Consider the following 72,089-nt stretch of genomic DNA (forward strand, 5'->3'; position numbering starts at 1 on the left):
AACTAACCACCATGTAAATCCAAAGAAGAATACAAAGTAACTATGACATGGATGAGCAACATGACCAACCACTAATGGTCAATAATTGAGCTGACTGCTGACTACAAATTAGAATTGATCGCAAACAATTACTCGATAAATCAGAAAAGATACAGCTGAAACAACGTTCAAAATTGCGATCACATACACACCTCTTGTGAAGAATTTTGTTGATCACAGATATGTTATTTGCTGATCCTTTTGTTGTCGGGAATGAAAACATATGTGGAGGAGCTGACGTACGATTACGGTCACAAACATGGTAGTGTGGTGTAACCATAATCATAGGTAAGCTCCTGCAGATGTGTTTCTCCTATATATGCGATCTCCAGGATATTTGATTCGTCGGGAATGTTAGAATATCAGAGTTATTGTCAGGTAAAATGGGAATATTGTAACTGTGTTAATTGAGTGTGTGAAATGTGTATGAGAACTTGTGTGAGTTAAGCGTGTAAGGTAATTGTCAGGTGGTTGTTTTGTGTATGTTGTGTACCGGCCAATCCTGTAATAGTTAAAAGTCATTAAATATCTCAGCGGTTGTTCTGAGATAATCAATTAGAGAAAGTGAAATCGAATTCTGTAACAAATTCAAAAACCTAAAGAAGATTGTCTAACGATATCTATCTTCTTAACATGGTATCAGATACCGTCTTCTTCACAGAAATCTCAAATTAAGCCTTTCAAATTCATCTTCAATGGCAAAATATGATAAACACATACCGTTAACCTTCAAACCTCTATCAAAATTGTCTGCTACTAATTATCTTTTATGGAAATCTCAGATTGCTCCGCTACTACGTAGTTACAACCTTCTTCGCTTTGTGGATGGTTCTTTTCATTGTCCTGCAAAATATCTTCTTCGAACATCCACAGCTGGTATTGCTATTGTAAGTACTTCTGATTTTGTTGATACTGATCCTGAGAATGAATTTGTCTTTAATCCAGCATATGAGTATTTGGTAAATCAAGACTCTTCTCTTTTATCATGGTTATTTTCTGCTTGCACAGAGGAAATTCATTCACAGGTTATAGATTGCATTTTTTCTCATGAGATCTGGAATCTTTTAGAACAAAATTATAGCTCTACTACTAAATCTCGTCTCTTACAACTAAAAACTGACCTAATTGGATTAAAGAAAAGTTCGGATGAAAGAAAAATTCGGATTCAATACAAGTATACTTCAATAGAGCTCGTTCAATTTCTCATCAGTTAGCTCAAATAGATCGAACTATTTCTGATGAAGATTTAGTAATTCATATCTTACATGGTTTACCTTCTGAGTTCAATGCCTTTAAAACTTCAATTTGTACTCAACAATTGAAAAATGACAATTTGGTTACTTCATCTGAGCTCTTAGGTTTACTATTGACAGAAGAAGCTAGAGTTAATGCCGAGTCAAAACTAGATCTCAACACTGCTTCTGCCAATTTTACTCAGCAACACATGTCTACCTCGGGACCTAATTCTTTCGATCACCAATACACTATCTCTAATGTTTATTCACACAATACATATCCACAAAATGATTACCTACATTACTCAAATACTTCTTATAATCCAAATTGGTCACGTCCTCCAAATCGTGGTAACTTTGGCAGAGCTGGTAATTCTGGTTTTAGAGGAAATAGAAATGGTGGTAACTTCAAAGGAGGTTTTATAGGAGGAAGAAATGGAGGTAGAGGTGGTAGACATGACGACTCTAACTTTTATCCTCTAAGATACAACTATTATGTGAAATGTCAGCTATGCAAGCAACTTGGTCACCTAGCTCCAGAATGCAAGTATAGATATGTACCAAGTGACTATTCTATGCAAGCTTATTATACTTGCAATGATTCATACGGTGAAGTGTATGATGATTATTGGTGTCCTGAACCAGAAGCATTTGCAGCTTACAATGATGAATTTGCATCTTCTTCTTCTTCTTCTAGTTGGATACCTGATTCAGGATCCACTAACACCACATAACTTCTGATTTGTCTAATCTCAACCTTCACTCTGAATACCAAGTCACTTATCAAGTCAGAGTTGGTAATGGATCAGGTTTGCATATTACCCATACTGGTTCTTCTACTTTGCAACATGACTCTGTTAAATTTACCATTTCCAATGTCCTTCATGTCCCATCTATAACCAAGAATTTAATATCAGTTCTTCAGTTTACTAAAGAGAATAACTACTATTTTGAATTCTATTCTGACAAATTTCTTATCAAGGATTTGGTCACCCACAAAGTTCTACTTCATGGACCTGTTAGAGATGGTTTATATCATATGGAGTTCATTACCACTCAGCTCAAGCAAGCTCTATCATCTGGGGTATCTTCTTCATCTCAATGGCATAATAAACTTGGTCATCCTGCATATCAAACCCTCAAGCATGTTCTCTCCTCAGTGAATGAAGTTATTGACAAGCATTTGACTTCCACACTTTGCTCCTCCTGTCAGACAGCTAAAAGTCATGCACTGCCTTATCCTACCGGTATAAGTTCTAATAATGTCTATGGTCCTTTAGATATAGTTTATTCAGATGTCTGGGTATCTTCATTGTGTTCCATCAATGGTTATAAATACTATATCTCTTTCATAGATTCTTTCAGTAGGTTCACCTGGTTGTATCCTCTATCTTACAAAACTGAAGTACTTGCAACTTTTGTTAAATTCAAAAATCTTGTTGAAAATCAACTTAATAGAAGGATCAAGTTCATTCTATCTGATTGGAGTGGTGAATAAAGAAATGTGTCTACTTATTTGGATTATTGTGGCATAGGACATAGAGTTTCTTGTCCTCATGCTCATGCTCAAAATGGGACAGCTGAAAGAAAGCACAGACATATTGTAGAAACTGGTTTAGCCCTATTACACCATGCTTCCTTGCCTATATCTTTTTGGTCGTATGCATTTGAAACTGCAAATTATTTAATTAACAGACTACTAACACCAAATTTGGATGAATTATCACCTCTATAATGTTTGTTCAATGTGAAGCCCGATTATCAGTTCTTACACACATTTGGTTCTGCTTGTTATCCATCCTTAAGACATTTTAATCATCACAAATTAGAACCAAGATCAGTTCAATGTATTTTTCTTGGATACATCATTATGCATAAAGGCTACAGGTGTTTCGATCCAAGTACCAACAAGATAATTATTTCTAGAGATGTCAAATTTGATGACAATTTATTTCCATATGCTTCATTGTTTAATTCTTCTGGTACTTCTACATCAGTTTCTATCACACCATTTGTTATCCCTGTGAGTGCTACTGCATCTCCACCACTACATTTTTCTAATGAAGTTCATATTTCATCAAGTGACTCTACTCCAGTGCAAGATTCCACTACACCATCTACTGCTACCTCTCCATCTGTCACTAATGCTCATCCAATGCAGACAAGAGGTAAAATGGGTATTTCTAAACCTAAACCAAGAGTGTTTGCTTCTGAAGTTTAAAGTGTGTGCGAGGATATAACTGTTCCTACTTGCTATACTGAGGCTTGCAAGGATCCAAAATGGAGAGCTGCAATGGATGATGAAATTACAGCTTTACTTCAAAATGACACTTGGAGGTTAGTTCTTGCTCCTGATGGTACAAATGTCATAGGTTGTAAGTGGATTTTTAGAATCAAGAGAAGGGCAGATGGTTCCGTAGAAAGATATAAAGCCAGACTAGTGGATAAAGGATACAATCAAGTGGAGTGAATTGACTATCAAGATACTTTCAGTCCAGTGGTTAAACCTACCACTGTCAGGATCATTCTATCTATTTCTATCTACAAGCACTGGGAAGTGAGACAATTGGATGTCAAGAATGCATTCTTGCATGGGCATTTAAATGAGGAGGTTTTTATGGTTCAACCACCTGGATATGCAGATAAAAAAATTTCAAACCATGTGTGTAAACTTTAGAGGTCCCTATATGGTCTAAAACAAGCTCCAAGAGCTTGGTTTGAGAGATTAAGCAAGTTCTTGTGTTCTCATGGTTTTCTACCTTCCAAGAAAGATAATTCTCTCTTTTACAGGGTCACACCCAATTCTGCACTGTACATTCTCATTTATGTTGATGATATTTTTGTCACCGACAGTTCTTCAAAGGACATTGACACTCTTATTGTTGTTCTAGGTCAAGAATTTTCTATCAAAGATTTGGGATCTCTTCACTTTTTCTTGGGAATTCAGGCAACTCAAAACTCAGTAGGTATCTTACTATCTCAAGAGCAGTACATTACTAATTTGCTTCTCAAGACCAAAATGAAAGCTGCAAAACCAACATCTACTCCAATTTTACCATCTAAATCTGATGATGATACTACTCCTTTTGAGGATCATGTTCTCTATAGAAGCACTGTGGGTGCTCTATAATATGCAACAGTCACTAGACCTGATATTGCATTTGCAGTTAACAAAGCTTGTTAACATATGCAAAATCCCACTAATGCACACTAGTCAGCTGTAAAGAGAACTTTAAGATACTTGAATGGCACAATCTCCTTTGGTCTGCAATTTAAGAGAGCTTCAGCACTGTAATTACAGGCCTACTCAGATGCTGACTGCGCTGGTGACATGTCAGATAGAAGATCCACTGGTGGTATGGCTATTTTTCTGGGTCCCAATTTGATTTCTTGGTGCTCTAGAAAAAGAAAACTGTTCTAGATCAAACACAGAGGCTGAGTACCGTGCTTTAGCTGATGCAACATCTGAGATTGTGTGGGTTCAATCTCTCTTACTGATTGCGCTTTTCTATGCCTAGAGTCCCAGTTTTGTGGTGTGACAACATGGGAGCTACATACCTTACAGCTAATCTGTTTTTCACAATAGAATGAAGCATATTGAAATTGCTTTTCATTATGTGCATGAACTTGTAGCTGCAAAGGCATTGGATGTTCGTTTCCTGTCTGCGCAAGACCAAATTGCTGATGTTTTCACTAAGGCACTCTCATAGCTCGTTTCTCTACTATGCGACTCAAGCTCAGTGTCATTGGTTTCTCCAACCCTGATTTGCGGGGGGGGGGGGGTGGTGGTGGTGGTGTTAGAATATCAAAGTTACTGTCAGGTAAAATGGGTGTATTGTAACTGTGTGAATTGAGTGTGTGGAATGTGTATGAGAACTTGTGTGAGTTAAGCGTGTAAGGTAACTGTCAGGTGGTTGTTTTGTGTACGTTGTGTACCGGTCAATTCTGTAACAGTTAAAAGTCTTTAAATATCTCAGTGGTTGTTCTGAGATAATGAATTAGAGAAAGTGAAGTCAAATTTTGTAACAAATTCAAAAACCTAAAGAAGATTGTCTAACGACATCTATCTTCTCAACAAGGAATGAAAACACGTGTGGAGGAGCTGACTTACTATTAGGGTCACAAACATGGTAGTGTGGTGTAACCATAATCATAGGTAAGCTCCCACGGATGTGTTTCTCCTATGCAATCACCAAGGTATTGGTATTCCAATATAACACTTCTTATCAGGATTCTGATTCATGCGAGGATTTTAAGATTTCCAAAGGTTTTTCTTCATCATGCACTGCCCACCATCAAGCATATATATATACTCGGTAAAAAAACTAGGGTTTAGTAAATAACTTCCGGGATTTACTAAATTACCCAAGATTTTACTTCTAGGGTGTTCATGTCTCCAAAATATTGCTAGAATATCTTCTTGATGTGCAAAGGATCCCCATGTCGACATTGTTACCAAACAAGTATCTTCCATGTATATGTGTGCATCATTTCAACAATTTGTGAAGCCCACATTTCCATAATTTATGAAGCCCATATTCAGTGTATACATGGAGGCTGGAGCAGTTTGGTGTTCACTTTTTTCAATAATAGTAAAGTGAAAATAAATAAATGCACATCCTTGCTTATGCTTAGGTCGGGACACAGTGGCATTCTAGCAAGATATCACCAAATTGGGTCGCGGCATCCTTTATATAATGCATATGCAGCAAGAAATCAGCAAATCAAAAGCGACTGGAAGTTGGGGACAGACCCTAGCCAGCTAATGATTTTTCTATGAGCTACATTGGTGAACTAGGCATGAAAGTGTACCTGCAGCCAGTCCAGTTTCTCTCGATATTGTTTAGATGATGCAGCTAATGGTCAAGGTCTCAAAATTGCAGTTCTACAACAACAACAAAAAAAAAACTACTGGCTAGAAAGGACAGGGTACCAGGAAAACTGTCAGACGAAAACTGGTCATATAGCATTGGCAATTTTTAACACTGTAATAGCAAAGATATCAGTGTAAATAGCGAGCAATATAAATACTGATAGGCGAAAAGAAAAGAAAAAGGTCATAAAAATTGGAGAAAAATCGATGAAAACGACACCGATCGACAAAATAAAACATTACATTCGTGATCTAATTAATCATCAGAAGATGGAGCCTCAGATGGAGCTTCAGGTGTAGCTTTGGTTGGAGCTTTAGCTGGAACCGTATTCGTAGCTTTCGGTGCGGGAGCTTTACGTGGAGCTTCAGGTGTAGGTTTAGCAGGAGCTTCAACCGGAGAAGGTGAAGGGCTTCCAACTGAAGTTGAATTGGTATACAGATACCCAAGCTTTCTAATGATTTCTTTGGCAATCATTTCATTAGCTCTGTCACTAGGGTGATATTCATCCCAGAACACATAGGAGCTTCTGTCTGCGCACAATGTCGATAGAGGGACGCAAGTAAGAGCTGGTCGAATGCTTCCGAATGAACAACACGGAGAATCCGAGTTATTGAATCCTGGTAGAACGCAAAGCTAAGTGTAAGATATCATGCCTTGCAGTGTTATGAGCTAGTAGATATGTCTTTCTAGTTTCTACGTACCGTATTTGTTTGGATTGGCAATTACGTCTGCAACAACATCGTAGGCATCACCAAATTGGTAAGTAGCATTTGGTAGGCTTTTTGACAAATCGCTAACGAGCTTGCCTGAAGCTTTGTTGAAGCTGAGCGCTAAGTTGTTTGTTCGCACCTGGCACCCTCCTGATGAGCTTAAGACACGTTGGAGAGGTATACAACCCATAGGGCCAAGACCAAATACAACCAATTTGCGTGCACCAAGGCTATGCAGCAGCTGCATTTTTGGTATAATGCGATCAGTGTTAGTCATAACGTATTCCAAGTCCGGATAGGTAAAGAAAAGCAGAAGAAATTGAACTAAAAAATCATACTCACTCCGTTTCAGGAAAAATGATACCTTTAGCCAAATTGAAAAAAAAAAAAAAAGTGAAAATATCACTTTCCCTGAAACGATATGTTGAATTTCCTAGTTACCACTATTTGAATAATGACTTTTCAATTTCTTACCTTGAGTTGGCTCTCTAGTGTTTCCATCAAGTAATCAATAAAAGTACTGTCTGTATATTTCCATGAATCACCCATCACTGGTTGCAAGTAGTTGTTGATGAAGTCGTTGCTTCCTAGTGCAACGACGTAATTGGATTCCTCGAAGAACTTGGCCGCTTTTGTGGCTCCGATTTTCCTTCGTATTAGCTCTTGTGTTCCTTTAAACAGCTCAATTTGCTTGTAGAGGCAAAATTTTTGTATCTAGTTCAAGAGATCAATGATAGTATTACAAAACAGGCAAAAATGAAAGGAAAAAATAAAATAAATGGAAATATCACTCTTACTGAAACGCAGGAGTAGTACAAAATTAAACTAAGAGATAGAACAAACTTACAAAATAGCTGCCAGTTTCATTCAAAATCCCACCCCCACCAGAGGCAAAATTGACACCATTTTCAAGTATCATCTCCTCATTTAAAGCTGGATCCAGAAATGCTGGTGCCCTTGGCACACCTATGTGATCACCTATTATATCCGCAACAGTACGACCGTTACAAAACCTTCCGTTGGGCATTCCATCGCCGAAATCGATCCCATACCATGGTAAATTCGCAGTCGCCAAACTCTTTTGAAGTTTCTTATTGTTTCCAACATCAGAGAGGGAGTCTCCAAATATGAATTGCACAACTTTGCATGAACCTAGTTCGGAGAGAACCCCTAAGACAACTATAATCATCACGGCTTTCACCATTCTCATCTTCATGGACGCCATTACCACCGTGTTATGTTATCTCTGAACAATGCTCTCGTAATGTGATATGCAGGTATGTTCTAAAAATGAGAATTATATAACTGATAAAAGTAGAGTGTTATTAACTTAGTAGAGATGGAGATGAGCTTACTTCATTGGGAACTAGAGAAGAAAAGGGAGAAAGTAGAAGGGGTTTGATGAACAAACAAATCAGCAGTTAATTTTAGATTTTTTGTTAAGTTTTCGTACCTAATTTCAACAAACAAAGTGTTATATGGACGTCATTATAATGTTGTTGTACAAGAAAGTATTGTTGAATTGTTTTATGTTGAGTTGAACCACTTTCAACAAACATCAGCGAATACTTGGCCTAAATTGATTTAGTGTAGGCAACTATCATTCAATTTAACATAAAATGATAAAGGATTTTGGACGTGTACAATGTTTTTTCTTTTGGTCGTTTTGAATATTGTATGCGTCCAACTCTATCAAAGAGAGAAAGAATTTGTATATTTTGAAGTAGTGTGCCCTTATCCATGTAACGGTTTGTTTATCAACGGGGCATACCCCAGTTTAGGTTGCAAATTCAAGTCACTCGACGGACTTCAATCTGTTTATATTACGGAAAATGGGTCGTTTGTTTAACTATTTTTAAAACATGGTTCAAATGGACGAGTAAAAATTAATTTGGGTGAAATGGACACAAAAAAATAGAATGATGAAACTAGATTCATCCTGACTTAAACTTAAAAAATAGCAACGATGAAATTGGATGTATCCTGATGTAAATTAAAAATAAGAAAAAATATTTGAAAATAGGTAGGATGAAATTGTTTACATCCTAGTTATTTTTACATTTTTGTCCATTTAAACAGTATCAAAATCTAACTGTCCTTTTCACCCATGAATTATTGATTTTGGTCTTTTTAACCAATTTCGTGTTTATATAATTGAACGAACTTTGGAATTAGTAAGATCATAATTCAATCTTCTCAAGGATGTCAAAGCAAATCCACTTAAATTCTAAAGGAACCATTTTCCATCACATTTTCATTGTTTCTCTATTATTTCTCTTGGTAAACTCGCTCGAAATTAAAGAAGTTGAGGAAGAACTGAGTATTCTTCTAAGACCTAAAAAATAATTTGGAAATCCCGATTCATTAGAATCATGGAAATCTAAAAATTCCAGACAATGCAATTGGAAAGGTATACAGTGTGACTCTGATGGTAATGTTTCCGGACTTCTATTTAGATATGTGTATTACATAGATAAGATTTCAGAATTCATTTGTGAGTTGAAAAGTTTAATCAAAATTGATTCTTCTGTGACTTATATTCCTGGGGGTTTCCCTGTTTTTATCTTCAATTGTTCGAAGCTTCAGTATCTAGATCTTTCCATCAATATGTTTGACAGTAAAATTCTTAATAATTTTGATAGGATTTTGGATCTTCGGGTACTTGTTCTGAAACAGAATAGTTTCTCGGATGATATCCCTTCTTCAGTTGGAAGCTTATCGAATCTCGAAACTCTTTCGATGTCTTATAATCAATTTTTTCCATCAAAAATTCCAAATGAATATGGTAAATTGATAAAGTTTAAGAATTTTTCAATGGAAGGAGCAAACTTATTTGGAGAAATTCTTGATTGGATTGTGAGTTTTCCAAATCTAATTCATTTGGATCTTGCAGGGAACAATTTGACAGGAAAGCTTCCGGAATGGATCGGGAGTTTTCCAAATCTAATTCATCTGAATCTTGGGGGAAACCATTTGAGAGGGAAAATTCCAGAGAATTTGTTTTTGTTAAAGAAATTAAAATATTTGGATTTATCTGATAATAAGTTGTCTGGTGAAATTCCGAAAGAAACTGAATGCATGAATATTGAAGAAATTAGTCTTTGGAGTAATGAGTTAAGAGGAGAAATACCGACGAGTATTGTTTTGCTTCCATTACTTACTACTATTCAGTTAGGTCAAAATAATTTATCAGGTGAACTTCCCTAAATTCTAGGTCTGCATTCTAAGTATAAGTATTTTAGTGTAAGAGTGAACGTACTTTCAGGAAATTTACCAGACAATTTATGTCTTGGTGGTCAGCTTATTGGAATAGATGTGCAGTTTAATTATTTTACGGGAAATTACCGAAAACATTCGCGAATTGTTCCAGTTTAACGTTTGTACGCACAAACGAAAATATGTTTTATGAGGAACTTTCGGATAAGTTGAGTCCAAGTTTAATAACTCTCAACTTAGAGAATAATAAATTTGGAGGTAGGATACCAACTAGTCTTGGTTCAAACTCTGACCTTCAGATCCTTTCGTTAACGTCCAACAAATTTAATGGGTCAATTCCTGAAGGTATTATTCATTTGAAAAAACTTCAATGGTTAGACTTATCACTAAATAATCTCTCCGGTCATATTCCCAAAAAAATAGGAAACTTGATAAATCATTCTTACAAATATGCTAGTGATGATCATATTGAATCTATAACCAAAGGGATCATGGTACAAATTGAGACATTATATGATTACAACACAATAATCGATTTATCGTGTAACTTTCTTGAAGGAAACATTCAGAAAGAGATAGGTTCATGGAAAAAGCTCGCTTCACTTGATTGTCCCATAATCAATTTTATGGTGATATCCCAAAGACGTTAGGCAACATAACTTCCTTAGAGTCTTTAGATTTAAGTTTTAATAGACTGTCTGGACATATTCGACAATCTCTAGCAACAATGGACAATATTGGGTTTATAAACTTATCTCACAATAAGCTGACTGGAATGATTCCAAGAGGATCTCACTTTGATACGTTGAGTTTGGATGGTTCAGCTTTTTTCGGGAATGATTTATTATGTGGATTTCTAACTGAGAAAGTTTGAAAGGATGATCATAATGCTAAAACCTATGATGTTAATCCTGTGAATGAAGTAGATAAATAAGATGTAAAAGAAATATTTCTGTTGTGTACTATTGTTTTCTTGGGATTTGGAGTTGGATTTTGGGGTTTTTTCCTTATCTTGCTTCTAAAGCAAGAGAAATGGTGGTTCCCATATTAGAGATTTGTTGACTCCATTGTTATTGTAATAGATAGTTATATTTAGAATACTTAATTATATGAAAGTATTTTTTTCTTGCGTTGTAACTTTTAATACGAGAGATTTTTTTAGAATAAAGTGAGTGATTCTTGATTTAAGAGTTTATAGATCTGATGGTTCATGCTAATAACGTATTGGTGCCAATTTATCAACTCACGCCAAATTTATAGAAGATCTATTAATACCGCAGTCACGTCTAGTAATAAATAGGCGAAATCAAATGATATCTAATGACTAGTTTATGGAGGAAATGTAGACTTTTTATTCACTTATTTTTTAGTTCGTAAAAAAATCACTAGAACGTGTATTTATAGACCAAATTGTTTATCTATGATGATTCCACATCATAGTTGACATGTCACTACGAAAATAAAAAAGGAAATTACAAGCTTATCTTTTGATATTTTTTTAAGCATGCTTATCCTTTGAAGGAATCATGGATAGTATTCATCTTAGCCGAGTTCTAGTATAGAAGAAAAAACTAAAATCCTTGATGATTTAAATGGTTGGACACCCTTTAATGTCATTGTTATAGCATTACTTGGTTGAAATCACTGGCGTTGGTATGTCAAGTCAGTTGCCAAATTTAGATACCAAAACGCATTTTTGATTTAGTCTACTAAAATCACTCTATGGAACAATTCATTTGACGGTATATATACTTTTATGTATATGCTCGAGGGTATTTGAGCCTAAAACTTTAGTGAGAATGGCCTTTGTCCCTGGTAAGGTCCTCATGTTGTAGTGAATGGAAATAGAGACTTGATCATTTCTTAATAATCAAAGTGTCAAGGAAGAACATACAAGTTGTACACAACTTTGGTATCTTGAAATTACGAAGTATAACTTCTATCTTTAGAACTTTGTATTTTCAATAGACATTATCATTGTAACTTGTTACTAGATTGTGTAATGAACTTTAGGTTGATTACGTGCCTAGAAAACTATGTTTAACTCCATGAGATTAAGAAAGCAAAGTTTTCAAACTTGTTTCTTAGTTGAAAGGAATCAATGGGATTGGTGGTCTGATTCCTACCGGTCCCTTCCTTGGGGATCTATAGAAGGACCGATTCATATTGAGGATATCTTGCATGACCGGTCCCAATAACTAGGGTTTGTGTGAATATCAGAATATGAGTTGTTATTAAGGAAAATTCAGGATGTCGACATAGTGAGTAATTTGAAGACATGCTAAATTCTTATTCTTTCATTGTTCATAGATATTCCTAGATGGTCAAAGGTGAGATCCCGAAACGAAATTTTTGAGAACCTTTTAATTAGGGTTTTCGAATTTATATGTTTTATTTTCCCACTAAGTAAAACATATTTATGGAAGATATACTAATAAAGTATACTTGTATACTATATAATATTGAGTTGTCATCCATGAGGGATTTCAGCATATTAGTTGGATATTGGTTGGAATTCGACAAAACCAAAAATTGGTGTTTATTAATTGCATATCTTCTGATATTTTCGGTTATGGAAATTCCTTGGTGTCCAAACTATCTTGGTCTATAAATAGTGAAGTTTGTTTATCTTACAAACTTATCCTAACACTCGCACTTCATTTTGCAATCAGAGTGATAGCCAACTAATAGTATTACTTGTAATACTATTTTGGAGAGGAGAGTAACCTAATTAGGAAAAATCTCTTAATAAAGTCTTCTGTGGGACCAAGAAGCGCCTAAATAGTAATATTAATGGGAAACTAGAATAATATTTCTATTTTAGTTTTCGATTATTGATTTGATTGATTAACATATATTGAACCTTGATATTCACCTAATTTGGTTATTCTTGTGATCTTTCTCTTTTGACATAAGGTCGCTCAAACTAGATCAAGGATAGACAAAGTTCAGTTCTGTCTTTAGATCTGACGATAGCTTGTACTCATCTATTGTTAACATACTTCGTTATGTTCATGATTGATCACAAGGCAATTAAGTTTGTTTGTGCAGGTACATTGAAGACTGAAGATTCGAACGCACGAAGATTTCTTATTGGTTTCTGATTTTTGTGATTTATTTCGTGCCCACACTTATTCCGCCATAGATTTGTTTATCTTTGATACACATATTATATCTTGTTATATAGATCGATGATCTACCATTTGGTGGTTCTCTTCAGAATCTGAACCTGATAGGTTATGAACTTATATCTGACTATCTTGATCATCTAGATCTTGGTTGATCTAAACCTAACAAAGGAGTTTATTAGTTCAAAAGGAAGAGCATTTTTGTTTAGCTCAACATATATCTCTGATTTAGTTCTTGAGATTTAGAGCGATTACCGAATATAAATTAGTCATTTACTATTTAGGAGTACGATCCAAAGGATTTGTGTGCTTGAAGTCTTCACAATGGGTGAAGCAACTTGAGATAGTGGACTCTATATTAGGATTTACGTGCGACCAGATTGGTAGTAGGCGCAGAGATGCTGAAGGAACTATAGTAGAAACTCCATTGATTAATACTCTGTAATTTAATAAACTCTCTTAGAATAATATTTTCAGCCGATCCTGTGTCGGGAACAACGTGCCAAATTAATAATTCGCTAAAATTATAAAATAATACATGTTTGATTACCTATGTAGACCCATGTGAAATATAAAGTAATAATTCATTGCATATGTATTCAATACATTAATGATTTATAAAAAAATTCTTTAAATGATTCAAGTATCTTTTTTTTTTACTAGTATCAATATCATAGTGAATTTCATCTCTAATTTTTCTTAACATCGTAAGTATTTCTGGTGTTGTTTTCTCACATATATGCAAGAAATTATTCAATGTGGTAATAAAATGGGATATTGAAGGGCTTTATAAATTGGGTACTTAGTTGATATACAATGAATAATAAAGCCAAGTGGAATATTAAAGGATGCTTTGAAAATTTTAATATTATATAATATTTAGAAAATAATTATTTGATAATAAATTTATCTACAAGTTAATAATAAATTAATTTATCGGTTAATTCATATAATAAATTTTGGTTGTCCAAACAACATTAATTTATAGATTTTCTATTATAGGTAACTTGGAGTTAGTTTACTTGTTCTCAACTATACGAAGTTGGTAGTAGTCTTTGTATAGCAGCTTAATTCTGAGAGTATTCATAAGTTGACTAGATCCCGGGGTTTTTCTGCATTTGCAGTTTCCTTGTTAATAAAATCTTATTGTGTGCTTTTACTTTAATTTCTACATTATAATTATCGTTTTAGTAATGATAAAGTAACTTCACTTGTACATTAATCAAACACTGGGTTTGATACCTATAGTTAGGTTTGGTTTCGTTACCTATTCTACATACCAAGTGTACACCTTGTGATTGTTATTTTTTTGACAGCCTCTATCTGTATTAGATCATGCAAGGGTGTGTCATATAAGTTGATATCGAAAATATTGTGGTGTACTTGGTATCTTGACATTTTAAGTCCAAGTGTGGCTAAGTTGTTTTGCAAAATCGTGGCCAGTGAATAGTGAAAGTGCAAGAGAAATAAAAATTTCTCTACGGTTTCGAAGATGAGGTACCTTAATTATCAAAGGACACTTAGAAATTAACTTTTATAAGATTAATGTTCCCGTCAATTAGTTATTGAAGGACTAAGAATTTTAGACTTTGAACCTAACTTTTAGAAGATTAATATCCCTGTCAGTTAGTTATTGAAGCTTAATTAATAATTCCATTCGAGTAACGTAAAATGATTTTCAGATTTTAGATAATTATTACATGCTGTTTAAAGCAAAGCTCTTAGTTATCAAGATAATTAATTTTGCATCATTCAATTAATTATTGAAACTTAATAATTTAGGTCAAGTAATTGAAAATGGCATTTAGATTTTATATTATTTATTTATTATTAAAGCAGCGTAAAGAAAAGTTGGTTGGTTAGTGAAGTACTAAAGAACTGCGAGATAATTTTGATTGTTGATTATCTTGATTTTGATTGTTGATATTGATAAGTGATAGTGTTGTATCAAGGCACCATTATATTATGATAAAGTGTTGATATTTTTTTTCATATAAATCTCACTTTATGTTTTTTAAAGTGAACACTACATCTACAAGCACTTATATTTTTTCTTTGGAAAATAGAAGAAACAATGGGTTTAATACAACAACAAGCTTAACATGTTTTTGTTCTTCCATGTTATCCTTTTAGCTATAAGCTATACCGCAGTGCGACTTCTTCATCAACTCTATATCATCTGGCGGTGGGAATTTAAAATGGTTCTCCTTTTGGATAGAAAGTGCAGGGTGGTCATGCTTGTCCCTGTTTTAGTTTCCTTCTTCTTTCATCGATATCCTATCCAGTAATACATTATGCATTTGATGCGATTTTCGCCTATATTAAGAAAAAATTCATACTCACTGAACTCAGTTGTGCTGTTAACATCTTAAGCTCTTTTTCTGGCCATTAATGATAATGATGACAGGCTCATAGATGAAAAATCAAACAAAAAATTTATATTCAATTTTTTATCTCACATTTGTGGGTGTTGTTCTCAATGGATTCACATTACCAGCAGAGCTATTTTTTAGGATGTACAAGGAAACCATCCAGGACCGTACCAGATGCATAAGATACCTAGGCGACCGTCTAGGGCCCCCAAATATATAATTTTTCTTTACACTGATTATCTCACCGTGTATTTCATAATTCTCACTATTCATTCAGTTTTTTAACAGTTTTGACACGATATATTTTTAAAAAATAAAATATCCCTTCTCATGTAAATTATCCCATCAAATTAAAAGATTTGAAGCGATTATGTATATGATATAATATATACAATTTTGCACATAAGGAAGTTATACTACATATTATATGTGATAAATGTGATAAATGTGATTGAACAAAATAAGACTTATTCTTTTCCTTGGAATTGGTTTGTGTATGTGATGACTCCTTATCTTCATCAGAGTTTTCTCATCTTCAATTTTTAAATGTTTCTTTAGAAGCTTGGTAAGATTATCAATTTTGTTATCAAATTGTTCTGTTAAATCTTTTCCAAGTTCAGTACGATCTTCCATGGTAATTGTTTCTCCCATGTTAAAAAAAACGAAAAATAACTTTCTAGATAAAAATAAATAAAGAAATAAATTTAAGGTTAAGGAAACGAATACCAAAGATCAAATTTTACATTGATCGGTTGAACCCACCAAGAGTTAGTATGTCAAGTTTGGTTGTTAAATTTTATCTCCAAACTCGAAGCTTCTTGATTAGACTACTAGAGTCAACTTCGTTAGTTAGATTAGGAACATTAGAAATGTGGAGAACCTGAAGACGTATACACATAAACGTACACATCATCCATTTATTTGAGGTTAGTAATACATACTTGACTTGTTCCCATTTGTATCTATGTTCCTTAAAGTCGTTTATATTGAAAACATAACATATGAAGTACATTATATATCTCTGGTGTTGGTGAATTGATCATTAAGTTATGATCAAAGTGTCAAGGTGGTATATACTAGGTGTTTCATACAACTTTGGTTTATTGGGTTACGAAGTATAATATTTATCTTTTGAGCTTCGTAATTAAGACGAAACACTATTTGATAATTCGTTACTAGTTTAATGTGTTGATCTTTGGGTTGATTCCATGCCTAGAAAACTATGTTTAATTAGACGAGTTTAAGGAAACTGACTTGTAAAACTTGTTTCGAATTTAAAAGGAATCAAAGGATCTATTCTATGACCAATCCCTTAAAAAATGATTTATACTAGGACTGCTCCAGGAATCTATAGCAGGACTGACCCCTTACTTGGGGATCTATTGTCGGACCGATCCCTAATAGCTTACCCATCTATAAAACGTATTTCTCGATTTGTTTATTACTTTAGGATTTGCATAGATATCAGAATATGTTTTGGTGAACACGGAAAGTTCGTATGAAGATATGAAAAGATCAAACAAAATCTAGAAAAAGAAAACAAAATACAATGAACATTATATATTCTTTTCCTAAATCCCGATTGTGCAAACACTGTTGTCTCTTGAAATCGTGCAAAAAAGGCAAGACGCGCCATCGACATAATTAGACTGTGTTGGGGTGAACAATAATTTGTCCACCATGTAATTCATGTACGGAAATCTCACTACCATGTTTCATAGATCGTTTATACCTAGTTATTTTCTGCAAAGGTCTAACTTTTTCTTTAGTAATTAACTTCTTCAGAGATGAGTTAAATTTACATACCTTAGATGGATTTGACTTTAGAGAAATTTTGAGCTTGTTTGCTAAACGATTTTTTGTCCGTTGTAGTTTGTTGACATATATTACTTTATGTTTGTACTTCAAAACATTTAAAGAGTTCATTACCATTTAAAGTACAATAAGAACATGTCAACGTGGAAGAAGGTTCAGGTATCGTAGCTGAACATACTTCTAGGAAAAATGAAGTACTTGAAACCTGTGATAAACATTTATTGTTAGACATAGTAAAATCAATTTCATCTTCCAAGGCTATTGAAGAAGTTTCTCTAAAAAGAATAACAAAATTGACATGAGTATTGCTACAATCATCAAAAGTGATATTTTCACAAAAGAGTGCTACACTTGGTTTTTCGTCTTCATAGTGATCAGACTTTTCATCAAGAGTTACAACAAGACCTTTGTTTCCAGTGTATTTTCTACAATTTGGACATTCATTAGAAAAATGACCAAAACCTTTACACTTGAAGCACTGTGGCATATCCTCATCATCAGAATCGACAGTATTTCTGTTTTTAGGAGGAACACGATCGTGAAGTTTAACTGATGATCTGGGTTTGTCTCCGGTAAATCGTTTACTCCTCTTTAATAGAAGATATCTAATGTGTCTTGTGATCAGATAAACTGAGTTGTCAAAATCTTCATCTGATGATTTAGTTTCAATCAGATCATCCACCGAGTTGCCAACACTTTTACTTTTATCAAGTAGTTTAGTGTTCTTTTGTGCTTTAAAAGCAATATCCTTTCCAGATTTGGATGTATGCTCATGATCAAAGATCTTTAACCTTACAACAAGAGTATTCTTGGAAAGTGTATCAAGGTTATTTCCCTCAATGATGGCATGTTTCTTAGAATCGTATTTGGATGGTAACAATCTGAGAATTTTCATCGCAATGTCCTTTTCAGGAATAGTTTTACCCAATGCAAAAGATGCATTTACAATTTCAGAAAATTTGTGATTAAACTCATAAATGACTCTTCATCATCCATACGAAGGTTTTACCAATCAGAATTTAGGTTTTAAATCCTAGCTTCTTTACCAAAGGTATTCCCTTCAAATACAACTTCTAAGATATCCCAAGCATCTTTAAACTTAGTGCACGTAGTCGAATGGTGCTGAAGATTTGGGGTAATGGCATGGATAATTGCATAATATATCAGAATTTTGCTTTGCAGCGAGAATCTCGACATGATCATACTCACCAATATCCTTTGGTACAGTTACGTTGCCCACAATAACTAACGGAGGATCATAGTCATTTACAACACGAACCCATAATTGAAAATCACGCGCTTGGAGAAAGGCACACATAACAATTTTCCACCATAAGTAATTCCAGCCATCGAAGATTGGTGGTACGTTTATAGAGATAACACTTATGTTCATAGAGTCAGATTGCTACAAACACAGACTTATGAGGTATTAGTGTGTTTGCCGGATCTAATACCAATTGAAAAAGCAGAGGGGTCTAACAACAACACCCAATATTTAGTTCGGAAGTCTGGATGGACAACTCCAATACAATTCCAAGAGAATCATCTAGATAGTTAGACTCAATCAGGGAAAAGTATCCAAGAGTTATATCTCAATTCCCAATACAATCTGCAATCGAACAAATAAAAATATGTGAGCCTGACTGATATGAGAAATAAATTGGATGGTACCAAAGACCAACATTTAAGTGTCAATCAATTCCTATCCAACAAACATGGTCGTATATACCAATTGATTGAACTACGCATAATCTGTTATATTTCAATTATATAAAAAAACATAATGCAAAAAAAATAACATAGACACCAGAAATTTTGTTAACGAGGAAACCACAAATGCAGAAAAACCCCGGGACCTAGTTCAGATTGAACACTACATTGTATTTAGCCGCTACAGACATTAGCATATTACATTATTAACTTTCGACTGGAATGTAGTTGATCACTAAACAATATCTCATTGATTAAGGTACAATCGCGTTTCTTACACCTCTGAATCCAAGCAGAACTCCACGCACTTGATTCCCTTAGCCGATCTCACCCACAACTAAGAGTTGCTACGACCCAAAGTCGAAGACTTATAAACTAATTTGTCTCTCACAGAAAAGTCTATTCTGATAGATAAATATGTCTCCCACATAAATACCTATGAAGTTTTTTTCCGTCTTATGATAAATAAAGGTGCACATGAACCAATTGATAATCCGGTCTTATATTCCCGAAGAACAACCTAGAAATATCAGTCACCTCGTAATAACTTAACTATATGGTAGTAGAACAAGTTATTGTGGAATCACAAAGAATGAAACTGTCATGTAACTAGCTAGCCCCGGGCCCTAGAATGGGTGTATTAATCTGCATGGTTAGGGTTACATAATTAATTAGGGAATGATTAGTTAATTAGTTTAATTAATGTCTTGTAGCCGTTTTAATTAGTTAAGAAGCTATCTGTGTGGACGGTGAGGATGGGAGTATATCATCCACACAGTTTAGGGTTTTTGTAAAGCCACACTATATAGGCTTAAGTTATAATCCTGTGAAGGAAAGAAATGAAATAGAAAAGAGAGGTTGTTCTAGCAGGGGTGAGACAGTAGGTGTTTGGTAGGGTTTCATTCATTTGTGATCATATCTCAGCTTGTCTCTCTTATCAATTTGTTGAATCATAATAGAGACAAGGAGTTTTGTGATTACTTTTTATATCTCACCTATCGAAGATAAATCTCGAGCAAATCTTAGAAATGATAGTACTAAATACGATAGAAGAAGTAAGATCAGAATACGTAACTGCAGAGAAAATAGTTGGATATGGATTTAGAATCCCGATAAAGTCTTTAAGTCATTAACCCATAATGGTTTTAGTAAAAACCAAGGTTAAAGGAGAATCAAATTTAATCGCAACTAGTATCACACAGGAGGTGTGGGTATTAGGTTTCTTAGTTTCCATAGTTCTCTTTTATATGGCCTTTGAAATCAGGGTTTGCTTAGTTAGCTTAAAAACAAAGCATTTCATGTTCACAGTTAGATGAATATCTAATTTAAGATACAAGCTAAGTTTTCTTGAAACCAAAGCAATATCTCTCCACCGTTAGATGGTCTTAGCTTGTCACACACAAATAAAATATACTTTCACTAAGATATGAGTAACCGTACCTAAACCTGTATATTGAGTTGGCTCAATAATAGTTAACCAAAGTTAGCCATATGAAACTTTTGTCTAAACCTTATTTATCTAACACATCTACATAAACTATGATGATCAATCAATCATGAATGATAATCAAATGAATATAGTTGTGTTCCTCATAGATTTTTTCTATTGTTCACTATCTTGTAGAAAAGTATGTGAACAAATCGAAGCAAGATCGGATTGATTCAGAAGAATCAATTCATGAACATTTAAGCCACAGTTTTCAAAGATTGCTTTCCTTAATATATAATGTATTTGTTCATGAGTATGAAACACATACTTTGCCGATTTTAGAACTTGAACCACTCAAGTTGGGAAACGGGTATGCATACTTAAATTCCAGACTTTGGTCTTGACCAACTGTTTGCAAACAGGTACGTAAACTATTGTTGCGGACCTAACTCAGGTAGAACCATTCGCAAAAGGGTATGCAAACTTGGTTCCCGAACTTTAATACTTAAAACCGTTCGCATACGGGTATGCAAACTTGGTTTTCAGACCGAATCATACCAACACAGTTTGTATACTAAGTACGCATACTGTGGTGTTTTCCAGACATGGGTTTTAGTTCTAAACTCCCATTCCAATCATTGAAACATTCTTAGAAGATGGCAATGGCCGCTCACACAAACCATTAGCTAATAAGCAATTTTCAAGTGATTGAATGATCAATAGGAAACTTTCCAAGTCGACATCAAATGATTATCTCACACAAATCATATAAGATGTTTCAAGGAAATTTCCACATGATCATATTTTGACATATAATCTAGTTTCCAACAAATAAATTTTTTCCAACCAAACATTTTAAGAATCATGATAAATGTAGCTAAGACAAAAAGCTACCAACACATATTTCGAGAAATAGATAAGCGAGTTAAACTCAGCTCAAAATATCAAATGTGTATAATACGAAAGTCTATATAGTTATATGACTTTTTCTCAATAGGAGAAAGAATATAATAGAATATACTTCTAAGTGATAGATAAGTTTAGTCTCCACATACCTTTTGTTGAAGGAGTTCCACAGAGTTCTTCAGTAGATCTTCGTCTTCAGTTGTGAGCTCTGTGACGTCTAAAGCTCAACTATACAATCTATCCTAGTCTGAAACTCCTATAGATAGACTAGATATCAAGACTATAGTTTTGATCAAATAAACTTGACAAACAAGCTTGAGATAGAAACACTTGAGAGTTCGACCAAGCAATGCTCTAAAAATAATGCAAATAAAAAACAACCCTTCTCCATCTGAAGTTCACTAAATAGACACTCTTGAATAACTCTTTTAAAAAGATGAGGGTACAATACACCACAATATTTTATTTATCAACCTAAAAGTCCTATATCAAGTGTGATCGTCTATAGACAAAGTCAAGACAATGCGACAACTATGGGACTCACTTCGTGTGATAGTTTATGGATATTAAATCTAGACAATACAACAACAAAGTATTCACTTGATAATACGGATAGTATTAAACCAAAACACTATATGATCAAATATCAAGTGAATATGATTAACGCACAAAGTATTATTACGTAGTTATAATCAAAAAAAATTAATTCGGAAGTAAGTAAATAACACGACATAAGAATTTTATTAACGATGAAACCGCAAATGCAGAAAAACCCCGGGACCTTGTACAATTTTGAATACTCTCAGAATTAAGCCGTTATACAAAGAACATAAGCCAACTTCGTATAGTTGAGACCAATCAGACTACCCATATCTAGTTAGTTTCCTCAGTATCCCTACGCCTTCGACTTCGAGAGTCACACACGTGAATCACAACTCCTTTGGATCGTATTCCAAACAATAAAGGAAGAAAATCTGTTTGGTAACAACTCTATTCAATGATTAAGACAATATGAGTTTCGATAAAGGCTCTTCCGTTTATCGTAATAAACTCTTTTGTTGGGTAAGATCTATCCAAATCAGTAACTTAGATTCTGATCTAACAACTATTAGATTCAGACACTGAAGAATGCCACCAAATGACAGTTGACGATCTATGCGACATTATGATTAGATTAATCTAATCTAAGTCGGATCCCAGCCGATCAAGATGTGTGTACCAGATTCACAAAGATACAAAAACTAATAAGAAAAATCTTCTTCGTCTTCAATTGCCTTCTTAAACCTGCACAACACAAACTCGAATCCTCTTGTGATCAATCGCAAATGGATTATCACAAGATGTCTTTAGATCCGCAAATTGTTCTAAAGATCTCGTTGATACTTTGATCTAGTTTGAGTGACCCTTATGTCAGAAGAGAAGGATCTCAAGAATAATCAAACTAGGTGCAGTCAAAGTTACAACAACCGTTAGTCAATCAAATCAATAATCAAAAACTAATATAACTATGCAGTATCTAGTTTTCCCACCAACGGTACTCATAAAGCTTCTTGATCCCACAGAAGTCTTTAAACGATCAGTTGTAAGATATTTCGCCTAATTAGGGTACTTTCCTCTTAGGATAGATGACTCCACTAGAAACAACACGCATGAATTTTTCCTGGATCTTAGGATAGTTTCATAGACCAAGGTTGTTTTGGACAAGAAGGAAATTCCAAAACCGAAAGTATTCTCAAGATATGCATTAAGTGCAAAATTTTGTTTTCCTATTTCCAATAATGTTGATCCATAGTTCTAAAATCTCTCATAGAGAATACTTATTATTAGTCTAGCACATTGAATAATAATCCTTCTCTAGTTATTGCTCGAATGAAATCATATAAAATCAAAGATCATAATTAATTTCTCTTTAATTATTTCGGTTTGGGATCACTTTGAGTATCAAGGAATATATCTGAACAATTAATGATATGAGTTGTGCACATGTCCAAATAATGTCGACTTCTTGAAGCTTCTCATCTTGGCAAACCATAAACCCTAATTCACACACATCATGAAGAAATATGTGAATCATGGAAACTTGGTTTTTCTCATGGAACTGATTTAAACCATCACTCCAAAGTATATTGTGACCGATTATAACATGATTCCCAAGAAAGGTTGTAATCGGTTACACCTTGTTCCACAAAGTAGCTTGTCACCGGTTACACCTTGCTTCCCGAAGTAGCTTGTGACCTGTTATAACTTGCTTCCCAAAGGTAGTTTGTGACCGATTACAACTAACTTCCCAAATCAACTTGTCATCGGTTATACCTTGGATTCGAAACCAACTTGTGACCTGTTACAACTAGCATTCCAATATAACCTGTGATCGGTTACAACTAATTTCCCAATTCAACTTGTGACCGGTTACACCTCGACTTCTGACTCCTGCTGTTCCAAGAGTCTCTGATGTTCCAAACCAACTTGTAACTAATTATAACTAGCCATATAAATAGGTAAATTGTGACAGGGTATACCTCAACTCTCAACCAAAGTTAAGATTGGTTCTACCTAGTCATCTAGTATTGATCAATCAGAATATTCAATGAAGAACCGTATCAACACATCGTGATTTCCCTTTCGGTTAGTTAACTAGTTTTCTTGTCAAGGATTCTAGTTAGACTTGAATAACCAAATCCTACATTTGATAAGTCTAACTAAGATCAGAATTGACTGATGTAGCCTTTTATTTGAAGCCACAACTTCTAACCAGGCATAGTTATGTTCATCGACCCTAGGTTTTCTCACCTTCCCTTTCTCAGGAAGTACCGGTTACGCGACTTGATATTTTGTGCAAAAATTGTTCCTAAAAGTGTATTATCAGTTTTCAATTGTACTTATATTATTGATATGTATTTATGGGATGTGATCTTAAGCACGATTATGCGTATGGTGAAAGATGAATTCAATACTCATCAAAATAGTATGCCTTCTTACACTGTTTGATACACTTTTGTACATGTTTGTGTGTCAAATTATTGAAAGATGTATGTTAGCTATTGGGTGTGGGGTTAATTGGGCATATACAATTTCTTGTACAGGATTTCATCTCTTGAACACGTTATTAAAACAATTTAGTGCATTTTTTCTTGGCATAATTTGATCATTGGCGTAAGAGAAAGAGATACAAGGTGTATTTATCATTGAATGAATGTGCGGTTCATGGTATACGTTTAGTGAGTTAACTTCTGAGATCAAACATCAAGAGGTATAGTATAATGGTTTGTAAAATTTGTAATTACATATGTAGTTTCTCTCTCACTTTTTGATACGGGTTGAATTGTCTCTGATGAACACTTTTTGAATATTGAGATTCTAACTACAAAAACACATATAAGCAGGACTAAATATGTTAAAGAGACATCTTTGCTAAATATATCGATTGAATTGAGATTGCGCATGAGGTTATTTGAGGAAGGTATATTAATATTGCTAGAGATGATATGATTGGTAGTTATATAAATACTCTTGCTAAAGTCGTATGCATGTTTTCTTTCTTTGATGTTGTGATTCAGTTGTAGTATCTTCTTATCAAAGTATTTTTACTTACTTTACTGATATGTATTTATGTGATGTGATTTTAAAAATGGTGGATGTTTACACCAAGAGATAACTCAAATATTCACGAATGAGATACCTCCTTGTGTTGATTCTATAGTATTTTAGGAGGCATCTTATTCATTTAGTGTGGGGTTGAGTCGCCCTATATATTTAAGATTTCATCTCTTGAATGCGTTATTATTATAGTTTAGTTCATTTTTCTTGGACTAAATAATAGTATTTGTTCGTCGCTGACAAATTTTAAGTTTCCTTCTGGAGTTTCAAAATTTGAGAAGAGATAATATGGGATCTATCTAGAATGAACCGTCTCATTCTTGGTGTACCTGAAATGAGCATCATCTAGGTTGTCTGCAGTGATCAAACATCATCATGAAAAAGATTAATTTGTAAAAAGAGTACTCAACTTTTCTAAGATTTTCACTCACTTTTAAATTTTCGAAGTACAATAATTTTGCAAAATGAAAATAGCAATTTACACTCTCTCCAACTATATTGTCCACCGACCAGATAAACCTTAGCATTTGGGCTTGGTATACAATGCAAACTAATCGTCTGGTCCTCTTCTGACGAAAGAAAGGTAGTATTATAGAATACAACGAAGGCGAATTCTATCTAGGGGAGTTTGGTAAAGATTGGTAGTATATTTGTTCAAATTTTGTTGTGAAATAGGCTTTTTCATATACATTTCATATCCTTAAATGGGTTCTGCACATTCTGGTTGTGTCTCAGTATCAGGATCTGAAAGTTAATTGTTTTAGTGCTGTAGTAGGCATATAAGTATTTGTTTGATGGATGTTTTTTCATTTTATAGTATAGAGGAAACAAGGATGACGATCTAGTCAGTGTCAACTGGATGCTACTTTGCTTTTGGAGCCCTTGTTTCAAAGGAACTGTCACATAAGGTCACAGGTACTTCCACTGGGGTTTGTTTCAAACTTTATAATTATGTCTCTGTATTTACATCTTTTTCGAATCCTTTCTTTTGTATACAATATGTTCCATTATTTGTTGACAATTGTGCGAAACTTCCTGAAACGTGTTGGGTCCCCCCTGACTCTTACTTGGATATTAGAAATAAAATTTCCAGAGGTGCATGTTTCTTCATCTGTATATGTTGTGCTTCAAATTATTTTTGAACAAGGATTTCATGGATGTACATTTGTATGATATGATTCTGGAGTATTAAATAAACATCCATTTCTTATGTGCATGCAGTTCTAGCTTGTATGTTGTGATACGGTAAATTTGAAATGACCACATGTTAGTTTCTTTCAGTAAGAAAGTGCGAGCCCATTAATTTATTCAAAACCGTAAGACTTTGTAACTTAGGGGAGTCCATAGGAAAATAAGTAGGATTTTACTTAAAAATTGTATAACTTATCAAATAAACGGACAATTATTATCCGTTTTGAGTTAAAAATTGTGTAAATATAACCATAAAGCAAAAATCCTTTAACTTGCAATTATTATCCGCTTTAAATTAAAAATTGTGTAAATAGAGCCATAAAGCAGAAACCCTATAACTTGCACAGTTTTTATTACAAAAACGGCAAACCACTACCGTTCACGATGAAAAAATCGGGCCTAGACTCGTTCCAAGATGACCAGCCATAATAGGTGAGCTCTTAGTATATTTAGATTACCTATCCCGATTGAATAGGCTGGTATATCATCCTTAGCTTCTCTTTACTCTGTAGGCGGGAATACCATAATCCTGGTAACCAGGGAACCCACCTGATAGCAATGGGAGATCAAGTTTGAGTCTTAAGCCCCCCAGCAATGGCGCCGAAGATGAAATAGAGAGTACCTATATCTTTATGGTTAGTGGAGAAGAGCCATCGATTCAGATTTGTCCTAAAATAGAGATTGAATGATTCCCCCTAGACAGACATCTTCAGAGTTGTTTGAAATGCTCGTTGGAATTGATCCGCTACCGACATCTGTAGGTGTTTCGAAGAAGAAAACTTTCTTTTTCTCGCATGCCTGCAACTGACATCTGTAGGAGAAGAAAACTCTCTGGAAGGGAAAGAGAAATAACCTTGGGCTTTGTTGATTTACTACGTGATGAAAAGCCGTAGGTTCCCAATTTTAAAAGAATTCCTGCCAAGATAACGGATCCTGCCGTAGGTGCCTCTACATGAGCTTCGGGTGACCAAATATGAACTGGTACCATAGGCACTTTGACGGCGAAAGAGGCGAAAGAAGCAATCCATAGAAAGATTTGGCGTCGGGGCTCATTTGATTCAATTGTTGAATGAACCAACAGTCACTATGAGTCTACTGTATGTACCTATATATATAATATACATCATATAGATAGATCTCGGCCCGTTCAGGACCAATCAAAAAAAAATTTTACTTCAGATTTTTTTTTAGAAGTCTTGAAAAAATGTAGTGCATTAATATTGATAAAATAAAATATAAAGAAGCTTTTTTCCTAGACCACCCCGAAAAGATTTTTTTACCCTCATCAGAATGAGATTCATTAGATTGAGACACAATTCTGAGACACAATTCGACGTAGATCCAAGATATTTCATCGAATCATTGATGAAGAGATTCGACTAAGACACCGTCTAAAAAGAGTTCACGGCTTGCTTTCTCAACCTGGCACGCAGGACCAGTCTCAATAAACTGGTGGACTTAAATGCTCTTGATGGGCAAAAATGGAAGTATCTGAAAAGAGTTGAACCCTATAAATAAACTAGTCCTGGTCTTAGGTTTCACCAACCCTAATTATCATCACATCAATACTCATTTCATTCTTCATTTGTTCAAGTATGAAGCTCCACTGTGCAGATCATCATCAGAAGGAGAGATGTGGGAGTTTTTCATTGAGGGTTTGTTTGTTGCCCCTCTCCTTCAGATCTGCTTGATTTTTTCTTCAAAAATCAGAGCTGATAATTCTAAACTCTTGTGTAAATCAAACAACCCTCCTCCCTATCTATCTCTGTCTATCTCTCTATCAAAAAACAAAAAAAAAAAATCGCAGTGATGATTCAAAAAGGAATTCTCAGATAAAGAGGTTGAATCAATCTAACTCTCCAAGGCGAGGCAACTAGGAAGGTCATTTTCGAATTAGATTTAATCTCTTTCAATTTTGGCAACCAGTCCTCAGCCAAAAGGAGAGGATGAGTTTGATACATCCTTGCATGTCTGATTAAAAGCGAATCTGAGCCTCCTAATTCCTATCGTCAATTTCTTTTTAACATTTGTTTGGGTTTTCAATTTTTTTTTTTTTTCATTTTCATTCCAAAACAATTTTTTTTTTTAATTGAAATTGAATTGACAGATAATCAGGAGAAGATAAAGAAGAAGAGGTTTTCATATGTTATTCAGTGTTTTCCTTTCAAAGAATGAGTCATACTATAGAAAGAAAAACACTAATAACACATGGAACCTCCTGTTTTAAAATACAAAACTTATTCAAGAGGAACATTTGGAAGATCCTTGGAGAATAATAATTATTTTTATGCTCCTCATTCATTCTTAAGGCAAACAGGCTTGTCTTCATCTTAAGCCTCATTGTTCCTATGTTTTTTCAATTTTATTGAATCGTAGTCCAATAATTAGCAATATAACAATATATCAAGTATGTCAAGTTCATGAATGTGTTGTTATGTCAAACAGGGCTAGGAGTTTTTTTTTTATGGTTATGTAGCTTTACATGGATTTATTTTCTGTTTTGTGCATATGTGTATTTTAAAGTCTGCCTTATAATGGTCATAGTAGAATTAGAATAGCTTTTGCGTGGCAATTAGCAATTAGCTTTGTAGATCCTTGTTTTTTCTGAATAACCACAGGTCTGGAAATAAAACAAAAAAAAAACTGATTATGAAGAGTTGCAGCTTGGTATGTATCCATCATTATCAGCAGTTTTTGTTTTTGTTGCACATAGATATGGTTATGTAAATATTGAACTCTTTCTTAAATCAGGCGTAAAAATGAATAGTCTTTAACATTGTCACTGTACAAAGTCGAGCTGGTGGTTTTGATTGTTGAAAACTTGGGCAGGATGTTTGTTCCTTGCAATAGCATACCGTTTTGCTCGAAAAACTGTTTGGTGGTTTATATTTCATAATAACCCTTCCTTCCTTGCATGTATCAGAATTTAAGGGAAACAAATTAGTAGATTGTCTGTCATACGTTTGAACGGAAACAAATTACTAGTAGATTGTCTATCATATGATTAAGGAGGATGGGTTGTGGGCAGCTAAAATAGGCTAACTGTTCATTATTCGTGCTAGTTTGAAGCCTGTAGCATTAGCAGTTGCTGAAGCATGTGCACTTCTCAAGGACATTACAGGTTCAACAATTTGTTAGTTTCAATTGCAGTATCAAGAGATTAATTTCAATGAATTCCATGTCTTTTAATTTCATAGGTGGCTTTAGCTAATAGCAGGTTCATTGTAATACTTTTTTTTTCTATTGATTGTTCTAGTTTTAAAATATCCCGTAAGTCAAAAAGTTACTATTCAATACTTCTTATGGGTGACCATGCCTATGATGTGAAGTTACCTGGGAATGGCAACTTTGGTCACATTTGAAACGGAGAATACCAGTCCAGGTGTTCATGTTGCGTATCTGACCTTAAGTAGGATGTAGGAAACTGTCCTAAGATCTTGGTTTTAAACTCAACTAGCAGTATTAGAAACAGTTATCATGGTAGCATTGACCTAGGTTTTCTCACCCTCCCTATCTCAGAAAGTACTAGTTATGCCCAGCAATTCAAGAAGTGTCTATTGGTTTCCGATTGTACTTGTGTTGTCAATATGTTGAAGAGGCATTTTTGCTGAATATATTGGTTGAACTGAGACTGCACATGAGGTTATTTAAGGAAGGTATGCTAATACTGCTAGAGATGATATGGTTGCTTGTTATATAAATACTCTATCTAAAGACATAGGAAGGTTTAGGTTTTCATTCTTTGCTCCTGTGATTCAATGGTAGTATCCGTTTATCAAAGTATCTTGTACTTCATTGATATGTATTTATGTGATGTGATTTTAAACATGTGGATGTGTACACCAAGATATAACTCCAATATTCACGAATAGGGTACCTCCTTGTGATGATTTGATATGATTTGTGTATTATATTGTTTTGGAGGCATCTTATACGTTGAGTGTGGGGTTGATTCGCGCTATATATTCACGTGTTTAGGATTTCATCTCTTGAATGCGTTATTAGTACGATTTAGTGATTATTAGTACAATTTAGTGAATTTTTCTTGGCTAAGTAACAGTATATTTGTTGGTCAGTGACAAATTTTAATTGATTTTCTGGAGTTTCAAAATCTAAAAAGAGATCATATGGGATCTGTCCAGAATGAACTGTTCCGTTCTTGGTATACCTGAGAAGAGCCTCATCTAGTAAGTTGTCTTCATTCTTCAGTGATCAAACATCAGCATGTAAAAGATTAAATTGTAAAACGAGTACTTAAGTATTCTAAGCTTTTCACTCACTTATAAATTTAAGTACGATATTTTGGCATAATGGAGATAACAATTTACACTCTCCTACTGTATTGTCCACCGACCAGATAAGCCTTAGCATCTTGGTATACAATGAAAACTTACTGCCTGGTCCCCAGTCTTAAAACTGAAGATGAACATTAGCAAGAGAAAGAAAGGTAGTATTGCAGTAGACAGCAAAGACAGGAATATGGCGTCTGAAAAGGATTGGTAGAATATTTGAACATTAGCAAGAGAAAGAAAGGTAGTATCGCAGTAGACAGCAAAGACAGGAATATGGTGTTTGAAAAGGATTGGTAGATAATTTTCTCCAATTTCTGTTGTGAAATAGGCTCTCTCTCATATTATAACGCATGCTTACATTTGATATCCTTCAAAGGGTTCTGCACATTCTGCTTGTGTCTTGACTTGTAGCAAAAGATCAGTATCAAGATCTGCAAGTTAATTATTTCACTGCTGTAGTAGGTGTATAAGTATTTGTTTAATGGCTATCTTTTCATTTTATAGCATAGATGAAGCAAGGATGAAAATCTAGTCAATGTCAGCTAGATGCTACTTTGCTTTTGGAGCGCTTGTTTCAGACAGAAGATCACAGCTATTGTCACTGGTGTTTGTTATTTTGTTTGTTTCAAAAGTTTATAATTATTTGCATCTGTGTTTACATCTTTTCTGAGTTCTTTCTTTTATATACTATCTATCTGTTTCATTATTTATTACAACCTGTGCAAAACTGCCTGGATTGTGTTTGGGTCCTCCCTGGTTCTTTCCTGGATATTAGAAATAAAACTTATGGAGCTGCATGTTTCTTCATCTGTGCATGTTTTCTCTGCTTCATTGCGTAGGTTGTGTTTCAAATTCTTTTTGAGCAAGGATTTCACAAATGCATGCTTGTATAGTATGGTTCTTGAATATTATATTAGCTTTGTTGTATGCCGACTTGATAGTAAATGAACCATTTCTGGTCAAGGTCCATACTTTGCTTGAGGTAGTCCCATCTGCAAAGTTCTATCCGTATCCTCTTGGCAGAAGATGTGCTGGATAACGTTAACTTTCCACGATCTAGTATTGCCATCAATAAGAGTAGAGACAGTATTAAATGCACTTACTTATTACTAACTCTCGGCTATGAAATATAGTACAGACTCTTTCCATTCTGCTTATTCCACCAAAAGGTACGCTGAACCTTGTCCATATCTTTAATCGTAGTCGTAGCATCTGGTATCTTAAAACTCACATTATGAGAGGGCATGGGCCACATGGTGTTAATTACATGTTTTACCATTATCGTTCTTCCAGCTTGATTTATAAACTTCCCGTTCCACTTTGTAAGTCTTGTTTTCATGTTATCAACAAGACTAGAGGAAGAACGGGTCTTCTTTCTATTTAGAAATAAGGGTACGCCTAAATAGTAAATACTTCTCTGCCATACTCATCTTTTTCATCTTCAGAATTCTTAAAAAGATTCTACAATGCCGAGAAAGAATATGTTTTGAAAAATAGACAGCTAATTTTTGGAAGTTATCTGTTGGCCTGGAATATTGCTGAAGGAGTTGATCACTTGCAGAAGAATGCTACCGTTATGAATTACCTGTGGTTTTAATACTGCTAATATACACTTGAATTTTGAATTACCTGTGGTTTTAATACTGCTAATATACACTTGAATTTTCACATGTGAAAAATGGACGGAGCATTTTAGTAGAGCATTTTAAGCACTCACAACTAAAGGGTAGCACTAAAAAAAAGATTTTTCAAAGAATTTTAGAGCAGTTTTGGACTAAGTGAGCATTTTAGAGAATTTTCAGTTTTTCACATAAGTCCCAAATGCTCTACGGGATTGGCATCTTAGACAAGAAAATGTGAAAAGAATAACTTCTCTTGGGTTTTTAAGCAACACAAGAAGCATGATTTACAGAATACAAATTGATATATGTTGCCTGCTCTCCTGTAGACAACATGGAAAGAGTGAAATGACCGTGTCTTCTGCGGTAACTTCACAACTACTGGCATGCTATCTCAAAGAGTTAAGTTGTCTTGGATTCATGTATTCCATCCTGATTTGTTTTGCAACTTTAACTATTGGCTGTATAATTGGGATTCCTTCTCTGTTTGGAATCCACCTTGATTTCTCTTGCTTTCAGGCTTTAGTTCTTAGAGGCAGTATCATGGTGCTCTATAAAGATAACATAGCGAAGGCCACCACCCAACAACCCTTGGTGGTTTTCCGCTTTCATCTGACAGTCGCTAATATTCGCATCCCTCAGTTGCCTACACACCTGCACGAAACAAAATAAGTACTGTAAGTATTTAACTATGATTTTGCACTTATTCACAAAATTGACTAGTGAAGCAGAAAACACTGAAAGCATACTCTGTCAAACTGAACTACTTGAAGAATAAAAAGGTCCTAGACAAAATAATGTAATTTGTTGCAGAACGACATGAAGAATAAAGCACAAGCTGCACAATTAAGTTAGCAAGAGGGAAAGACGGCTTTAAGAATAAAATTTATGTATTTTGAAAAATCTCACAGAAGGCACCAGCATTTATCCAGTTGATAAATCTCTGTATATGAGCATCTTGATTGGGATCCATTTTCCCGTATGTATACATAACTGAGAATTTTGGACCCAATTGCAGTCATTTGAGCTTTATGCAAATTGGTCCAAATTCCTTTAACTCTTACCTACGACTTCAATAGGTTTTTATCTTCTCTCGATGTTAAATTTGTTAATAAGATGTTGTATCAGGGTGCGATTGGTTCAATTTTCTTCAACTCTCATTTACGGATTCAACATGCTCATATTTTCTCATTTACAGACTGCCATCATCTTAGATGTGAAAGTTGGAAATGAGATGTTGGAGGAAATTGAACCCAACTGTATGCATTAGCATTGTGCATGGTTCAATTTCCTTCAGCTGTCACTTACGACTCCCGCATTTCTTTTTCCGCTTTCACACTATTCGCATTTGTTGTTATAGTAAATGTTGGATGTGAGATATTGGAGAAAACTAAATTGAAATGCCGAATATTTAATTAATTTAGTTTTCTCCGATTCTTACTTCAGACACCGACATGGATCCTTCTTTAGCTTCATACATGTAAATTGCAGATGAGATGTTGGAGGAAACTAAACCCAACTGCCCCCATTATAGCGGTGTGCAACTGGTTTAGCTTCCTTCAACTCTCACTTGCAATTTCATGAACACTCTCTTGTTTTCGCTTACTAACATCAATGATATCCTTCTTGCTTCTTCTCTTTCACGAAAGTCGGAGGTGAGATGTTGGAGGAAACTGAACCATATTTGAGTCGACTGCCCCTTAATATTGGTTCAGTTCCCTGCAACTCTCATTTACAACTTTGAAGTATATGTTTTTGTTGTCTGCATTGAGTGAAACTCATAATGGTAACTATTTATAAGCCCTTAAAAGAAAAACAATCACACATTTCAGAAGGCAAAACTACAAGTTTCCGGAGAGAAGAGAAGACACAGGAAAAGCATGTTAGTATCCTTCTTCTGGAAAATGCTCAAAAAGGACAGTTTCTGTTTTACTTTTGGGGCATTTTGTTTGGAAAAGTAACTTGAAAAAGCTGTTATGTTCACCTTAGGCTGCTAATGTTTTCAACATGGCTGCATTAGTTTTTCAAGTCCGCTGTATGGGTTACTAGTTTTTCTGGTGTATGGGTTGACCCAATTCCATGGAAGTCACCAAATTTGCATCGGCTTATCACTTGGAGGCATATGATCCCTGGGCCAGCTGAGAAAGTATGCACATTTCTTGGTCCAACGACTGTTTTTGTATGAAAATGGTTACCAAATTTGCGTCGGCTTACTCAGAGTTTATTAAAATGACATACACTACTCACTAGAATTTGTCACAGAGAATTTTGATTGATGTTTATATCATGAGATATACTAGATTTGTTCAGCTGGTGCTAGACTTTCATGTTCAGAACCTTACCTAATGGCAGTGCCTCATACATAGACGTAGTCTTGTCTACTCTAGCTGGTTTACTTTCTTTCTGCACAGGTTCATTGCGGAATGAAGCCAATGCGACCCTTCTTCTCTGCTTTTGCTCTCTCCATTTCCTCACCTGGTCCTCAACCGCCTCCTTTGCTCTCTCGGCCATCTCTGCCCTGTGCACAGCCTTCTCTGAAAATTGTTTCAGTTTTTCTATTTCTGCCATTGAAGCTTCTAACACTTTCTTTAACATGGAAATATCACTATCTCCATCATATGCAATCAAATTCAGTGGGACTTGGGTTGGGAAAATTGCAGTTTGATCTGCTTTCTCAGCCCTCCTGATCAAGGACTCATACTCTAGCATTGAAATCATGATCTGAGGATCAAACCCATCTCTCCCCTCTTCTGTGAAACTCACCAACTTCGTGAGTATGGGGGTTGTTACTTGTAGATCTTGAGAGAAGTCATCAAATTTTGAACTGAAAGTAAAGGAGTTCCCTTGTTTTAGTCTCCGAGTTCCCTTCTTGGCTGCTTCAGCTTCTATTGCAAGTTGTTGGGCAACGCCGTTTGCTTTTGCTTCACCTGCCTCAGCAATTTTCCATCTCCCACTATGAGTCTCTGATTTCAGCATTGCAATTTCAACCTGTGCTACTGATTCTCGTTCTCTAATCTCATCCATATCTCCTTTTAGATGGTTTATCTCATCAGTAAGCATTTCAACGACACCACTCAAACGGATAACTTCTCCATTTGCATTTTCTAGTTCTGACTTGAACTGGTTCAGTTCCATTTCCATTGAATTCACATTGATTTCTTTGTCGGTGTTGACTTCCTTTGAGAGCTCCAATTCCAGTCTCAGTTTGTCTGCATCATTAAGAGAATCAGATGCAGCTTGCAAAGATGCATTGTGAGACTCTTTCACTTCGTCGAGTTCTGAATTTAATGAAGCAATCAACAAGGCCTTGGCCGCAATCTGATTCTCCAATTCATATATACTTCCCACTTGTTTTCTCATATCCTCCAAATCATCCATATCTGTTAACATCATAAATTTCTCTCTTTCTGCTTCCACTGCAGCCTCATTCAGGAGAACAACAGCTTCATTGAGTTCCTTGATACGTTCTGAAAGCTCCACGTTCTTTGCAAACTCCATTTGTTCAGCATGTGTGGTCGCAGCTAATTTTAATTCCTTAATAGCCTCAAATTCTGCTTGTGCAGCTACAAGCTCCTCTTCAGAGACTTCCGATTTCTCAAGTGCACTTAGAAGTTGTTCTTTTGCCTTTTCAATTTCCCCCAACTGCTCAGTTAATTCCTTGATCCTGGAATCGAGCTCATTTGCACAGCTTCTAGCTTCTGCACATTCTTCATAGTATTTCTCTCTTGCAGCCTCTGAATTATTCAGCTTGAGGGAAATTTCATCTACGACTTGTTGGTATATATCTAGCTTGAGAAGAGCTTGCTTGTAAGCAGAGTCTTTGACCTCTACTTGAAGTTTGTAGTTGGCCAAATCCTTGAGAAAAGGTCAAGATCTTTCTCCTCCGCATCCAGCTTTCCCTGCAATAGCAGCAGACAAACTCAGAACATGTCTAACAGCAATGCTGAAATACATATTTCAGCATCCTAGTTATACACTGTAGCCTCTTTTGTTACTTGAATTCAGTAATTGTTACAGATCCTGCATACCTCGGTGCTGATTGATCGATGTTTTCTTTGAACAGATTTCTCCTAAAACAAGGAAAGAGCAGCTTGGACTGATTCAAATGGTTTTGTATCAACTTCGCCCATACCTTGCTCTTTGGAGGCCGGCACTGGAGATGTTCTGCGCTGCACCTACAAATTAAAGCACTTCAAAATACGAACACACAAAATCATTATGCCAAAATGAAATGAAAAGCACAGATGGAAGATTTTGCAAACCTGCTGGAAACACGAAAAACTAGCAATGTTGAGATGCTAGAAATAATGTAAGTTGCTTCTTTTTCCTCTTCTTGTTGAGTGAATTGGATTGAAGGAGGAGGTTTCATTGAAATAATCATCAGGAATTAGAAACCTTTGCAAGAATTTGGCCGCAATTGAAGAAGTTAAGATCAATAGAATCATCGATGGCAGGCAGAGCTTTGAATTCACCGAAAGTACAACTGTCCTCTTTTGTTTTTTCTTTGGGATTATCAAGTGTCCATTTGGCTGCATGATAAAATGTCAATGTGGGCTTATCTAGCAAGACAGGTCCCCTGACTCAGTATCTGACTTGAACCGAGTCATATTGGTTTTCATTTTTCTGATGTCTGAGACTCTGAGTTGGTGTCTGACTCGGAGGTATTTGGGTTGGACATAATTTTTTATCTGTCTCGTTGAGTACATATCTCACTGGATTCAGAAGTTTTATACAAAACTTTTACCCTCCTTGTCCACATACTCGACCTGTTGGGATAATAACTTCATGTGTAACAAGTGAGCTTCAAGTAGAGATTGAGACAAGTTACTTGAGTCGGAAAAAAATAAATAAATTGATTTATAGATTCCAAATCGGAGTAGTGTTTGTTTTTTGCTACTCGGCGTCTAGATCAGACTCTTAGCTCATATGACCATTTTCCCGCCCAAATATTTTAATAGAAAAACAAGAAGATGTGAAAGTGTCCGAAGGCGGGACTCGAACCCAACACCTGCTACTCGATTATTCGAGTCTAAACCACCGAGCCACAGTTACATTTTTGACTAGAAATGGATTTATATCTTAGTTATATCTTATAAATTTACATTTTCCATCCAACTTAAAGCAACCGTTATTATTTTTGGGCGCTTCAAACATCAACCATAAAGCTATTATTTTTGGGCGCTTCAAACATCAACCATGAAGCTGACGCTTCTCGCTTCTTAAAATTTAAAAACGATTCATACTTAAACCTTGCATATGACCCTTAAATCTGACTCAAAAAAAAATACATTGCGCCAGATCATGATGACTTCAGTCAGACCCACATGAACCAGATGACTTCAGTAAGACCCACACGAGTCGGATCAACACAATAAAAAATCATGGTACGGTAAAAATGTTTATACCGAGATAGAAACTTTTTTCGTTTTTTCACTGTCGAGCTACAGTTTAGTAGATTCCGAGCCGGCTCGCTCCAATTTGTTTAAGAACTGGAACCTAGACAATATTGGTTATACATATATAAAAGTAACCTTATCATCTTCATTCTCAATTCATATGTTGAGAAGATTACAATGAAATACTGTGTTCAACAAGTTGCAGAGCACCCACATGGGTGTCCTCAAGAATATTGTTTGAGCAAACGTTAATGGATCTTCAGAAATGTTCAAACATTAAGCATTTAAAAGAAATGCAAGCACAAATCATGAAAGCAAATCTTCATCAAGACCCATTTGCAGCACCTAAACTCAATTTGTCATCAAATGTTAAGATTTTTAACCAAATCCAAGAACCAAATGTTCATCTTTACAACACTTATGAGAGCTTTTGCTCATAATTCTCAGTATCCAGCAGCTTTCTCTACTTTCTTTGATTTGCAGGAGAATGTTCTGTTTCCTGATTATTATACAAACCCAATTCTGTTGAAAGCTTGTTGTTCTGGGGTCTAATCATCTTCTTCTTCGTCAAGTTCACCCATATTGAGAAATTTGGTTTCTATTATGATATTTTTGTGCCAAACTCTTTGATTGATACTTATTCCAAGTGTGGGAAGCTTGGGATTGTTTCTGCTAAGAAGATGTTTGATTCAATGCCTGAGAAAGATACTGTGTCCTGGGATTCTATGATTACTGGGTTTATAAAAATGGGGTAGTTAGAAGATGCTCATAAGTTATTTGGACCAAGAAAAGAAAACTGATGATACTGCAGTTATTCAATTTCACCAAAAAAAAAATTGGTTAAAAGAGCAGGAATTACTACCTTTGCAAAAATCAGTGCACTCCAAATATTGAACCAAACATCGCCAGGGGTTGAACACCCAAATTTTTGTTTTCATCATTGAGATTATAGAACTAAAAATCAAGGATGGATGACTTTGAACCACCACCGCAGCTGCCTGATACACCGTGTGAACTACCACTTGAACCGTCAACTGGGGCTTGGTTTAGCCTCTCTAGGACCAAAGATCTACGCCGTTGGAGCTTTATCGAGAATGTTGTTGCCTCGAGAATTACAGGAACCTGCGTGAAATTTAGAAGATATTTTTTTTTTTGATCAGAGAGATTGATAACAGCTGTTTGATACGCTAAAACTGTATGAAAAGTTAGACCCAGCTATACAAAACGCCAAACTAAAAACGATGCTGGTAACTGGCATATACAAGAGTATTTGGTAGGAGACAAGACTGCAAGGGTGCTAACTAATTCATGTCTAGCAAAATTTTGGTGAAAATCTCTTTAATGAACTATAACAGTAAAAATGGTGTAACAAAACGAATTCAAAGGTCAAAGGTGCAGCTTGAGAACTAAAAGCAGTTAATACCATTTTTCATAAGAACATAATAGCGCCTATGTGGGTAAAGATTAAGAAAGAAACAAGTTTTAAAAAAAGTCCAACATTTCTCGCGTACCTGTGTATTGATCTGGGCAACTTTGTGCACATGAAGAAAACCAACCATATCCTGGTAGCCAGTCAGGAGTTTCGCCAACTCTTTGTCCTCGTCTGTTTCGCATAAATCCAAATCGTGGATTCAGTTTAGGATAGGACGAGTATAAAACACAAAAAGATTCTAATGTCGAAACAAACCTGGGATTGCTCTGACTGCAAGCAAGGTATCTGCCATATGCTGCCATCTCTTAGAGAAGGAAGATGAAAGAAGCGATGGCGGAAAAGTAATCACTGCAACTGCATTTGAAGACCGTACCATGCTTTTCAGAGACCTAATAAAGGAGAGCATGTCCCAATCCTATCAAAAATAATGTCTGTTAATTACGTAAAAGATCCAAAAAGGCAAGTTAAAATCAGATAGAATATATTGCTCAGGTTTCTGCCAGAGGACTGCATTAACATGAAGGGAAGACATCTTTAATTTAGCATTTTGAAAAAAATAAAGAAACATTACTTGTTTAGAGGCACAGACACCACTCCACCCCAAGGAACTAAGAAATCCCCTAACTTACATGCGAAACATTTTAACCAATCCTTATTTATCCAAACTAATACAACCAAATAAATAAGATAGCATTACACTTGAAAGAGCTTATATCGTTATCGCAACTAACCATCTCAGAATAGCAACACTGTGGAGCACAGAATGATTGTATGGCAATTCGACTTGGACTTATAGTTCCACCATCATTCCTGGAAAAGACATGGAGAAAGTTTCAGTAAACTAATGACATATGATTGATAAAAAATTTACCGCTCAAAACTACATCAGGAGAAACTCTTGGCCAGCTCTAATCCTATATTAAACTACCAAGTTATTGGGGAAAGAAAAGATACCGACTAGTAACAGACCAGAGTAAATAGAAAAGCATGCGGGCACAAATTCTTTGAGTATGCTAGCAGCACATGCAAACGTAGGTATGAGGGGAATGTATGTGAGCGGTATTCTAGGCCCACGTATTCCCTTTATCAGTAGACTATTTGATATCAATCATCTGAGGACCTTATGTGGTTGAAACAGAAAAGAGGTAGTTATAAGCTGTGTTATTGCGTCGCTCTTCTTCTACTTTTGAGCTGTTTGAGAGTAGTTTGCGTAAATTGCATGACATAATATGGTACCCCATGAAGTGATACTACCAAGTACAGCATTGTATCAAAACTGTGTTAAAGTTAATACAATAGGCACTGCACTGTGGCCAGCATCAAACAAACAATTTGGGGTACAATCATACATTAACAGAGTTTAAACATGAGTTTGCCTGAGCTGTTTGAAAAGACTACTTTAAACCAGAAGAAGGGTCAGATACCTTGTGAATCACAAAAGAGACCTAATGGGTACAACATGATTCTGTTAAGTTGCTCTTTTGGGAGAAAAAACCATGGCAAAAATCGACTATATAATTGAGTGTCTCTACTCAATGGGATACATTACTGTATGCAGAAAAAAGTTAGTTAGAAGAAGGGTCAGATACCCTGAGTGTCTCTACTTAATAAGTGGGATATCACAGTCATTGTCGGGTTCTCAAATTCCCGCCTAACAGTGAAATCTGCAGTTGAATGAATGTAATCAAAAATTTCATGCATGTGTTACATGATGTTACAAACTTCCATATTCTATATGCTCTACCAAGAAAGGAATCACAATCACGACTTATAAGAAGCACAAGCTTAATTTGAACCCAAAATTAAGAGATAACTAGTTTGTCCTACACTTGTGGAGCTAAGGCAGCACTCCTGCAATAAAAATATCTTCTTTATAATTATCATACCTTGAAGTTTGAGTTACGAATGAAGAACATCGATCACGAAAAGCTGAAAGACTTGGCGACTCTTGGATACTAAAACACTCAATTCGCTGTGCATTCAATATATGCCTCTCGAGTGGTTTGCGCAAGTCAAATTCGTTGCAGTACTCAGTTGCATCTGAACAAACACAACTCATTAGGCACTCAAAAGAAACATAAACCTTAGTCCCCTTCTATGCACCACACCTGTCCATGCCTTAACACTCAATTAACCAGAAAAACAACTTACTTCTATCGGAATTTTGTTGATTCTCCCCAAAATACTTCTTGTACTGCCAAGCAATCCTTAAACCCTTCTCCTAAATTCAACCAAACCCATCAAATTGTTATTTGAACAAAAACCCATAATCAAGATCACGAAAAGAGTAGAGATAAACACCTGTTCTTGATCAATACTGCTGTGACTTTTTTCGTCTTTCGACAAAACGGGACTAGGTAAAGTACCAAGAAAAGCTCTTGGGTCTTTGGAAGGACTCGCATAAAGAAGCGGTTGATTATGTACAAGTCCTTGCGACATGAAATTCCTTAATAATAATAAATGATGTGGTGCTTCTGCATCTTCCATTATCATTACTAAACTTCCTAATGGAAACCCACCTCCTAAAATCTCTACAAATTAAAGTTAAACAACTCAATGTCAAAATCAACACAAGAATATACAGTAGATTTCTAGTTAGAAGAGAAAAAGAGAGATTTTTACTGTCAAGGTCTGGGATTCCAGAGGATACATATGTGACTCCATTAGGTCCAGGCTTGATTCCATGTATCTGAGATAAAGGTGAAGTGGATTGATTCCGAGAGAAACTGCTTGTCCTGCTCCTCGTAGCAGCCATGAATGGAACTTCCGAGTAAACCAAAGAACTAGGGGTGCACAACGGTCGGTCGGTGTGGTTTTTAGGCACAACTGCCACCGAACTGCTGATGGATCGGTTCGGTTTGAAACCGATCCCAGTCGGCTCGGTTATTTTCCCGGTTACTACGGTTTTAACCAATTCTGAATGAGAAAAAATAATCAAACAAAATAAATCGAAAAACTATCCTGCAACTTAAGTTTGAGATTCAATTGTTCAATCTGTAAACAAATGAAAACTAGTTCAATCAACTAACAAGAAAGAAGAACTAAAGATTCATTGAGAATATTGTTCAATTTGTCAAGGTCCATTGCTTGAGCAGCTTTATCTTTATTCAGTGCAGTCATTTTAGTCTTCACAGATTAAAATCAAAATATACAACATTCAATTCATCCACAAAGTACACACGTAACACACCCATTAAAGATCTTGCCTCCATTCCTACACTTAATTCACTACTTGCACATTTTAGGCCAGCATAATCCCTAGACATTGCAAATTTGCAATAACAACAAACAGACAAATAATAAGCAAAGGCCAGCATAATCCCTAATGCTTGAAATTGAAATTTACCTTAACGGATTAGCTTTACAATATTGGTGGGATTAATGAAGCACCTGCCCAAGGTGCTGGCTCGATACTCCGAAGATCGACAGCTAGAAGTTGTCCAAACCTGTGGCCAAAAGACACAAATCCATGTCAACTTACTAAAAGGTTAAGAAAACAAAGGTGAGAACTAACAACTAGCCAAATACAGTTAAAAATACAGCAGAATAAGAAACTCTAACTACTTAGCAATGTGTAAGACAAGTTTGATAAATCTAATGCAGTTGAGGAAGTAAAACAAATAAGAACCCCACCGCTAACAATGACAAAACTAGTACAGTCTTATTTCTAATCCTAGATTATGCCATGAATGGGATGACAGGAAAGATGCAATGTAGGACATGCCAAGTTAAGAAATATCATAACAAAAAGAACTTGTCTGTGGTAGATTGATGTTTCAGTTGGTTCTAGCTACTCATGGTGAAATATTAGCTTCTTAAGTTCTAGTTTACTTTTGGATGTTTTGGGATCTTATTCATGTAATTTGTGAAACTGGTAAACCCTATTTGATTTCATGTTAGACTATATATGTTTTGCACTCATTTTAGAACTGCACTATACTCCAATACAACATCAAACAGTTCAATTACATTAAATTTGGCTATAGAACGGTAATATTAAACAGTTCAACATCAACATCAAACAGTTCAATTAAACATAAGACAGAGCACAGGTTTTAGGGGTTTTGTACCTCTTATTCTCTTTGGAGTTTCTACTTCAGTTTTCATATACCGCGGCTTCAGTAACATGGTATTACAGCTTGCTGCGAAGAAGAAACAAAATCGAAATAAGCCAACCCAAAATCAATCGAAATAAGCCAACCCAAAATCAATCTTTGCAGTCATCTGACGATTTTGGTTAATTATTGATTGAAAAATTGAAATAAGAAACAAAACCCTAATTCGTAATTACTAATTACAATGATTCTTAGTCTCACCTTACGCTGTTGGTTTTCTTCTGGTGATGATGTTGATTGTTTTCTGCTGGTGAATGGTGATGATGTGATTTGATTTACAGAGGAGCGAATCTGATTTACAAAGAGAATAGTGAAAAACAGAAGCCGAGTCTGAGAGGGAGAGAAGAATAAGAAAAAACTAATTTCTGGTTTAAGTTGCAGATTTTGAAAAAAAGAGGAGGTAATGGTTGTCGAGGATTGAGGATGCAGTGGGCTTGGGTTTCTCCGCTAGGGAGGCACGTCATCCACGTAAAACATCTTTTCGCTGCTTTCCTAGAGAAACCTATTTTGAGGCGGACCGAGTTTTTTTTGTGTTTTTTTTTTTGAGTCATTCTCAACTTTCAGCCAAAATTATGCTTCAAAACATATACGTATGCTTCAAGACAGGTTTCTTCCTAAAACTTAGTCTTATGGACTAGATTGGAGGTATTAGATTAGTATTTAAGTGTTACAACTCAAAAAAAAAGTGTGGCAAAAAAGTTAACATAGTTCTCTCTCCTACCAGTTGTTAGCATGTGAATTAGCAACTAGGTATTTTCGCTGAGTAATTCAGCGCCGGGAAAAGTACCTTTTCGCGGAACGAAACAGCGCTATGAAGAATATTCCAAGCATCTACGCTGAATGGTTTAGCGCCAAGCTCAAGCGCTGAACGGAAACGCACCCCACGTTAGTGCTACACCATTCTTTGTTTTCTCACACTCATGTTACACGCACCACAAGACAGGTATGTTTTCAAATTTTGAAAAGTTTGACAATTTGTTCCAACGGTTGTTTGTTTCAAAATTTTCAAATTTGACAAACTAAGAAATTTTTTCATTGCATTGGAAAACAATGTTACAATGTTTTTTGAAATTAAAAATTACATTGAAATTAAAATTTTACTTCTAAAATTAAGAAAGTACGTTAAAATTAAAATTCTACTTCTAAAAATTAAAAAAGTACATTGAAATTGAAATCCTACTTCTAAATTAACTTCTAGTAACTTAAATTATCACTCATAATAAATCACTTTAATTTAGGGGATTGGTTCTGCCATTACGAACCAAAATCTCGTTCCTCCATTTTTTATTCCGCTACTTCATTCAAATTTTGGCGTAGGATCTTCAAGTCCGATTCTCTTTGTTGGGTTTGTGTCAAGATTGTAATGTTTTCCATATTTTTCTTAAGGTACTCTTCCTCTGTTTCATACTTCGCAACCCTTTGTGCTTGTGCATTTTCAAGAAGTTGTATGAGCTTGTCCATTTTATCATCTGCTCTCTCCGATGCTTTAGCCTCACGTACCTTTTTCTTAGCCTTATCTCTTCCTTTACTTCTAACATCATCTGTTTGTTCGAAATAGCGTCTTCTACGCGATATGTCTGGGGTATCAGAACCTTGAGTAGATGGAGAGTTACCAAACCTTGCCATATCCTCCAAATCTTCATTCATAGTTACCAGAGCGGAAGTACTAGGTTGAGTTGCTTGAGTAGGTTGAGTTGCATGACTAGGTCCATTATCATTATTCACTTCTGGATTGTAATCTGGTTGATAGGTCTTAAGGAGCTGGAAAACCGATTCATGTATCCAACGTTTACCCCCTGCTGCTTCATAATTTTGTGTGTCCAAGACGATACTGTGGAAAAAAATGTATTAGTGTCATATGAATGAAATATATTTGGAAAAAAAAAACATCAATTTTTTAAGGTACTTACCTAATCTTTTTCATTCAATCCCGAAGGTTTATTGCGGAAGTAAGGTCTTATGAATGAAATATATTTCCTCACTTCGCCTCTCAACGTGTTACACCTTGATTGCAATGCCTTTTTTTCCATATCCCTACCTTCCGGCCATATTTTAACGTACTCTAGCATAATTCTCTTCCAAAGTTGTGAACCTTTTTGATCTTTTCCTCTAATCGAATCATTACTTGCTATAATCCAAGAGAGAATTAGTGCATCATCCTCTTTTGTTTGAAAGTGTGCCATATTTTTTATGAACAAAATTGTAGAAGAAGAAGAAGAAGAAGAAGGAGAAGAAGAAAATCAATGAAGAAGAGAATCAATTGATTTTGGTGTGAGGGATGAAGGAGAAGCAATTCTCTATTTATAGGGAAGCCTGAAAATATAGATGTTGAGGTTTCAAACGGCCACTAAATCTGAGTCGTTGAAAATGCAATGGTCATCTTGATCTGATGGCTGAGAAGTGAAGCGCCAAATGATTCAGCGTCCGGTGGAGAACTGTTCAGCGTATGACGCGGAAATGGTACAAAGCTCTCTTTCCTTCCGTTGAGAATAAAGGCTAGTTTTGATCTAACGGCTGATATTTATCAGTGCTGGATGGTTCAACGCTTGACGTTGTTTGGTTCAGCGCTTGCGTAACGGCTACATTTTCCAGCCCGAACTTATATCATTTCTTCACTATATAAACTCAACACATAAACCCAAAATCCCCCCCCCCCCCAAACTTGTGAGGTTTCACTCTCTTCTTCTACTCCCAAATTCTTAATTCAAAGTTCAAGCATGGTTGCATTCTCAATTACCGAAGACAATGATTTGGTGAGAAGTTTTCGCAAAATTAACAACACAAATCCTTTCGAAAGTCTCAAAGTAGCAACACATTTTTGGAACAAGTTTTTCAAGAATTTGTGAGATGGAAATGATAATGGAAGAAGCCAAAAACAACTACAAACTCGGTTTGCAAGCATCAAGCATTATTGCAAGCTTTTTCACATTTCATTAAGGGAGTCAAATGGTAATCGTGAAGATGCTTTGAATTTATACCAAACGGATCATGGAATGCCATTCATTCATATCACCACTTTGGAGATATTTGGTGGAGCTCGAAATTGATTTGAATGAAGTATATGCATGAAGAAGTATTATGAAGTTCTAGTTAAATATGTAATGTAATTGTAAACGTGCATGAAGAAGTATTTATGAAGTTCTAGTAAAATATATAATGTAATTATAAACGTGCATGAAGAAGTATTTATGAAGTTCTAGTTAAATATGTAATGTAACTGTAAACGTGCATGAAGAAGTATTATGGAGTTTACAAGAACTAATTAAATTGTCTACTTAATGAAAGCGTGCTTGATTGAAAAATGGAGTATGAAATTTACTCTCCATTCTCATAAAATGCTCCATCTTCTTGAGGGTCATATTGGTCTTCATCGGTATTAACGTCGCTTGTACCCTCATAAACTTATGGTAAGGCATCATCCATCGCTATGTTTGGAATATCTCCATCTCTCAAACCTTCTCCATGTCGTAGCCAAATGTGTGTAGTGAGTTCTTCGCGAAGTTCCACCCAACGCTCCGGGTTGTACAATACTTGAGGAGGTAGCCTTATATTTCCTTCAATTGGCGGTTGAGGTTCTTGTCCCGTGATCATGCCCCAATCCTCATTGCGATATTCCATCTCAACACACATATTGTGCATTATCAAGCACCCCCTCATAATTGCCTTCATGTCCGATTTTTTATAATAATGACATGGTTTCAATATAATACCAAACTTACCTTTTAGACCACCAAATGCATGTTCAATGTCTTTCCTTGTTGCTTCTTGATACTGATTGAAAAGACTTTCCACATTGTTTGAGGCGGGTTTGTATGCTTGCACAAGACAACCATACATAGGATATGCTCCATCTCCTAGGTAGTATCCCGTATTGTAGTTTTTTCCATTGATTTGATAATGACAAGGAGGTGCTACACCATTAAGTTCTTTATCAAACAAACCCGAAGCATGCAAGACATTAAGATCATTGTTATGCGCACCCAACCCAAAATAGGAATGCCAGATCCATCTATCATATGTATCTACCGCCTGTAAAACAACCGAGGGATATGACTTATAACCGCAGTGAGATCCTGCTTGATCCATTGGACATGCTCTCCATGCCCAGTGAAAACAATCGACACTACCAAGCATACCAGGAAATCCCCGAGCTTCATTTTTTGCTAAAATCCTTTCAATATCTTGAGTGGTAGGCTGACGCATGTATCGACCATTATAGATCCAAATAATTGCATCCATAAACTTCTTAGCATAAAAGTAGATAGTGCATGCTGCCATTTGTGTGTAATCATCCAGAGAATTTGGTGCAATTCCTTTGGCAAAATATTTCATCACGGCATCCATTTTCATATATGGATAATGACCAGGAATACCACAAGCATCGGTTTTTTGACTAAAATCATGGTCAAAATCACAAACTTGCTCTAAAATTCTCAGAAAAAGGGGACGAGGAAAAGCAAACCGACCTTTGAACTTTTTCGGCCCATATGTATACCTGAAGTTGAAGTATTGATGCATCATCCTTGCATCGGCATATACACGGTTTCTGTGCACCTTTTGACGTTCCTTTACTTCATTTGGGATGGGTTGATGTAGTCCTTGCCTCCTCTGTGACTCCAAAAGCGTAGCCACCGCTAGAACATTCTGCTCAGTATCATCTTCATCATCTGGAAGACCGAACAAAATTCTTCTCAAAGCTCCTTGCATAATGTACCTAATATAACAAAATTAAGACAATCCATTAAAAAAGGAGCGTTTCATATAACACTCCAAAATAAAGAGAATGAAAGTACTTAAAACACTTCTTAAAACACTCCATAATAAAGAGAAAAATAGTAAATTTATAGGTATTACCTAAGGAAGCTAAACCCCAATCATATTCCCCAACTTTATCCAAATTATCCAACAATAAAACCCAACGTTTATCTACTCTTCCACTAGAACCCGCAATAAGAAAATGGCCAAAACACAAAGGAAGAATGCTCTTGTCGATACATTTGCACATTCAACATTGTTGGTAAATTCTCTACTTTTAATGTAGGTTCTCAAGATAAACAGGGATATTGTACTTTGCTTGGTGTTCCATTTATCAAATCCTATGAAATCTTGAAAATACAAATCATCCAAAGAAGCATATGTTAGCTCACCCAATGCCGGCATAACTACTTGATGTTTCGTAGGGTCACCAATGAGAAGTCCCGTTAACATATACCAATCTAAAGGAAGGATGCCAAGCTCAAATTCTCTAAAATGGAAGCTCTTGGTTTTTTTCCGTCATCTCTCATCTATGGCTTCAACTAAACCTTTATCCTCATTGGAAAAATTAAACTCAAAGACAGAAGAAAAACCACAATTATCTTCGTGCTATCGGATTATCTTTCACTACAATTTGGTATAACGTTTCAACCTCATTAAAGCTGCCTCTAAAGTTTATAGTCCGACTATCACTGAAATTATTAGATACATGCCTATCTCCCTTTGCCGATACTATTTCTAAAGCATCTAAATGTTCTTCCATATTCATACTACAATCAATAACAAAAGAAAAAAAGAATCAACCACATTTTATCATTTTCATCATAATCATACAAATTCATACAAATTAGCTTCATCAAAAATACTACAAGTATCATTTTCATCATAATCATGTAATCTCTCATACAAATTATCATTCATCTTCATCACAAATAATCAATTTAATCCCCAAAATCATATTTCATCACAAAAATTCAAATTAAATCATACAATACTAGAAATATCATTTAAATCATCTAAATAACAAATACCAATCATCTAAACATATCAATTTCATCAACAAATCATGATCATCAGAAGAAAAAAAAACCCTAAAGTTTCAAAATCTTACCCAAACCGATTTCGTGGACGGATTAACTCCAAACCAATCTCAAATGATTCCAATGGTGTTTTTGTTCAAACCCACGGTGCGATTTGTGACGAAAATCCCTATCCTGCTTGATCTGCTACATGCATTTTTGGAGGGTTTTGGGGTGAGGAAGAAGAAGAAGATCGACCTTCTGTTGGGTTAGATCGATTTCTGCAACGCTGAATGGTGCAGCGCCAGGCACAGAATGGTCCAGCGTTCTGACTGAGTTGACTGGTAAAGCGCGTGATGGTTCAGCGAAAAGTGAAAACGCCGAATGGTTCAGCGCTTGGCGATGTTTTGTTTCAGCGACTAGCATGCTACACTATCACTCACATAAGACTTAGGTGGTTTTGCTAGCTGACGTGGATTGCTAATCTAGGTGCTAGACTAACACCCCATAAGACTAAGCCTAATTTAACTACCAAAAATCAAAATAAAAAAATTAAGAGGAATTTAAATTTTTTATATTTTCACGCTCAAAAACTTTATTATTGTATTATTAATACATTTTGCCATATCGACGTGGCAAGACCTATATTTCATGCGTCATCACTAAATCATGCGAGGCAACGACGGAATTTTTGCCTCAACTTTCCATGGATGTGGAAAAAGGTCTTACTTAATGCCACACCGATTTTGCCATGAGGCTAAAAGCCACCTATTGCCGCATCATATGTAGACGCAAAGTCGGCAACAGACTCATTTCTTGTAGTGATGCAGCAGTCCAGCTTTAAATCCTTGATCCATAGGAGAGCCTGTAGAAATGCCTTTGCCTCCGCATCTAAGGGGCTTAGCTGCCCAGCCTGATCGAGCCTTGTGTTCACTATATCCTCCTGAAACATTAATTATTGAAATGGCATAGCCGATAGAGAAGTCATTGTCTCTAAATGAAGCATCGAATTTAATAATCCATTCAAAATTTTGTTCACACACAGAACTCAGGGAACTCTGAAGGTTCTTAGAAGAGCAGAATGGCCTATTGGTAGGAATGCATACAAAATCTTTTTGAATTTTTGAAACCAGTAATCCTTTCTCTCAAGTTTCTTCGTTCTCATCTTCTATTTTCTCTCGGCTAAAAATACCACCAAACTTCTAAGACCTGTAAAAGCATCAAAATCATCAAGGAGGTCGAAGAAGATAGTAGCGGTTAAGGTACAACTTCAATAAACTTCAATAATTGTTTCCATTGTTAATTTTGACTGTAAATTGACGATAGTCGAATTCTAGGTTTTTGACTGTAAATTGAAGATAGTTGAATTCTAGGGTTTTGACTGTAAATTTAATTTTGGGGGTTTTAATTTAGTTATGAAGTTCCTGCGGCCGGGAGTATTGAACTGTAATGCATAGATATGGTCAGGTTATATCTCAATACCTTCGAATTCTTCACTTGCTTTTTCTTTTTAATCTCTCTTCTCTTATAATTTTGTGTCCAATTTTGATTTAGATAAGTGTTGAAGCTGAACTTAATAGTTTAAGTTAAGAGTTAATGTTTTGGATTGCAAGCAGAGACTGTTAGGTTAAGTGAAAAGATGGCATTTTCCGTTAAAATGCATAACACATGAGCTTACCTTCTTCGTATTGTTTAAATTTAAGGTTCAAGGTTTTGATAAATTAAGGTTCTGTAAGTAATTAGCTTCAAAAAAATTGAACATTCTTTCTTGGTGCTGTCTGATCAAGATTTCATTGTTATGAGCAGGTAAGGGTTTCTTTAATCCACCTAAGCCTGTATTTGTTTTGGCTTCTTGGTAGATTGACATCCCTGTGATCATCATTTAACTTACCACCAATTTCATTCAGGAACAACCTCTACTAGGGAAAATTGAAAATTAGCTAGCGAGACTGCATGTACTAGACTTCTTTTTTTGTGTTCGATTATAATTCCAGGTTTGCCAATTATCAACTAGAACTGCCAGTGGATAAGAGTTTGGATTTACTTCTTACGTTCAGTGTGATTTTATAGTGTTTATGTCCAACAAATTATTTACCTCTTAGCAATCAGTTAAGCGATATTGAATTCTAGGGTTTTGACTGTAAATTGAATTTTAGGGGTTTTAACTTAGTTATGAAGTTCCTACGGCCGGGGGTATTGAACTGTAATGCATGGATGGTCAGGTTATATCTCAATACCTTCGAATTCTTCACTTGCTTTTTCTTTTTAATCTCTCTTCTCTTATAATTTTGTGTTCAAGTTTGATTTAGATTAGTGTTGAAGCTGAACTTAATAATTTAAGCTAAGAGTTACAGGGTGTTAGTCATCGGGGGAGTTGAGTGTAGTTGAGTTTTTACCCGTTAGTCGTGTGGGAGTTCAAAGGAGTCTCTCAAAATCCCCGTTAGTCGTGGGGGAGTTCAGAAGAGTCTCCCAAACTCCCTAGAAAACCACCGTTAGTCGTGGGGGAGTTTGAAAAAAACTCTTGAACTCCCTGTTAGTGGTAAAACCCTAGAATGCTAGGGAGTTGATTGTTTTGGGGCGTTCTGGAGAGTTTGTAGTGTATTTTTGCCTCACTACAAATCTCTCAAATCAGTAGAGACTTGGGAGGGAGTTTAGTCAGAGAAACATAGGAGAAAGAAGATGAAGCGTTTCAGCTTCAGGTATACTTTTTCATCTTTTTTCTTCTTTGTTGGGTATTTCTTTTCATATGTTTATAGTTCTCTGATGAATAGAATCTGTGTACATGCTGTATTGGTGCAGTTAGTGTACATGCTGTATTGGTGATTACCGTTTATAATTCTCTGATGAATACAATCTGTGTACATACTTTTGATTGTGATTACCGTTATATAGATCTGTGTACATGCTGTATTGGTGCAGTTCTCTGATGAATAGAATCTTCTGATATTTTTTCCACGACTATTAGGAAAAGTCTGCCATTTCTACTCATGTATTTTGCCAGTTAGCTTGGTTCTTTAGGGAAAAAAAAACCCCGGTTTGCTGCTACGGATTGATAGTGTAGCTACTCTTCTATATGGTATTAAGAAGGCTCCTATATTAACCAGAGTGGGTGCCAATTGCGTGACCTTTATATGTTTATAGTTCTCTACTAGATTGGTTTTTATGCTGCCTGGGAATGTTTGTTGGTAAGGAAAAATAAAGGTGTGATTAGATGGTGAATTTATTTCAAGAGGGAAGCTAATTTGAATCTCATGGAGAGTTGGATCTCGTTTTGTTTTTTTCTAAAATTATGCAGCGTATTGGAATTAGTTGTCTGTCTTAAAGGTAAGAGGCTCAATGAATTCAGAAATGGATTACAGTTAGAAATAGCATTTTGGAATTGAGTTAATCAAATTAGTAGTACTTGTTTACTCTTGTTGTTAGGTTTACTAGCTGCTAACTTGCCGTACGATAACTTGAAAACTAGCGAACTACATTATACCTGGTGTAGTCACTCATGATCTCTGGATACCTTAAATTGCCTTGATTACGAGCTTTTAAGTGTGTATTTGGAGGTCGCATAAGGTTGAACTGCATTTTTGTGATTATGACTTTCTTGTGTTTGAACTGTTATCCTAGATGTTATGGCTAATGAGTGGGAATGATTTTGTATAGGTTCTTAGTTCTTTAGCTTTTCTTATTTATGTGCTGGTATCTAAATTAGCTAGTTTGTTTTTAGGTTAAAGAAGCTCAATTGTTTCAGAAAAATGGATTATCATTAAATTTGCATCATGGAACTGGTAGTAATGGTTTACTCTTGTGGTTAGCTTTACGTGTTATTAACTCGCCAAAGACTAACTTGAAAACTAGTGAAATATATATTAATACAGGAAAAGGTATGTTTTTGTTTATCAATCTTGGCATGGAACTCAGGAAAAGAAAATGATTATCTAGTTGAAAACAATAGTGTGACTGGACACATAGCTTAAAACCAGAGGCTATGGGTCTTAATCGAATTACTATGACCAGTGAAGACACTAATTTGAGCAAGTTGGTTGTTTCTTTACTTCGATAACATGATTAGTAGGAATTTGAGATTTCTGTTCTATTGAAATTGAACTCCTGAACTTGAGTTTTTGCCAGCATTTTTATTTTTTTATAAGTATTTGAGTCTACACTGTTGGATGTTTACTCTTTGTAGCAACAATAAGTAATTGAGTCATCACCCACGAAATCACATTCTAGGAAATGCGTATATTATGTAGAATATGTACCTCCCGTAGAGATAAACATATATAGTTTCATTAGGTGAAATAGTTTCCTGACATTCACAAATATTATCCATGTACCATGCAGTCCGTACTCGTTTTGACATATATTAGTTTCTCTAGTACCTTGTTTTATTGTTATGCGAAATCTGGGCTTAGGATTTAGAAAAATGATTCATCCAGCATTTTTTGAAAATTTGGCTTTGTTGGCTGCAGCATACCTATGTACTACACATTATGCCGATATTTTTTGATGAAGTTTGTGTTTGTATCACAAAAAATTCTAACATATATTGTGAAGCTGTGATTCGAAATCTTGCGCGGAGAACATCACTGTGATCGATGGCTTAGCTCAGGACATGTTGTATATAGCCTTCTCATGCTGGACCTTTTAGGCACCTAGATTAGATAACTATCATATTGTCTCTTTGGTTGAATAAATATAGATTGTTAAGTGACATATCTATGTGTTGATAGTACGATCTTTGGCATGTGACAGTGCTAATAAAATGTCAGCAAGCTAGGGTATGGTACCATCCTCCAGGAGTATTGAACTGTAATGCATTGATGGTCAGGTTATATCTCAATACCTTCGAATTCTTCACTTGCTTTTTCTTTTTGGGTTTCATAGATTCCTTTTAATCTCTCTTCTCTTATAATTTTATTCCAATTTTGATTTAGATTAGTGTTGAAGCTGAACTTAATAGTTTAAGTTAAGAGTTAATGTTTTGGATTGCAAGTAGAGATTGTTAGGTTAAGTGAAAAGATGGCATTTTCCGTTAAAAGGCATAATATATGAGCTTAAATCGGGTTTTGATAAATTAAGGTTCTGTAAGTAACCATTTAAATCATTTTGTTTTTTTTTCTTTGTTTTTTGAATATGATTAGCGCCAAACTCCAACCTCTATCGTGAGAGTTCAACCCCTAGCTGAAAAACTACTTCTTAGCTTGACTAACCCAACTAACCAAAGTGGAAGAAACATTCTAGACGTATTCTAACCATGTCGGGGCCGAAGGCCCCGACTATCCCAAGAAAGTGACAACCACAAAAGGGTTGAGCCCCGGCCTACGGCCGGGGTGATACCTAGTATATATATATATATATATATTTGGTTGGGTACAATGTGCTCTGGTTCCGGAGAAGTGCCTATAACCAAAGTAACATTTGGGAAGTAATTTGGGCTCCCTGAAGGAGAGCACCTTCATCAATAGCACGTGGCAATCTATAAGTCGGTCATAAAGAATACATGGTCAGAAATCATAACACATGATAACATAGTAGCATACATAGTAGATTATCAAAACACCGCCTAGATATGTGGAGGTATAAAACCAATTCTCTCTCTTCACTTTTTTTTTCAGACCTTATAAAAGGAAAGGACTCTCGAAATCGCTCTCTCATTCAGATCAGTAAACTTTGAAATTTGTTTCTCCATAAATCCTCTTTCTGCAAATATGATGATAATCTATATCAATCTATTAGTTAAGTTGATTATGATGATTGTATTTCTGTTATTTTTTGATGATTTTTGTGGATTTTTTTTCTAGGGTTTGTTGTTGAATGGCGACTTTTGAACTATATAGAAGGTCTACAATTGGGATGTGTTTGACTGAAACTCTTGATGAGATGGTTTCTAATGGAACTCTTAGTCCTGAACTTGCTATTCAAATTCTTATCCAATTTGATAAAGTAAGTAATTTCTTAGATTTTCTTTTTGTATAATTTTTTTTTTAATTCACTTTGTTGGCGTAGTTCGTCTGGTTGTTTTTAATTTTTGTGGTGTTTCAGTCTATGACTGAAGCTTTGGAAACTCAGGTTAAGAGCAAAGTCACAATCAAGGTGAGGTTTCTTTGTTTGTTGTTTATTGGTATTGATTCTTGAGGAAAAAATTAGGGTTTTCTATGGGAAAATATAAATGAGTAAATAGGTGTATTATCTTTTTTAACTGAAATCCTCTAGTGAAAGTCTCATTGGGTAGTAGTAGATAAGTATACTGGTTCTTGATTTTGTTGTAACAACTGGGGAAGAACAGGCCATTTATTTCTTAGTTTTGATGGAAATTATACTGCTTCTGAGGCAATTGTTTAACTCTGCCTTAGTATTATTGTCGATCATATTACTCCTTCGCCTACCACATGTAACCTGAACTTTGCTGGATTGTTTTGTGCGTAATACAGACTGGTTTGTATATTGAATGAAATTTACTCACAGTTAACTGCATTGATTCCAGACCCGAGTAATGAAATAGCAGAATTGAGAAACCATTTAGAACTAATTGAGTTTTGTCTTTGGAGCATGATGGTGTCTTTTGGTTTCTTTTTCTAAAAGTCTAAGTACAATACCGTGCAGAAATACTAATGAGAAGATTGGATGATAATAATCCTAGATTTAGAAAATAGTCTATAAAGTTGCTGGCTGCGTAGCAAGCTTTACATGTTGGACTACACACGTGTCTCCCAATGAAGTCTGCTATATGGTCCATGTTTTATCTTTGAAGAATTCCATGGATCCCCAAAATTCCATGTTTGGTTCTTGAACAAAAATATTATCATTTGAAATTATGCCCTCTCCTTTTTGCTTTGAAGTTCTGTTATATGGTCGTTGAGCTGCCTCTTTACTAAGTTTAAATCTTTTTCTTGGTGTTCTTTCTTACAGGGACATCTGCACACCTACAGGTTCTGCGACAATGTATGGACCTTTATCTTGCAAGATGCGTTGTTTAAGAACGAGGAGTGCCAAGAGAATGTTGGCAAGGTTAAAATTGTTGCATGCGACTCCAAGTTGCTCACTCAATGAGTTCAGATAGACTATTTTATCTTTCTGCGTTGTTTTTAATGACACATTGCATTGTGTTAAAAAAAGCCAACATTACCCTTCCACTTAGCAAATTTCTTAATTCGTAGACATGTCAAGAAGGGAGAGGTAGGTAGCCAAATGTATGGGAGAGACGTGCGTAGTCCAACATGTAAAGCTTGCTACGCAGCCAGCAACTTTATAGACTATTTACTCCTAAATCTAGGATTATTGTCATCCACAAAGGGTTATTGAAAGATGATGAAACCATGCCATTCAAGTTCAACGTTATCCAATTGCTTGTATGCTGAATAGCTCTGAATTTTGAAGAAAATCAAATGTACAGAGTGATGTCCGACTGAGTAAGACGACTGAGTTGTTAAGAATAGGTGGGGTATTTGCAAGGCTGGGTGGTAATAATAACTTTGACCGTGGTCTTCTCTATTATTATTTCTGAGCATTTGACCATCGTCTTCTTTTTATTCTTCTTCTTCGTTCTTTCTCTGTATCATGAATTCATTTCTCTGCAACAAAATTTGGACTCGATTGATGATCTTTTTTTGTAAATTGTTGAATGGGTTATTCATGTCAATATTATTTTTCCCTTTTAAGATTTTTTCATTTGAATTTCATGAAATTCCATTGAAGAACAACAAAAAGTTGGCATTCAAAATTTTAAAATTTTGCATGAAGGATATTGAAATTCACTGATTCCAATCGAATTAATGGAGTTTTTGATGAACTCTTAACATGTACTAGTATGTTAGCTTGATTTTCTTTTACTGGAATCAATGGCCAATTTTCTCAATTCTTTCCATTTGATTATGAAAATCCAGAAATTTAACTTTTTTTGTTGCTTTTTTGCACAAAGATTGTGACCGACAGGAAGACAGTTTTTCATCCCTTATAGAAGCAATTGGACAACGTTGACTTGAATGGTATGGTTTCGTCATCTTTCGAACAGCTACATGTCAAAGCTTCGTTTTTCTATGACTCTATACTTCCTCTTTTGTGTATCCTAATCCTAACTAAAACTTTCTGTAGCTATAGAGTTTCATGTACAGTTGTTTGTAGTGGTTATCAGTGTAGTAATCAGGATTCCTGTGGGATCAACCTGAAGATGTTAAAAGTTGAATATCCGGCTGCTAAGGTAAGATTGTTATATTTGGAATTCATACATTTTTATTCATTGGGTTTGTTTCTGTTCTAGACAAATATTTAAAATGAAAACATCAAGGAGTTAACAAAATGATGTATGCGAAGTGTTTGTTCTTAGTTCTAAGACAAAAAAGAGTAAGGGACTAATTATGTTTCTGAAATGTATGCATGGCATTTGTTGTATGTTCTAAGATAGGAAATAGTGATATGGAAAAAATGTATTGGGTTGTAATTAGTGAAGAGTAATTCAGTTTTTATTTGCTTAACAGTTTGTGATATGTCATTATGCTTTTTCCGTGAACCCTGATAAATTAGTGTACAATGTAAGTGATTGTACTGGGTGGAGTTATTTCTATTTATGACATTGGTTGGTTCTTGTGGATGAGAAACGACATGATTAGAATTGCGGAATTTTGGGTTAGGTTGTAAATTATGTTGGCAAACAGATTCTTTGCATTTTGATATATTATGTGAAAAATACTTGGCAATTGGTGCACAAGTAGGGCATGGTAATGATAATGAATCACTCTTGATTTGGATTTCACTGTATGTGTTCCAGTTGGGAGATTTTCAATCGATATTATGATTTTGCTTACTCAAGCTGGCGTACCTTCTATCGTAGTCTTACTCGATTGTGTTAAACCTATTTAGTTCTCACATTTCATATGTTCCAGGGAAGACACGTCGCAAAGTCAAGCTCAGCGCTGAACACTCTCTCTATACTTCAAATCCCAGGTAGGGAGTTTGTGTCATTTGTGATAACAGTGGCCATATTGTTGGTCTTTAGTCATACCATTTTTCGCGGTCGACCCCCACTGCCATTGCAGTCATCTTTTTCGTCGGCCTCCCACCGGTCATCTAGTCTTTTCTTCTTTATTCTTCTTTTCTTTTCTTCTTCTTTTTTCTTCCTCTTTTTCCCTGTTCTCCAACTCCAATGATTCTGTGAGAGGTTATGTGTCTGTGAAATCAGAAACTTAGGGGAACTTTGAGAACGGATAATTGGTGACAATTTCATTAGAGTTCTAGTTTATAGAACTTAGGGGAACTTTGAGAACGAATAATTGTTGGAATCTTGCAACAATAGAAGAAACGTCAGATGTACCAAACAATAAATATAAAGAACCGTATCAAAAAACTCTACCACGATCAAATTGAGAAGGGCAGAATCACAAGTTCAACAAGCTGTCCTTAACACATTAGTTCGCGGGTATACTCTGAAATAATGCTAAATCTCAACGTGCGAAGATGTGTCCAGGATAAGACTGCCCGATATAACTTGAGTTACCACAACGCAAGTTACCCACTCTTGAACAGGGATAGAAGTAAAACGCCGCACAAAAAACAACAAGAAAAAAAAAAGTAGACCTAGAGATAGTCACTGCTTGTGTGTTTTGAAAACAGAATTTCGAATCATATTTATAGGATGAGATACTTGCAAATCAAGTTCGGTTTTGATTTTCTTCAAAAACAAGTAAAACTCGTAAAAGGAATTTCCCACAAATAAAACTCTTAAGAAAATATTTTTGGAATTAATTTTCTAAAGAAAAATTCGCCAAAAATAAATACGAGTAGAAGAGGAACTTGGTGAATGGTATACGCACATGGGCATGGGTCGAAACATGTATTTTTCCCACTCTTGAACTCAACAACAAGAATGAAAGTAAAACGCCGTACAAAAAACAAGAAGAAGAAGAAAAGTAAACCTAGAGATAGTCGCTGCTTGTGTGTTTTGAAAACAGAATTTCGAGTCATATTTATAGGATGAGATACTTGCAAATCAAGTTAGGTTTTGGTTTTCTTCAAAAACAAGTAAAACTCGTAAAATGAATTTCCCACAAATAAAACTCTTAAGAAAATATTTTTGAAATTAATTTCTTAAAGAAAAATTCGCCAAAAATAAATACGAGTAGAAGAGGAACTTGGTGCACGGTACACGCGCATGAGCATGGGTCGAAACATGTATTTTTCACACTCTTGAACTCAGCAACAGGGATGGAAGTAAAACGCCGCACAAAAAACAAGAAGAAGAAGAAAAGTAGACCTAGAGATAGTCGCTGCTCGTGTATTTTGAAAACAGAATTTCGAGTCATATTTATAGGATGAGATACTTGCAAATCAAGTTAGGTTTTGGTTTTCTTCAAAAACAAGTAAAACTCGTAAAAGGAATTTCCCACAAATAAAACTCTTAAAAAAATATTTTTGGAATTAATTTCCTAAAGAAAAATACGCCAAAAATATATACGTGTAGAAGAGGAACTTGGTGCATGGTATACGCGCATGGACATGGGTCAAACATGTATTTTTCCCACTCTTGAACTCAGCAACAGGGATGGATGTAAAGCGCCGCACAAAAACAACAACAAGAAGAAAAGTAGACCTAGAGATAGTCGCTGCTTGTGTGTTTTGAAAACAGAATTTCGAGTCATATTTATAAGATGAGATACTTGCAAATCAAGTTAGGTTTTGGTTTTCTTCAAAAACAAGTAAAACTCGTAAAAGGAATTTCCCACAAATAAAAATCTTAAAAAAATATTTTTGGAGTTAATTTCCTAAAGAAAAATACGCCAAAAATATATACGTGTAGAAGAGGAACTTGGTGCATGGTATACGCGCATGGACATGGGTCGAAACATGTATTTTTCCCACTCTTGAACTCAGCAACAGGGATGGATGTAAAGCGCCGCACAAAAAACAACAACAAGAAGAAAAGTAGACCTAGAGATAGTCGCTGCTTGTGTGTTTTAAAAAAAGAATTTCGAATCATATTTATAGGATGAGATACTTGCAAATCAAGTTAGGTTTTAGTTTTCTTCAAAAACAAGTAAAACTCGTAAAAGGAATTCCCACAAATAAAACTCTTAAGAAAATATTTTTGGAATTAATTTCCTAAAAAAAAATTCGCCAAAAATAAATACGAGTAGAAGAGGAACTTGGTGCATGGTATACGCGCATGGGCATGTGTCGAAACATGTATTTTTCCCACTCTTGAACTCAGCAACAGGGATGAAAGTAAAACGCCGCACAAAAAACAAGAAGAAAAAGAAAAGTAGACCTAGAGATAGTCGCTGCTTGTGTGTTTTGAAAACATAATTTCGATCATATCTATAGGATGAGATACTTGCAAATCAAGTTAGGTTTTGGTTTTCTTCAAAAACAAGTAAAACTCGTAAAAGGAATTTCCCACAAATAAAACTCTTAAGAAAATATTTTTGAAATTAATTTCTTAAAGAAAAATTCGCCAAAAATAAATACGAGTAGAAGAGGAACTTGGTGCACGGTACACGCGCATGGGCATGGGTCGAAACATGTATTTTTCCCACTCTTGAACTCAGCAACAGGGTTGGAAGTAAAACGCCGCACAAAAAACAAGAAGAAGAAGAAAAGTAGACCTAGAGATAGTCGCTGCTCGTGTATTTTGAAAACAGAATTTCGAGTCATATTTATAGGATGAGATACTTGCAAATCAAGTTCGGTTTTGGTTTTCTTCAAAAACAAGTAAAACTCGTAAAAGGAATTTCCCACAAATAAAACTCTTAATAAAATATTTTTGGAATTAATTTCCTAAAGAAAAATACGCCAAAAATCAATACGAGTAGAAGAAGAACTTGGTGCATGGTATATGCGCATGGGCATGGGTCGAAACATGTATTTTTTCCACTCTTGAACTCAGCAACATAGATGGATGTAAAGCGCCGAACAAAACACAAGAAGAAGAAGAAAAGTAGACTTAGAGATAGTCGCTGCTTGTGTGTTTCGAAAACAGAATTTCGAATCATATTTATTGGATGAGATACTTGCAAATCAAGTTCGATTTTTGGTTTTCTTCAAAAACAAGTAAAACTCGTAAAAGGAATTTCCCACAAATAAAACTCTTAATAAAATATTTTTGGAATTAATTTCCTAAGGAAAAATTCGCCAAAAATAAATACGAGTAGAAGAGGAACTTGGTGAATGGTATACGCGCATGGGCATGGGTCGAAACATGTATTTTTCCCACTCTTGAACTCAGCAACAGGAATGAAAGTAAAACGCCGTACAAAAAACAAGAAGAAGAAGAAAAGTGGACCTAGAGATAGTCGCTGCCTGTGTGTTTTGAAAACAGAATTTTGAGTCATATTTATAGGATGAGATACTTGCAAATCAAGTTAGGTTTTTGTTTTCTAAAAAAACAAGTAAAACTCGTAAAAGGAATTTCCCACAAATAAAACTCTTAAGAAAATATTTTTGGAATTAATTTTCTAAAGAAAAATTCGCAAAAAATAAATACGAGTAGAAGAGGAACTTGGTGCACGGTATACGCGCATGGGCATGGGTCGAAACATGTATTTTTCCCACTTTTGAACTCAGCAACAAGGATGGAAGTAAAACGCCGGACAAAAACAAGAAGAAGAAGAAAAGTAGACCTAGAGATAGTCGCTGCTCGTGTGTTTTGAAAACAGAATTTCGAGTCATATTTGTAGGATGAGATACTTGCAAATCAAGTTCGGTTTTGGTTTTCTTCAAAAACAATTAAAACTCGTAAAAGGAATTTCCCACAAATAAAACTCTTAATAAAATATTTTTGGAATTAATTTCCTAAAGAAAAATACGCCAAAAATCAATACGAGTAGAAGAGGAACTTGGTGCATGGTATATGCGCATGGGCATGGGTCGAAACATGTATTTTTTCCACTCTTGAACTCAGCAACATAGATGGATGTAAAGCGCCGAACAAAACACAAGAAGAAGAAGAAAAGTAGACTTAGAGATAGTCGCTGCTTGTGTGTTTTGAAAACAGAATTTCGAATCATATTTATTGGATGAGATACTTGCAAATCAAGTTCGATTTTTGGTTTTCTTCAAAAACAAGTAAAACTCGTAAAAGGAATTTCCCACAAATAAAACTCTTAATAAAATATTTTTGGAATTAATTTCCTAAGGAAAAATTCGCCAAAAATAAATACGAGTAGAAGAGGAACTTGGTGAATGATATACGCGCATGGGCATGGGTCGAAACATGTCTTTTCCCACTCTTGAACTCAGCAACAGGAATGAAAGTAAAACGCCGAACAAAAAACAAGAAGAAGAAGAAAAGTGGACCTAGAGATAGTCGCTGCATGTGTGTTTTGAAAACAGAATTTTGAGTCATATTTATAGGATGAGATACTTGCAAATCAAGTTAGGTTTTTGTTTTCTACAAAAACAAGTAAAACTCGTAAAAGGAATTTCCCACAAATAAAACTCTTAAGAAAATATTTTTGGAATTAATTTCCTAAAGAAAAATACGCCAAAAATCAATACGAGTAGAAGAGGAACTTGGTGCATGGTATATGCGCATGGGCATGGGTCGAAACATGTATTTTTTCCACTCTTGAACTCAGCAACATGGATGGATGAAAAGCGTCGAACAAAACACAAGAAGAAGAAGAAAAGTATACCTAGAGATAGTCGCTGCTTGTGTGTTTTGAAAACAGAATTTCGAATCATATTTATAGGATGAGATACTTGCAAATCAAGTTCGGTTTTGGTTTTCTTCAAAAACAAGTAAAACTTGTAAAATGAATTTCCCACAAATAAAACTCTTAATAAAATATTTTTGGAATTAATTTCTTAAAGAAAAATTCGCCAAAAATAAATACTAGTAGAAGAGGAACTTGGTGAATGGTATACGCGCATGGGCATGGGTCGAAACATGTATTTTTCCCACTCTTAAACTCAGCAACAGGGATGGATGTAAAGCGCCGAACAAAACACAAGAAGAAGAAGAAAAGTAGACCTAGAGATAGTCGCTGCTTGTGTGTTTTGAAAACAGAATTTCGAATCATATTTATAGGATGAGATACTTGCAAATCAAGTTCGATTTTTGGTTTTCTTCAAAAACAAGTAAAACTCGTAAAAGGAATTTCCCATAAATAAAACTCTTAAGAAAATATTTTTGGTATTAATTTCCTTAGGAAAAATTCGACAAAAATAAATACGAGTAGAAGAGGAACTTGGTGCATGGTATACGCGCATGGGCATGGGCCGAAACATGTATTTTTTCCACTCTTGAACTCAGCACAGAGATGGAAGTAAAGCGCCGCACAAAAAACAAGAAGAAGAAGAAAAGTAGACCTAGAGATAGTCGCTGCTTGTGTGTTTTGAAAACAGAATTTTGAGTCATATTTATAGGATGATATACTTGCAAATAAAGTTAGGTTTTGGTTTTCTTCAAAAACAAGTAAAACTCGTAAAAGGTATTTCCATCAAATAAAACTCTTAAGAAAATATTTTTGTAATTAATTTCCTAAAGAAAAATTTGCCAAAAATAAATACGAGTAGAAGAGAAACTTGGTGCATGGTATACGCGCATGGACATGGGTCGAAACATGTATTTTTCCCACTCTTGAACTCAGCAACAGGGATGGAAGTAAAACGCCGCACAAAAACAAGAAGAAGAAAAGTAGACCTAGAGATAGTCGCTGCTTGTGTGTTTTGAAAACAGAATTTCGAGTCATATTTATAGGATGAGATACTTGCAAATCAAGTTAGGTTTTGGTTTTCTTCAAAAACAAGTAAAAAGAATTTCCCACAAATAAAACTCTTAAGAAAATATTTTTGGAATTAATTTTATAAATAAAAATTAGCCAAAAATAAATACGAGTAAAAGTGGAACTTGGTACACGGTATACGCGCATGGGCATGGGTCGAAACATGTATTTTTCCCACACCTGAACTCAGCAACAAGGATGGATGTAAAGCGCCGCACAAAAAACAACAACAAGAAGAAAAGTAGACCTAGAGATAGTCGCTGCTTCTTTGTTTTGAAAACAGAATTTCGAGTCATATTTATAGGATGAGATACTTGCAAATCAAGTTCGGTTTTGGTTTTCTTCAAAAACAAGTAAAACTCGTAAAAGGAATTTACCACAAATAAAACTCTTAAGAAAATATTTTTGGAATTAATTTCCTAAAGAAAAATACGCCAAAAATCAATACGAGTAGAAGAGGAACTTGGTGCATGGTATACGCGCATGGGAATGGGTCGAAACATGTATTTTTCCCACTCTTGAACTCAGCAACAGGGATGGATGTAAAGCGCCGCACGAAAAACAAGAAGAAGAAGAAGAAAAGTAGACCTAAAGATAGTCGCTGCTTGTGTGTTTTGAAAACAGAATTTCGAGTCATATTTATAGGATGAGATACTTGCAAATAAAGTTCGGTTTTGGTTTTCTTCAAAAACAAGTAAAACTCATAAAAGAAATTTCCCACAAATAAAACTCTTAAGAAAATATTTTTGGAATTAATTTCCTAAAGAAAAATTCGCCAAAAATAAATACGAGTAGAAGAGGAACTTGGTGAATGGTATACGCGCATGGGCATGGGTCGAAACATGTATTTTTCCCACTCTTGAACTCAGCAACAAGAATGAAAGTAAAACGCCGTACAAAAAACAAGAAGAAGAAGAAAAGTGGACCTAGAGATAGTCGCTGCCTGTGTGTTTTGAAAACAGAATTTTGAGTCATATTTATAAGATGAGATACTTGCAAATCAAGTTAGGTTTTGGTTTTCTACAAAAACAAGTAAAACTCGTAAAAGGAATTTCCCACAAATAAAACTCTTAAGAAAATATTTTTTGAATTAATTTCCTAAAGAAAAATTCGCCAAAAACAAATACGAGTAGAAGAGGAACTTGGTGCACTGTATACGCGCATGGGCATGGGTCGAAACATGTATTTTTCCCACTCTTGAACTCAGCAACAATGATGGAAGAAAAACGCCGCACAAAAACAAGAAGAAGAAGAAAAGTAGACCTAGAGATAGTCGCTGCTCGTGTGTTTTGAAAACAGAATTTCGAGTCATATTTATAGGATGAGATACTTGCAAATCAAGTTCGGTTTTGGTTTTCTTCAAAAACAAGTAAAACTCGTAAAAGGAATTTCCCACAAATAAAACTCTTAAGAAAATATTTTTGAAATTAATTTCCTAAAGAAAAATACGCCAAAAATAAATACGAGTAGAAGAGGAACTTGGTGCATGGTATACGCGCATGGGCATGGGTCGAAACATGTATTTTTCCCACTCTTGAACTCAGCAACATGGATGGATGTAAAGCACCGCACAAAAACCAAGAAGAAGAAGAAAAGTAGACCTAGAGATAGTCGCTGCTTGTGTGTTTTGAAAACAGAATTTCGAGTCATATTTATAGGATGAGATACTTGCAAATCAAGTTAGGTTTTGGTTTTTTTCAAAAACAAGTAAAACTCGTAAAAGGAATTTTCCACAAATAAAACTCTTAAGAAAATATTTTTGAAATAAATTTCGTAAATAAAAATTAGCCATAAATAAATACGAGTAAAAGTGGAACTTGGTACACGGTATACGCGCATGTGCATGGGTCGAAACATGTATTTTTCCCACTCTTGAACTCAGCAACAAGGATGGATGTAAAGCGCCGCACAAAAAACAACAAGAAGAAGAAAAGTAGACCTAGAGATAATCGCTGCTTGTGTGTTTTGAAAACAGAATTTCGAGTCATATTTATAGGATGAGATACTTGCAAATCAAGTTAGGTTTTGGTTTTCTTCGAAAACAAGTAAAACTCGTAAAAGGAATTTCCCACAAATAAAACTCTTAATAAAATATTTTTGGAATTAATTTCCTAAAGAAAAATTCGCCAAAAATAATACGAGTAGAAGAGGAACTTGGTGCATGGTATACGCGCATGGGCATGGATCGAAACATGTATTTTTCTCACTCTTGAACTCAACAACAGGAATGGATGTAAAGCGCCGCAAAAAAAACAAGAAGAAGAAGTAAAGTAGACCTAGAGATAGTCGCTGCTTGTGTATTTTGAAAACAGAATTCCGAGTCATATTTATAGGATGAGATACTTGCAATTCAAGTTAGGTTTTGGTTTTCTTCAAAAACAAGTAAAACTCGTAAAAGGAATTTCCCATAAATAAAACTCTTAATAAAATATTTTTGGAATTAATTTCCTAAAGAAAAATACGTCAAAAATAAATACGAGTAGAAGAGGAACTTGGTGCATGGTATACGCGCATGGGCATGGGTCGAAACATGTATTTTTCCTACTCTTTAACTCAGCAACAGGGATGGAAGTAAAAATCCGCACAAAAAACAAGAAGAAGAAGAAAAGTAGACCTAGAGATAGTCGCTGCTTATGTGTTTTGAAAACAGAATTTCGAGTCATATTTATAGGATGAGATACTTGCAAATCAAGTTAGGTTTTGGTTTTCTTCAAAAACAAGTAAAACTCGTAAAAGGAATTTCCCACAAATAAAACTCTTAAGAAAATGCTTTGGAATTAATTTCCTAAAGAAAAATTCGCCAAAAATAATTACGAGTAGAAGAGGAACTTGGTGCACGGTATACGCGCATGGGCATGGGTCGAAACATGTATTTTTCCCATTCTTGAACTCAACAACAGGGATGGAAGTAAAACGCCGCACAAAAAACAAGAAGAAGAAGAAAAGTAGACCTAGATATAGTCGCTGCTTGTGTGTTTTGAAAACAGAATTTCGAGTCATATTTATAGGATGAGATACTTGCAAATCAACTTAGGTTTTGGTTTTCTTAAAAAACAAGTAAAACTCTTAAAAGGAATTTCCCACAAATAAAACTCTTAATAAAATATTTGTCGAATGAATTTCCTAAAGAAAAATTCGCCAAAAATAAATACGAGTAGAAGAGGAACTTGGTGCATGGTATACGCGCATGGGCATAGGTCGAAACATGTATTTTTCTCACTTTTGAACTCATCAACAGGGACGGATGTAAAGCGTCGCACAAAAAAAAAGAAGAAGAAGTAAAGTAGACCTAGAGATAGTCGTTGCTTGTGTGTTTTGAAAAAAACAGAATTCCGAGTCATATTTATAGGATGAGATACTTGCAAATCAAGTTAGGTTTTGGTTTTCTTCAAAAACAAGTAAAACTCGTAAAAGGAATTTCCCATAAATAAAACTCTTAATAAAATATTTTTGGAATTAATTTCCTAAAGAAAAATTCGCCAAAAATAAATACGAGTAGAAGAGGAACTTGGTGCATGGTATACGCATGGGCATGGGTCGAAACATGTATTTTTCCTACTCTTGAACTCCACAACAGGGATGGAAGTAAAACGCCGCACAAAAACACAAGAAGAAGAAGAAAAGTAGACCTAGAGATAGTCGCTGCTTGTGTGTTTTGAAAACAGAATTTTGAGTCATATTTATAGGATGAGATACTTGCAAATCAAGTTAGGTTTTGGTTTTCTTCAAAAACCAGTAAAACTCGTAAAAGGAATTTCCCACAAATAAAACTCTTAACAAAATATTTTTGGAATTAATTTCCTAAAGAAAAATTCGCCGAAAATAAATACGAGTAGAAGAGGAACTTGGTGCATGGTATACGCATGGGCATGGGTCGAAACATGTATTTTTCCTACTCTTGAACTCACAGGGATGGAAGTAAAACGCCGCACAAAAAACAAGAAGAAGAAGAAAAGTAGACCTAGAGATAGTCGCTGCTTGTGTGTTTTGAAAACAGAATTTCGAGTCATATTTATAGGATGAGATACTTGCAAATCAAGTTAGGTTTTGGTTTTCTTAAAAAACCAGTATAACTCGTAAAAGGAATTTTCCACAAATAAAACTCTTAAGAAAATATTTTTGGAATTAATTTCCTAAAGAAAAATTCGCAAAAAATAAATACGAGTAGAAGAGGAACTTGGTGCATGGTATACGCGCACGGGCATGGGTCGAAACATGTATTTTTCCCACTCTTGAACTCAGCAACAGGGATGGAAGTAAAACGTCGCACAAAAAACAACAAGAAGAAGAAAAGTAGACCTAGAGATAGTCGTTGCTTGTGTGTTTTGAAAACAGAATTTGGAGTCATATTTATAGGATGAGATACTTGCAAATCAAGTTAGGTTTTGGTTTTCTTCAAAAACAAATAAAACTCGTAAAAGGAATTTCCCACAAATAAAACTCTTAAGAAAATATTTTTGGAATTAATTTCCTAAAGAAAAATTAGCCAAAAATAAATACGAGTAGAAGAGGAACTTGGTGCATGGTATACGCGCATGGGCATGGGTCGAAACATGTATTTTTCCCACTCTTGAACTCAGCAACATGGATGGAAGTAAAACGCCGCACAAAAACAAGAAGAAGAAGAAAAGTAGACCTAGAGATAATCGCTGCTTGTGTGTTTTGAAAACAGAATTTCGAGTCATATTTATAGGATGAGATACTTGCAAATCAAGTTAGGTTTTGGTTTTCTTCAAAACAAGTAAAACTCGTAAAAAGAATTTCCCACAAATAAAACTCTTAAGAAAATATTTTTGGAATAAATTTCCTAAAGAAAAATTCGCCAAAAATAAATACGAGTAGAAGAGGATCTTGGTGCATGGTATACGCGCATGGGCATGAGTCGAAACATGTATTTTTCCCACTCTTGAACTCAGCAACAGGGATGGAAGTAAAACGCCGCACCAAAAACAACAATAAGAAGAAAAGTAAACCTAGAGATAGTCGCTGCTTGTGTGTTTTGAAAACAAAATTTCGAGTCATATTTATAAGATGAGATACTTGCAAATCATGTTAGGTTTTGGTTTTCTTCAAAAACAAGTAAAACTCGTAAAAGGAATTTCCCACAAATAAAACTCTTAAGGAAATATTTTTGGAATTAATTTCTTAAAGAAAAATTCGCCAAAAATAAATACGAGTAGAAGACTAACATGGTGCATGGTATACGTGCATGGGAATGGGTCGAAACATGTATTTTTCCCACTCTTGAACTCAACAACAGGGATGGAAGTAAAACGCCGCACAAAAAACAAGAAGAAGAAGAAAAGTAGACCTAGAGATAGTCGCTGCTTGTGTGTTTTGAAAACAGAATTTCGATCATATTTATAGGATGAGATACTTGCAAATCAAGTTAGGTTTTTTTTTTCTTTAAAAACAAGTAAAACTCGTAAAAGGAATTTCCCAAAAATAAAACTCTTAAGAAAATATTTTTGGAATTAATTTCCTATAGAAAAAATCGCCAAAAATAAATACGAGTAGAAGAGGAACTTGGTGGATGGTATACGTGCATGGGCATGGGTCGAAACATGTATTTTACCCACTCTTGAATTCAACAACAGGGATGGAAGTAAAACGCCGCACAAAAAAGAAGAAGAAGAAGAAGAAGAAGAAAAAAAAAAGTAGACTTAGAGATAGTCGTGGTTTGTGTGTTTTGAAAACAGAATTTCGAGTCATATTTATAGGATGAGATACTTGCAAATCAAGTTAGGTTTTGGTTTTCTTCAAAAAAAAATAAAACACGTGAAAGGAATTTCCCACAAATAAAACTCTTAAGAAAATATTTTTGGAATTAACTTCCTAAATAAAAATTAGCCAAAAATAAATACGAGTAGAAGAGCAACTTGGTGCATGGTATACGCGCATGGGCATGGGCCGAAACATGTATTTTTCCCACTCTTGAACTCAGTAACAGGGATGGAAGTAAAACGCCGCATAAAAAACAAGAAGAAGAAGAAAAGTAGACTTAGAGATAGTCGTTGTTTGTGTGTTTTGAAAACAGAATTTTGAGTCATATTTATAGGATGAGATACTTGCAAATAAAGTTAGGTTTTGGTTTTCTTCAAAAACAAGTAAAACTCGTAAAAGAAATTTCCCACAAATAAAACTCTTAAGAAAATATTTTTGGAATTAATTTCCTAAATAAAAATTAGCCAAAAATAAATACGAATAGAAGAGGAACTTGGTGCATGGTATACGCGCATGGGAATGGGTCGAAACATGTATTTTTTCCACTGTTGAACTCAGCACAGAGATGGAAGTAAAGCGCCGCACAAAAAACAAGAAGAAGAAGAAAAGTAGACCTAGAGATAGTCGCTGCTTGTGTGTTTTGAAAACATAATTTCGAGTCATATTTATAGGATGAGATACTTGCAAATCAAGTTAGGTTTTGGTTTTCTTCAAAAACAAGTAAAACTCGTAAAAGGAATTTCCCACAAATAAAACTCTTAAGAAAATATTTTTGGAATAAATTTCCTAAAGAAAAATTCGCCAAAAATAAATACGAGTAGAAGAGGAACTTGGTGCATGGTGTACGCGCATGGGCATGGGTCGAAACATGTATTTTTCCCACTCTTGAACTAAAAAATTGGGATGGAAGTAAAACGCCGCACCAAAAACAACAAGAAGAAGAAAAGTAGACCTAGAGATAGTCGCTGCTTGTGTGTTTTGAAGACAGAATTTCGAGTCATATTTATAGGATGAGATACTTGCAAATCAAGTTAGGTTTTGGTTTTCTTCAAAAACAAGTAAAACTCGTAAAAGGAATTTCCCACAAATAAAACTCTTAAGAAAATATTTTTGGAATTAATTTCCCGAAGAAGAATTCGCCAAAAATAAATACGAGTAGAAGAGGATCTTGGTGCATGGTATACGCGCATGGGCATGAGTCGAAACATGTATTTTTCCCACTTTTGAACTCAGCAACAAGGATGGAAGTAAAACGCCGCACAAAAACAAGAAGAAGAAGAAAAGTAGACCTAGAGATAGTCGCTGCTTGTGTGTTTTGAAAACAGAATTTCGAGTCATATTTATAGGATGAGATACTTGCAAATCAAGTTAGGTTTTGGTTTTCTTCAAAAACAAGTAAAACTCGTAAAAAGAATTTCCCACAAATAAAACTCTTAAGAAAATGTTTTTGGAATTAATTTCCTAAATAAAAATTAGCCAAAAATAAATACGAGTAGAAGAGGAACTTGGTGCATGGTATACGCGCACGGGCATGGGTCTAAACATGTATTTTTTCCACTCTTGAACTCAGCACAGAGATGGAAGTAAAGCGCCACACAAAAAACAACAAGAAGAAGAAAAGTAGACCTAGAGATAGTCGCTGCTTGTGTGTTTTGAAAACAGAATTTCGAGTCGTATTTATAGGATGAGATACTTGCAAATCAAGTTAGGTTTTTGTTTTATTCAAAAAAAAGTAAAAATCGTAAAAGGAATTTCCCACAAATAAAACTCTTAAGAAAATATTTTTGGAATTAATTTCCTGAAGAAAAATTCGCCAAAAATAAATACGAGTAAAAGAGGAACTTGGGGCATGGTATACGCGCACGGGCATGGGTCGAAACATGTATTTTTCCCACTCTTGAACTCGACAACAGGGATGGAAGTAAAACGCCGCACAAAAAACAAGAAGAAGAAGAAAAGTAGACCTAGAGATAGTCGCTGCTTGTGTGTTTTGAAAACAGAATTTCGATCATATTTATAGGATGAGATACTTGCAAATCAAGTTAGGTTTTTTTTCTTTAAAAACAAGTAAAACTCGTAAAAGGAATTTCCCAAAAATAAAACTCTTAAGAAAATATTTTTGGAATTAATTTCCTTTAGAAAAAATCGCCAAAAATAAATACGAGTAGAAGAGGAACTTGGTGGATGGTATACGCGCTTGGGCATGGGTCGAAACATGTATTTTACCCACTCTTGAATTCAACAACAGGGATGGAAGTAAAACGCCGCACAAAAAAGAAGAAGAAGAAGAAGAAGAAGAAGAAGAAAAAAAAAAGTAGACTTAGAGATAGTCGTGGTTTGTGTGTTTTGAAAACAGAATTTCGAGTCATATTTATAGGATGAGATACTTGCAAATCAAGTTAGGTTTTGGTTTTCTTCAAAAAAAAATAAAACTCGTGAAAGGAATTTCCCACAAATAAAACTCTTAAGAAAATATTTTTGGAATTAACTTCCTAAATAAAAATTAGCCAAAAATAAATACGAGTAGAAGAGCAACTTGGTGCATGGTATACGCGCATGGGCATGGGCCGAAACATGTATTTTTCCCACTCTTGAACTCAGTAACAGGGATGGAAGTAAAACGCCGCATAAAAAACAACAAGAAGAAGAAAAGTAGACTTAGAGATAGTCGTTGTTTGTGTGTTTTGAAAACAGAATTTTGAGTCATATTTATAGGATGAGATACTTGCAAATAAAGTTAGGTTTTGGTTTTCTTCAAAAACAAGTAAAACTCGTAAAAGAAATTTCCCACAAATAAAACTCTTAAG

General features: G+C 35.1%; 4 protein-coding genes and 1 pseudogene across 12 annotated transcripts; 1 reads left to right on the forward strand and 4 right to left on the reverse strand.

The window, feature by feature from the left end:
* Positions 1-6,216: 6,216 nt before the first annotated feature.
* On the reverse strand, positions 6,217-8,218 carry LOC113319404 (GDSL esterase/lipase At1g74460-like). The gene is made up of 4 exons (XM_026567662.1): positions 7,706-8,218; positions 7,333-7,572; positions 6,850-7,099; positions 6,217-6,765 (listed from the first exon to the last, which is right to left on the reverse strand). Exons 1-4 carry the CDS (start codon positions 8,081-8,083, stop codon positions 6,404-6,406), a joined length of 1,230 nt encoding a protein of 409 aa, XP_026423447.1. The 5' UTR covers positions 8,084-8,218; the 3' UTR covers positions 6,217-6,403.
* A 25,541-nt stretch (positions 8,219-33,759) lies between these two features.
* On the reverse strand, positions 33,760-36,920 carry LOC113315525 (annotated as a pseudogene).
* Positions 36,921-37,654: 734 nt separating this feature from the next.
* Positions 37,655-43,453, reverse strand: LOC113318918 (elongator complex protein 4-like). 4 transcript variants are annotated; one of them, XM_026567202.1, is made up of 12 exons: positions 43,278-43,453; positions 43,032-43,103; positions 42,308-42,407; positions 41,584-41,877; positions 41,263-41,492; positions 41,113-41,176; positions 40,848-41,001; positions 39,693-39,771; positions 39,217-39,376; positions 39,041-39,132; positions 38,392-38,651; positions 37,655-38,261 (listed from the first exon to the last, which is right to left on the reverse strand). In XM_026567202.1, exons 4-11 carry the CDS (start codon positions 41,714-41,716, stop codon positions 38,484-38,486), a joined length of 1,080 nt encoding a protein of 359 aa, XP_026422987.1. In that variant the 5' UTR covers positions 41,717-41,877; positions 42,308-42,407; positions 43,032-43,103; positions 43,278-43,453; the 3' UTR covers positions 37,655-38,261; positions 38,392-38,483. The 4 variants fall into 4 exon arrangements, with proteins under 4 accessions (XP_026422987.1, XP_026422985.1, XP_026422986.1 ...); XM_026567200.1 differs by having other exon boundaries at positions 41,113-41,182; positions 41,584-41,859; positions 43,278-43,452; XM_026567201.1 differs by having other exon boundaries at positions 37,655-38,198; positions 41,113-41,182; positions 43,278-43,452.
* Positions 43,454-46,478: 3,025 nt separating this feature from the next.
* Positions 46,479-47,783, reverse strand: LOC113315526. Its single transcript, XM_026563792.1, has one exon. It carries the CDS (start codon positions 47,781-47,783, stop codon positions 46,479-46,481), a length of 1,305 nt encoding a protein of 434 aa, XP_026419577.1.
* A 2,006-nt stretch (positions 47,784-49,789) lies between these two features.
* On the forward strand, positions 49,790-56,444 carry LOC113319651 (transcription initiation factor IIA subunit 2-like). 6 transcript variants are annotated; one of them, XM_026567899.1, is made up of 6 exons: positions 49,790-50,112; positions 50,264-50,317; positions 53,597-53,672; positions 54,646-54,787; positions 54,887-54,937; positions 55,754-56,444. In XM_026567899.1, the coding sequence occupies exons 4-6, from the start codon at positions 54,659-54,661 to the stop codon at positions 55,892-55,894; spliced, it is 321 nt and encodes a 106-aa protein (XP_026423684.1). In that variant the 5' UTR covers positions 49,790-50,112; positions 50,264-50,317; positions 53,597-53,672; positions 54,646-54,658; the 3' UTR covers positions 55,895-56,444. The 6 variants fall into 6 exon arrangements, with proteins under 6 accessions (XP_026423684.1, XP_026423682.1, XP_026423683.1 ...); XM_026567897.1 differs by lacking the exon at positions 53,597-53,672; XM_026567898.1 differs by lacking the exon at positions 53,597-53,672 and having other exon boundaries at positions 50,264-50,312.
* The last annotated feature ends 15,645 nt before the right edge of the window (positions 56,445-72,089 follow it).

The sequence above is a fragment of the Papaver somniferum genome, chromosome 10, assembly GCF_003573695.1.
Source record: "Papaver somniferum cultivar HN1 chromosome 10, ASM357369v1, whole genome shotgun sequence".
In the NCBI taxonomy this organism is placed as follows: Eukaryota; Viridiplantae; Streptophyta; class Magnoliopsida; order Ranunculales; family Papaveraceae; genus Papaver; species Papaver somniferum.

Bases quoted from the DNA above. Each gene is read 5' to 3' on its own strand.
- LOC113319404 (XM_026567662.1), bottom strand. From the start codon at position 8,083: ATGGCGTCCATGAAGATGAGAATGGTGAAAGCCGTGATGATTATAGTT. The intron at 7,100-7,332 runs GTAAGAAATTGA...CCAAAAATGCAG, and splicing joins CACTAGAGAGCCAACTCAAG to CTGCTGCATAGCCTTGGTGC. The intron at 6,766-6,849 runs GTACGTAGAAAC...GCGTTCTACCAG, and splicing joins TGCCAATCCAAACAAATACG to GATTCAATAACTCGGATTCT.
- LOC113318918 (XM_026567200.1), bottom strand. From the start codon at position 41,716: ATGGCTGCTACGAGGAGCAGGACAAGCAGTTTCTCTCGGAATCAATCC. The intron at 39,772-40,847 runs GTATGATAATTA...TGTCTTTTCCAG, and splicing joins TTCGTAACTCAAACTTCAAG to GAATGATGGTGGAACTATAA. The intron at 39,133-39,216 runs GTTTGTTTCGAC...TATGCGAAACAG, and splicing joins TGCAGTCAGAGCAATCCCAG to ACGAGGACAAAGAGTTGGCG.
- LOC113315526 (XM_026563792.1), bottom strand. From the start codon at position 47,783: ATGCAAGGAGCTTTGAGAAGAATTTTGTTCGGTCTTCCAGATGATGAA.
- LOC113319651 (XM_026567899.1), top strand. From the start codon at position 54,659: ATGGCGACTTTTGAACTATATAGAAGGTCTACAATTGGGATGTGTTTG. The intron at 54,788-54,886 runs GTAAGTAATTTC...GTGGTGTTTCAG, and splicing joins TTCTTATCCAATTTGATAAA to TCTATGACTGAAGCTTTGGA. The intron at 54,938-55,753 runs GTGAGGTTTCTT...TCTTTCTTACAG, and splicing joins AGAGCAAAGTCACAATCAAG to GGACATCTGCACACCTACAG.